The 60,627-nt window shown below is 47.0% G+C and overlaps 1 protein-coding gene across 1 annotated transcript; it reads right to left on the bottom strand.

Annotated features, from left to right (window-relative positions):
- Positions 1-13,907: 13,907 nt before the first annotated feature.
- Positions 13,908-55,629, bottom strand: LOC141073082 (uncharacterized). Its single transcript, XM_073560411.1, has 9 exons — positions 55,502-55,629; positions 54,783-54,930; positions 54,285-54,464; positions 49,771-49,894; positions 41,852-41,949; positions 41,695-41,773; positions 41,494-41,591; positions 41,254-41,371; positions 13,908-15,245 (listed from the first exon to the last, which is right to left on the bottom strand). The coding sequence occupies exons 2-9, from the start codon at positions 54,858-54,860 to the stop codon at positions 14,026-14,028; spliced, it is 1,995 nt and encodes a 664-aa protein (XP_073416512.1). The 5' UTR covers positions 54,861-54,930; positions 55,502-55,629; the 3' UTR covers positions 13,908-14,025.
- Positions 55,630-60,627: the final 4,998 nt, after the last annotated feature.

Here is a 60,627-nt window from a genome sequence, read left to right as displayed (position 1 = left end):
CAGTGGATAATCCGGGCGATAGGGTCATATGTTCATTGGATGCAGCCAAGGCTTTCGACTCAATAGAATGGGAGCATTTGTGGGAAGTTATGAATAAATTTGGACTGGGCGTAAACTTTTTCTCATGGGTTAAGATGTTATATGACATGCCGTCGGCTAGAATGAGTGATTGGCGGTTTGTCAGCTCCCTTTGAGTTACATCGAGGCACGAGGCAGGGGTGCCCTCTGTCCCTGCTGCTGTTCGCTTTGGCCATAGAGCCTCTTTCCATACTCATTAGAGCCCACATGGACATACAGGGGTTCAGGAGGGGACAGACTGAGGAGAAAATAGCCTTGTACGCGGACGAAACATTACTATTTCTGGCAGAGGCCTCGTCGTCCTTAAAGGTGGCGATGGACGTTATTGGTGATTTTGGTAGCTACTCGGGACTGACGATCAACTGGAATAAGTCGACGCTGCTGTCAGTTGATGGGAACAAAGATAATGAACACATTTATATAGCATGAGGTCTGCGACTGGTCTCGGAGTTCAGGTATCTTGCTATTAATGTAACAGGGAAGGTGGGAGAGTATGAGAAATTAAATCTTATTCCAGTCCTAGAAAAGTTTCAATCGAAGTTAAACATATGGGTAAAATTATCACTGTCAGTGGTAGGACGAACAAATTTACTTAAGATGATTTGGATGCCACAATTATTGTATATTTTACATAACTCCCCAGTGTGGATACCACAAAGGTACTTCTACAAAACTAACAGTTTGTTCAGGGAATTGATCTGGGGGAAAAAACCACCACGAATTAAATTGGAAGAACTGCAGAGAGGAAAAGGGGAGGGGGGGCTGGCAGCGCCAAATCCCTGGGCATATTTTATAGCAGCTCAATTGCAGCATATTAGAGGGGGGAATGATCCGGGAGGTGGGGGGATACAAAAAAGTATTAAGTTACGTACCAGTAACGGTATTTTTCGGAAGCCCATGACAGCACCACGAGAGAGGGGATCCGCCCATCGGGAACAGGAAACCTACAGATAGAAAAGGGCGGAACCTCTCCCACGCATCAGTTGGATTACAGAGCTTGAGAGGCTACCATGGTTGGTACACCGCATATACACAATATAAACAACCTATCTACCCTATTTACAATTCTTTAAACTATCTCCCACATATGGTGAACTCGCAAAAACAATCCTCTAAAGGGGTGCACCCTTATACGTGAACAAGGGAGGGAACTATGTGTGCTGTCATGGGCTTCCGAAAAATACAGTTACCGGTACGTAACTTAATACTTTATTCGGACTCCCATGACAGCACCACGAGAGAATTAGAGATGTAAACTAATTTAGGGAGGGACTACAGCCTGCAGCACCCTTAGCCCGAAGGTGAGATCTGAGGAGGCACCCATGTCTAACTGATAGTGGTTAAAAAAGTTGGAAGGAGATGACCAGGTGGCCGCCTTACATATCTGGTCAATTGATACTCCCGATCTCTCTGCCCAGGATGATGCCATGGCACGAGTGGAATGCGCCCTCAGGTTCTGTGGAGCCGGACCGCCACCTGCTGTGTAGGCGAGAGATAGCCTCCCTAATCCACCTCGCTAACGTGCGCTTTGACACTCTATACCCTTTCCTGGGACCTTGGAAGGATAAAAATAATGCGTTCTCCTTCCTCCAAGGATCTGTGGCTGCTAAATATTTAAGTAGGCATCTCTTAACATCTAGAGCCTGAAGTTTTTGGTCTTTAGGATTGGTTGGATTAGGGAGGAAGGAAGGCAGAACTATCTCTTGTGTCCTATGAAAATGAGATGCTACCTTGGGAAGGTATGCCGGGTCTGGCCTTAGGATTACTCTATCCTGTAAGAATTCTGTGTAAGGGGGCAATCTGGAAAGTGCCTGTATGTCGCTTATTCTACGTGCAGATGTTATTGCTACCAAAAAGGCTGTCTTAAGTGATATCATTTTTAGTGAAGCAGAATCCAGAGGTTCAAACGGTTTCTCTGTCATGGCTGTCAGGACTAAATTTAAGTCCCAAGGTATACACCTATCTTTGAGTATGGGTCTCGATCTGGTAACTGCCTTAATGAATCTCGCTACCCAATGGTTACCGGCAATGTCGCATGCAAATAGGGCCCCTAAGCTGAAACTTGTACTTTCAATGTACTAGTGGAAAGGCCCAACTCGAGACCCTTCTGAAGGAATTCTAGAATCTGTTTTACAGGTATTCCATCCCTGATATTAAACTCACAGGTGGACAGGAATCGCCTCCAGGTTCTAGCATAGATACCTGTGGTGGTTTGTTTCCTACTTTTTAGGAGTGTATCGATTACAATTTTTGAGAACCCTCTATCCCTCAATAGTGTCCTCTCAAACACCATGCCGTCAAACGGAGTCCCACTACTGGTGGGTGGTTGACTGGCCCCTGGTAGAGGAGATCTGGAAGGTTCGGCAGTACCCAAGGATCGCTTACTGACATGGTCCTCAACCATGCAAACCAGGTCCTTCTGGGCCAGAAGGGGGCAATCAATATATGACTCTTGCCCAGTCTTCCCTAATCTTCCTCACTACCAGAGGTGGAAGGTTCAAAGGCGGAAAGGCATAAGCCAGCGAGAAGTTCCATTTTATTAGGAGGGCGTCCACGGCCAGTGGATTTTCCCTGGGATTTAGGGAACAGAAAGTTTTTTCCTTTCTGTTTTCCTTGGTGGCAAAGAGGTCCACCTCCGGTAGACCCCATTTGCGGACAATCTGGTTGTAGATGTCTGAGTTTAAAGCCCATTCTCCCTGCCTTAGGGCCCTGCGGCTTAGAAAGTCTGCCTTCATGTTGTCTTTTCCGCTGATGTGGAGCGCGGTTAAAGATATAAAATTTTTCTCTGCTATCTGAAGGAGACGTTCCGTTATCCGCATCAGGGCGTTGGAGCGGGTTCCACCTTGGTGGTTGACATAGGCTACCGCTACCTGGTTGTCCGGGAGTATCCTCACATGATGGCCCTGTAGATACATGAGTTTTTTAATGGCCAATTCAATCGCCAGCAGCTCCCTCTGTTTAGATGAGATCTCAGTATCGGAGTCCCACTGTCCCTGTACCACTATGTCCCCCATATGGGCCCCCCAACCCCAAGGACTAACATCTGTGGTTATTACTCGGGTTATCTGCATCACCCAGGGCACCCCGAGGCTAAATTCCCGACATCGAGCCACCACCTAAGAGATGTAATAGTTGAGGGGTTTAGCAATATCTGACCCTGCAAGAAGCCCTCTAAGGTTCTGCTATTAACCAGGACGTCTTTCTGAAGGGCCCTAGTGTGGAATTGTGCCCAATTGACCGCTGGGATACATGAAGTTAGGGAGCCTAACAGGGACATGGCCTGCCTGAGGGTCATGGAGGGTCTATCGATTGCCCGAAGAACCTGCTGCTGTAATTTATCTACGGGTAACAGACACTGCTGAGTTTCTGAATTTAACAGCAAGCCTAGAAACTTCTGGACCTTTAAGGGCTGAAATCGGGACTTCTCGTAATTTATTATCCATCCGAGGTTCTCTAATCTGGACTTAGCTTTTTTTTTTATCTGAGATAGACAATGGTCCACTGAATTTCCCACAATCAAAAAATCATCCAAGTATGGGATAATTAAGATGTCAACTTCCCGTAAATGAGCCATAACTTCGGCCACTATTTTTGTAAATACCCGGGGCGCTGCTGAGAGACCAAAGGGAAGGGCTCTATATTGATAATGATGGATTATACAGTCTATTGATACCGACACTCTCAGGAACTGCTGGAAATCTGCGTGGATGGGCACATGATAGTATGCGTCTTTTAAGTCCACTACCGCCATAAAACACCCTTCAAACAGCATCTTTATTGTAGAACTAATGGATTCCATTTTAAAGGTGCGTTTAACCAAAAATTCATTAAGGAAACGTAAATTAATAATCGTTCTGAATGTTTTATCTGGCTTTTGGATTAGGAATAAGGGAGAGTAGAACCCTTTCCTCTCTCAGACTCTGGAACCTCCATCAGAACGTTTTTTAGACACAGGTTCAAGACCTCTGCTTCTAAAGCCGCTTGCTCGAAGGGTGAAGACCTTAAGGGTGTTGGTTTAAAGGTATCCCGTGGGACTTGAGTGACCTGAGTCCGGTGGATATCACATTCCGCACCCAGTCACTATTGGTGACCTGTAGCCATGCTGGGAGGAAGGATGACAGTCTACCCCCCACGGGAATTGCTAGTCATTGGTTCTGTCTTTTTCGCTCTCTCGACGAGCGTCTGAACATGAAGCCCGTACCTCTTCTTCTATCCTCCCATCTGGGACGGTCTCTATTAGGTGAAGGGTTACGCCTTCCCCCTTGACCGAATCTCCTTCTATTAAACGGACGTCGGTAAGATGCGGACCAAAGATTTGGGAATTTCTTTTTATCATCCCCGGCCTTCTCCAGTAGTTCGTCCAGGACTGCTCCGAATAAATATTCCCCCTCACACAGGATAGTACAGAGTTTCGCCCTGGACTGAATATCTCCCGGCCAGCACTTCAACCACAGGGCTCTCGGAGCCGCATTAGAGAGTCCTGCTGCCCTGGCGGCCATTCTGACTGCATCAGCCGAGGCATCCGCTAGGAAGGCTGCGCCATCCTGGATTATTGGTAGGGCCCCAAGGATTGCCTGTTTAGATGTTCCTTGTTTTAACTGCGACTCTAACTGGTCCAACCAGACCATCATGGACCTGGCCGTGCAAGTCAATGCTACTGCTGGTCTCAAGGAACCGGCTGCCATTTCCCAGGTATTTTTAAGGAAGGTATCTGCCTTCCTGTCTAGAGGATCTTTAAGGGACCCCATGTCCTCAAGGGAAGCGAGGATCTTTTCGATGCTTTCGCAATAGCTGCATCTAATTTGGGGGCCTTGTCCCAAGTATTCATTGCTGAATCGTCAAAGGGATATCTCCGCTTGAGGGCTGGTGGTAGCAACCCTCTTTTATCTGGCTTTTTCCACTCTCTGCGGATGAGATCCTGGATCTTTTCGTTTAGTGAGAAGACCCTACGCTTCCTCTGCTCCAGCCCCCCGAACATCACATCCTGCATGGATAATTGAGGCTTCGGCTCCTCCACCTCCATTGTTCCTCTGACCGCTTTTACCAATTTGTCTACTCGGTCGAGCGGCAGGCAAAACCAACCAGAGTCCTCTTCTTCTGAGGACGAGGGAGATGAAATATGGGAGCCCTTACTTCTCCACTCTGTCGAGGAATCCGACTCCACCGGGTCCTCACCCCTTACACTCTCTGGTTGGGACAGGGATTTTAGGGTTTCTTTCATCTCTGCCCTTACTATATCCCTTAAATACGCCGCTACTGCGGGCAACTCCTCCACCACTGTGGCAGACTCCTCCGCCACTGTCTGCTGGATACAGGGGGGACATAACTTTTTGGGGCATGAATCTGGTAATGGGCATGCACAGAATGCGCATTCCCTGTGTCTGGTTTTACTCGTAGCTTTCTTCCCCTAGAATAAAACACAGAAGGAGGCCCTGTCACTGAGTGAACATTCACGAAGATCACTTACCAGTGCCACAATCAAGTACCGGAGAATGAGGGGGATTTTTCTCAGTCGATGCTCCTGTCCGCCTAGAGGAGCTTTTATGACTGGACTGGTCACTTCGTCCCGGACGCTCCTTACTGTCACGGGCCTCTTTCTTCTTCTGTTTGACATGCCTAAGGTCATCCAGGGGTGGCAGTGAAGATTGTCGCTGTTGCTCCTGATCGCTCTCCATTACTGGCTTGCAATAATGTGGCCAAGGCAAGGCACCCATCCAGGGTCCTGCCTATATACCCCTCCTCCGGACAGATTTCCTCTTGCTGCGCCCTCCCCCCTAATAGGCCCCCCCAGCTGGCGCCGCTTTGGGCAGGGGAACCGGCATCCTCCCGATGGGCGCCGCCATCTTGGGTCCCCGCGCCTGCGCAGTGGCGCCGCCGACCCGGAAGCGCACCAAGGCTCCGCCCCCTGACGTCACCGCGACTCCGTGACCGGAAGTCACGCGGGACACCCGGGCGCTCCACCATGGAGCGCTCCCCGGCCCCAGCAGCTGCGCCGGCCCCCCTCAATCCACCGCGATCACGCCACCGGAACTCCAAAATTCTTGCATGATATTGGACTCAGAGACAACCCTATGTGCAATAGATGTAAGACTCAGTCTGCGGATCTTATTCATATGATGTGGTCTTGCCCCAAGTTGGATCGTCTATGGGAAGAAGTAGTTGATATCATTAACAAAGTTTATTCGGGGGGGCTGGACTGTTCACCTATGGTATGTGTATTGGGGTATGTTGAAGATCTAACGACAGATGAGTATGGCAAAATAGCGGTGGCTAGAATGCTGTTTAGAAAGTTGATAGCACAGCACTGGTTGATCAGACGCCCTCCATTCCGGAATATATTAGTAAGGTGAACTGGGTGATTAACATGGAAAAAGCAATTTACTTGAAGAGAGGCTGTATCGGAAAATTTGAAAAGATTTGGGCATCATAGATAGACAGCTCGGGCCTTGCATCCAGAGAGTTACAGAGATTCCGATTAGGTCTCATTTGAGTGTACCTTTACTGAATTAAAGAGAAGTCTTGTCTATATGTAGCACATTTGGAGCCTCTCTTGTATCTCTACTTATTGTTATTCAAGGAGACGTAACATTGACGCTATATAATATGTTTATTTTTGCTAAGATGGGGGACAATTCAGGGGGAAGGGGGGTGGGGTAAGGGAACTACGTTCCCTTGGGTTGTTATACCTGTTTTGTTGGAAAATGTTCAAATAAAAAATATCTGATTTAAAAAAACAAAACATGATACTGTATGGGGACAGATTGATCTAATTGTGATTGTTCTGTTCCCATCATTATTCCTCAGCCGGCAGAAAGAGGCCGGGAAACAAGTGTCAAACGACTTCAATATTGTTGATCACAATCGTTTAGCGGCCTGAACTCAGCGCATGTAACTACAACCAAAATGCTTCTGTGTGATGGGGCAATGTGTCAGCATTTGGGGCCCCATTTTAAATTTTTGCCTAGGGCCCCACTTTGCCTAAAACCGGCCCTGCATGTCAGCAGGCTTCTACGTGGGGGAGATGTCAGATGGCGTCTCCTCACGCGAGAGGCTTTTTGGATTTACTTCCTTGACACCAGATTCCCCAAATGTCTCAATAGACGTAATGAAATCATGTTCCACTATTAGCGCTTTTGAATTATTGTCATGTTGCTTTCTTTTTCATTCACATTTATGTTTTTTGTTATTTTTTTGTGTATAATCATTAATGGATTTTAGGACCTTTTCAAATGTCATGTGATACTATGTCATTTTATGACTGGTTGGTGAATACTTTAAATAACTTTGATAAAGATCGTCATTCCGATCGAAACACGTCGCTTCTGCCCCCTCTCATTGTCAAGAGGAGAACCCACGGATACTGTTATTTTTAAAATGGATAAAGTACTTCATATTTTTTAAGAAGCTGGAACTACTATCTCTTTTTTACACTATTCATCACGTCTCATCAGGATGGAGTTCTGTGCACCTGTGGTGGCTGTCGTTGAGCTGGCTTTTGCCTCTTTCTTTTTAGTTACACTATGTAGCCTCTAAAAATTTCTGGTGCAAGCTGTTACCTTCATAAGTCACATGCTTAGTGAAAATAAGTCCATCTATGTGCAATCGAAGTGTCACATGTCTGTCAGAATACATACACACCTTTTCTGAAAGGCCACAGAGGCTGCAACACCAGGCACCACTAATCAAACACCATGAAGACCAAGGAGATCTCCAGTCAAGGACAAAGATGTTATGATGTCCAAATCAGGGTTGGGCTATAAAAAAATATCCTATCTCTGATGATCCCCTGGAGCACCACCACATCCAAAAACCAGGGGAAGAGTCTTGAGGAGATCATTTGCATATTCCCAGTGCCTTCTGGGATAAGTGAAGAGTCTCCGCGAGCTCAACGATCACTGGGTTTTGGCCGTTGCAGCTGAAAAGAGGAAATCGGAAAACCAGGGGAAGAGTCTTGAGATCATTTGCATATTCCCAGTGCCTTCTGGGATAAGTGAAGAGTCTCCGCGAGCTCAACGATCACTGGGTTTTGGCCGTTGCAGCTGAAAAGAGGAAATCGGAAAACCAGGGGAAGAGTCTTGAGGAGATCATTTGCATATTCCCAGTGCCTTCTGGGATAAGTGAAGAGTCTCCGCGAGCTCAACGATCACTGGGTTTTGGCCGTTGCAGCTGAAAAGAGGAAATCGGAAAACCAGGGGAAGAGTCTTGAGGAGATCATTTGCATATTCCCAGTGCCTTCTGGGATAAGTGAAGAGTCTCCGCGAGCTCAACGATCACTGGGTTTTGGCCGTTGCGGCTGAAAAGAGGAAATCGGAAAACCAGGGGAAGAGTCTTGAGGAGATCATTTGCATATTCCCAGTGCCTTCTGGGATAAGTGAAGAGTCTCCGCGAGCTCAACGATCACTGGGTTTTGGCCGTTGCAGCTGAAAAGAGGAAATCGGAAAACCTGTCGGAAAACCTGTCGGAAAACCTGTCGGCGCGCGAATTTTCGCTCATCTTTCAGCGTTTTTAAGAAATCTCAAGATGGAAGAGGCCAGGAGCCATTTGGTGAGCTGCATTTCTTGCTACATGTTCACAGATTTACCAGTGGAAAAGCCAAACTTCACATGCCACAAATGCAAGCTTGTGTCCCTGTTGGAGATAAAGTTGCAAAATCTCGAAGAGAGGTTAGCTACGTTGAAGATCATTAAGGAAGGTGAAGAGTTCTTGGATAGAGCAGAATTATCTCTTCATGTTACAGAAAGAGAAGAGATTCGAAGTGCACCTGAAGAAACAGAGGAATGGAGACATGTGACCCAGAGAAGCAGGAGGACCAGGAGGCAGTCAGCACCCATACTGGTCAGAAACCAGTACCAGGCTCTCACGCAGGAAAACGATGAAGAAATACATCAGGATAAGACTTTGCCAACAAACAGCAACCTTGTACGCCTTCAGAGTCCTCCTGGATGGAGAAAGAAAAATGTTGTGAAGAAGAAACGGAGAGTGGTGGTCATGGGGGATTCCCTGTTGAGAGGAACAGAGGCCGCTATCTGCAGACCGGATATAACTTCAAGAGAAATGTGCTGTCTTCCAGGTGCAAAAATTAAAGATGTGTCTGACAGGATATCAGGACTCTTCAGACCTACAGATGACTATCCATTCCTGCTACTACATGTGGGGACAAATGACACCGCAAGAAACGACCTGGAAACCATCTGCAGAGACTTTGAAGACTTAGGCAAGAAAGTGAAAGAACTGGGAGCGCAGGTGGTCTTCTCTTCCATCCTCCCAGTGGATGGCCATGGAACAAGGAGGTGGAATAAGATTCTGCAAGTGAACAACTGGTTACGTCGATGGTGCCATCAGCAACAATTTGGATTTCTGGATCACGGAGTGAACTACTTATACGATGGACTACTTGCTAGAGATGGGGTGCACCTTACGAAGACTGGAAAGCATGTATTTGGAAGTCGCCTTGCTACACTTGTAAGGACAGCTTTAAACTAGAACAACATGGGAAGGGAAGCAAAAGACCAGAAAAAGCCATACACCTGACAAATGCTATTGAGAACTCTGCTATCAGAAGTGGAAAGGAAGAACAAAGACGAAGGATTCTAATTAATAAAAATATTGGAGAAAGAGAAACCAATCACAAAATAAAATGTTTCTATACTAATGCACAAAGCTTGGGCAACAAACAAGGAGAATTGGAACTACTAACACAGGAAAAGAAATATGATGTCATTGGAATCACTGAAACTTGGTGGGACAATACACATGATTGGAATACAAGACTAGAAGGATACAACTTATTTGCAAGAAACAGACTTGATAAACGAGGAGGAGGTGTCGCATTGTATGTTAGAAACACGTATATCTGCACAGAGATTGAAGCTTCAGAGACTGGGAGTTCTGTGGAAACTGTTTGGGTAAGAATACAAGGACAGAACAATGGAAAGGACACCATTGTAGGCATTTACTACAGGCCGCCTGTGCAAGCTGAAGATATGGATGAACTCTTTATGCATCAAATGGCCAAGTTCTCCAAAAAATATGACATAGTTGTCATGGGAGATTTCAACTATCCAGACATTTGTTGGGAATCTCTCTCAGGCAAAACTAACAGGTCAAGGAAATTCTTATCCTCTCTTGCTGACAACTTTATCTTCCAAAAGGTAAGGGAGAAAACAAGGGGAACTGCTACCTTGGATCTAATCCTTATAAACAGGGAGGAAATGGTTGAGGAGGTAAAAGTGGCTGGGACCCTAGGAGGTAGCGACCATGCTATTTTAGAATTTTGGATAACTAGAGGCGGAAGACCTGTGAAGACTCAGACGTCAAGGTTAGATTTCAGAAAGGCAGATTTTAAGGGATTCAGAAAGAGAATTGGAGGGATCCAATGGCTGGATATCCTTAAAGACAAAAATGTCCAGGAAGGATGGGAAATCTTGAAAAATGAAATTCTCAAAGCACAGTTGTTAACAATTCCGAAAAGAGGGAAGAATAGGAAGCATTTAAGGAAACCAGGATGGATGAACACAGAACTTAAGCACATGCTAAAAAGGAAGAAAAAAATGTTTATAAAATGGAAAGAGGGAGGCATATCTAAAGAAGAATATAATGCTGTCTGCAGAACCTGCAGGGCACAAATCAGATTATCTAAAGCTGAAAATGAATTGAGGCTTGCAAGAGATGTCAAATGCAATAATAAAGGATTTTGGGGATATGTCAAAAGTAAAAGAAAAGTCAAAGATGCTATAGGATTTTTACAGGATGAAAATGATGAAATGTTAAGACAGGATGTTGAGAAGGCTGAACTTTTAAATTCCTATTTTGCATCTGTTTTCTCTCAGAAAGGAAATGTAACATCAACTGTTATTCACTGTCCTATTAAGGGAATAGAAGAATCCAGGATATCTATAAAAAGAAAGATAGTGAGGAAACACTTAGCTAACCTAAATGAATTCAAGTCTCCAGGACCAGATGAATTACACCCCAGAGTACTGAAGGAGATAGCAGAAGAAATTTTTGAACCCCTCTCCATAATCTTTGAAAATTCTTGGAGAACAGGAGAAGTGCCAGAAGACTGGAGAAGAGCAAATGTTGTTCCTATCTTCAAAGAGGGGAAGAAAGTGGACCCAGGCAACTATAGGCCGGTGAGTCTGACTTCTATACCAGGAAAGATCTTTGAACAAATTATTAAACAACATGTATGTCAATACCTGGATAAGAATGAAGTGATTAAACAGAGTCAGCATGGGTTTGTAACTAATAAGTCATGTCAGACTAACTTAATTTCCTTCTATGACGGTATCACTGATTGGGTGGATCAAGGAAATGCTGTAGATATAGTATATCTTGACTTCAGCAAAGCATTTGACAAAGTCTCTCATACAATCCTTATTGAAAAAATGACTAAGTATGGAATGGACAAGGCAACTGTTAGGTGGATTCATAACTGGCTTAGTGATCGGACCCAAAGGGTGGCCGTAAATGGCTGCACATCCAGTTGGAAGAATGTCTCAAGTGGGGTACCACAGGGCTCTGTCCTGGGCCCTGTATTGTTCAACATCTTTATCAACGATTTAGATGAAGGAATTGAGGGTAAACTGATTAAATTTGCTGATGACACAAAGCTAGGAGGGATAGCTAATAATAGAGAAGAGAGAGAGAGGATTCAAAAAGATTTAAATAAACTGGAGAAGTGGGCAGCAACTAACAGAATGGTTTTTAATAGGGAGAAATGCGAAGTACTACATCTGGGCAATAAAAATGAAAAAAGCATATATAGAATGGGAGGAATAGAGCTAAGTGACAGCACATGTGAAAAAGACTTGGGTATACTAATAGATCACAGACTGAATATGAGTCAACAGTGTGATACAGCAGCAAAAAAGGCAAATGCAATTCTAGGATGTATTAACAGAAGCATACAGTCTAGATCACGTGAAGTCATTATTTCCCTCTACTCCTCTTTGGTCAGACCTCATCTGGAATATTGTGTTCAGTTTTGGGCACCACATTTTAAAAAAGACATCAAACTGGAGCAAGTTCAGAAAAAAGCGACCAGAATGGTGACCGGTCTGCAAACCCTGTCTTATGAGGAAAGGTTGCAGGATTTGGGAATGTTTAGTTTGCAAAAGAGAAGACTGAGAGGAGACTTAATAGCTGTCTACAAATATCTAAAGGGCTGTCACATTGTAGAAGGCTCAACTTTATTCTCATTTGCACAAGGAAAGACTAGGAGCAATGGGATGAAACTGAATGGGAGGAGACACAGATTAGATATTAGAAAAAACTTTTTGACAGTTAGAGTGATCAATGAGTGGAACAGGCTGCCACGAGAAGTGGTGAGTTCTCCTTCAATGGTAGTCTTCAAACAGAGGCTGGACAGACATCTGACTGGGATGATTTAGCGAATCCTTTTAGCAGGGGGTTGGACCAGATGGCCCAGGAGGTCCCTTCCAACTCTACGATTCTATGATCCATGATCATCAAATGGAAACATGGCACCACATCAAGCCTGCCAAGAGAGGGACGTCCACCAAAACTCTCAGCCTGGGCATGGAGAGCATTAATAAGAGAGGCAGCACAGAGACCAAAAGGTAACTCTGAAGGAGCTGCAGATTTCCCAAGCAGAGACTGGAGTATCTGCCTTTACAACCACAATAAGCTGTACCCGCCATAGAGGTAGCCTTCATGGAAGAGAGGGCAAAAAAAAGGTTTTACTTACAGACAAAAAATATAAGGCTCATAGAGTTTGCCAAAACACATAGGAGACTCTCCAAATTTATGGCGGATGGTGCTTTTGTCAAATAAGGCCAAAATTGAACTTTTTAGCAACCAAGGTAAACGCTATGCCTGGTGCCAAACCAATACGGATCATTATGCCAAGAGCACCATCCCCACTGTGAAACATGTTGGTGGCAGCATCATGCTGTGGGGATGTTTTTCAGCAGCAAGGGACAGGGAAAAATGGCCTGAGTCAAGGGAAAGATGGATGGTGCGAAATACAGGGATAATCTTGAGCAAAACCTGTTTCAGTCTGTCAGTGATTTGAGACTGGGCTGAGGTTCAGCTTCCAACAAGACAATGACCAAAGCAACACTTGAGTGCTTTACGGGGAAACATATAAATGTTTTGGAGTGGTGTATTTAAAGCCCAGACCTCAAGCCAATTGAGAATGTGTGGTCAGACTTGAAGATTGCTATTCACCAGAGGAAACCATCTAACTCGAAGCTGGAGACGTTTTGACTTAAGGAATGGGCAAAAATCCCGGTGGCAAGATATGGAAAGCTCATAGAAACTTATCCAAAGTGACTCACAGCTGTAATTGCTGCAAAAGTATGCTCTAAAAAGTACTGACTTTAAGGGGGTGAATAGTTATGCACATTGAAGTTTTTAGTTATTTTGTCCTCTTTGTTGTTTGCTTTACAATAAAAACAAAACCAAATGTTCACAGTTCTAGGCACGATCTGTACATGAATTGATGCAAACCCTAAAATAAAAAAAAAATGAAGTTCTTGGTTGCGTGGTAGCAAAACATGAATAATGTCAAGGGATGAATACTCTTACAAGCCACTGTAATTAGCTAGCAAATCACCAAGGACGGGACTCACCTGGGAAAACACCCGCAGGCTAGAACAAATTCAGCAGCAGGGCTGTCGATCAAAGTGTTGAGAGCCCCGCATGCGCCAGGATCACATTGGATGACTGGACTGTGACTCACAACACTGACAGTTCTGCACACACCAGATCCCACTGGTTGGCTGCACAGTCACAGCGGCCCTAGGCCTCTATAAAGATGAAACAGTGACAAAAACATTTCCCTTCTCTATATGAATTCTCTCATGTCTAACAAGATTTGATTTATTTACAAGAGATTTCCAACATTCTGGACATGAATACGGCTTCATTCCTGAGTGACTTCTCTCGTGTCTCACAAAACTTGATTTCTCTGCAAATCATTTCTCAGAGTGAACATGAATACGGCTTTTCTCCTGTGTGAGTTCTCTCATGTTTAACAAGGCCTGATTTATCTGGTAAACATTTTCCACATTCTAAACACGAAACGGGTCTCTCTTCTGTGTGAATTCTTAGATGTTTAACAAGATGTGATTGAGAGATAAAAAATCTCCCACATTCTGAACATGAATATGGAGTCTCTCCTGTATGAATTAGCTGATGTTTAAGAAGATTCCCTTCATATATGAAGGCAATTCCACATTCCATACATGAAAATGTCTTTTCTCCTGTGTGAATTCTCTCATGCTTAACACATTTTGATTTAGTTGTAAAGCATTTCCCACATTCTGAACATGAATATGGCTTCTCTCCTGTGTGAATTTTCTTATGTGTAACATATGTATATTTATATGTAAAGCATTTCCCACATTCTGAACAGGAGTATGGAGTCTCTCCTGTATGAATTTTCTGATGTTTAGTAAGAGTCCCTTTTACTGTGAAGGCCTTCCCACATTCCGAACATGAAAATGGCTTTTCTCCTGTGTGACTTCTCAGATGTTTAACAAATTGTGATTTATATGTAAAGCATTTCCCACATTCTGAACAGGAGTGTGGCTTCTCTTCTGTATGAATTTTCTGATGTTTACTAAGACTCCCTTTTACTGAGAAGGCCTCACCACATTCCGAACATGAATATGGCTTTTCTCCTGTGTGAATTCTCAGATGTTTAACAAATTGTGATTTATGTGTAAAGCATTTCCCACATTCTGAACAGGAGTATGGAGTCTCTCCTGTATGAATTTTATGATGTTTACTAAGATTCCCTTTTAATGAGAAGGCCTTCCCACATTCCGAACATGAAAATGGCTTTTCTCCTGTGTGAATTCTCAGATGTTTAACAAATTGTGATTTATATGTAAAGCATTTCCCACATTCTGAACAGGAGTATGGCTTCTCTCCTTTGTGTTTTCTTTGTGTTAAAAAATCTGAGCTTGTAGTAAGTTGCTTGTCACACTGAAATCTTGTATCCTCTTTGTCACCTGGAATTGTGGTAACAATGTGAGATTGCTCAGGAGAGGGTTCCTCATGATTAGGAGGATTGTAAGAACGTGAAGTGCTGTGAAGTCCAGGAGGTTCATGAAGGGTAATGAGGTTTTCTCCATTAGAGTGCTTCCTGATATCTTCTTTACAACTTAGTGATAAACCGTTATTCTCATAAGAATTTCCTATAAGGATGAAAGATAGAATGAATGTGAATTTTTTCTGCAACACAAAAGAGATATCTAAATTTATTTTATGGAGCTCACAATGAAGACCATAGACCGGTGGTGGTGAACCTATGGCACGTGTTCCGCATCAGTGGATCGGCAAGTGAGGAGCCCTGAGACACCAGCTGAAGTGTATTGCAGCACACGAACTTGCCAGGTCCATGAGCCACAACACACACTGCTGGCCAATCAGTAGACAGCAGCTGACGTCAGCGAACACACAACTGAGCGCATCGCAGTGATGTCATGCATCCCCGTCACTTGGAGGCTGAAATCAGCTCCCAGCTTCAGAAGATGATGTAGTGTCCTGGGGGAGAGGAAGGAAGGAAGGCGAGTGGCAGTGTTTATTATGTGATTGCTTTCCTATGTGTTAAACAGCAGCGGTGGCTGATTATTATTATTATTATATATTTATATAGCATCATTAATTCCATGGCGCTGCACATGAGATGGGGTTACATCAAAATACAAATCACTTACAGTAAACAAACTAACAATGACAGACTGGTACAGAGTGAAGAGGACCCTGCCCTTTCAGGCTTACATTCTACAGGATTATGGGGAAGGAGACAGTAGGTCGGAGGTTGCAGTAGCTCCAATGTTGTTGAGATGGTCGCATGGTCATTACAGGTTGAAAGCTTTTTTGAAGAGGTAGGTTTTCAGGTTCCGTCTGAAGGATGCAAATGTGGTGGATAGCCAGACATGTTGGGGCACAGAATTCCAGAGGATGGGGGATATTCGGGAGAAATCTTGGAGGCGATTGGGTGAGGGGCGAATAAGCATGGAGGAGAGAAGGAGGTCTTGGAAGGACAGGATATTACGTGAGGGAAGGTATTGAAAGATTAATACGAAATATTTGTAGGAGAAAGGTTATGGATGGCTTTGTGGGTCAGTGTTAGAAGTGTACACTGGATACGCTGGGAAATTGTGAGTCAGTGAAGAGATTTGCAAAGAGGGGAAGCAGGAGTGTAGAGAGGAGAGAGATTAATGCGACGGGCAGTAGAGTTAAGGACGGACTGGAGGGGTGCGAGAGTGTTAGAAGGTAGGCCACAGAGGAGGATGGTGCAGTAGTCGAGGTGGGAGATGATTAGGGCACGCACCAGCATTTTAGTAAAGTCAGGGTTGAGGAAAGGACGGATTCTGGAAATATTTTTGAGCTAGAGGCAACAGGAGGTGGCGAGAGCTTGGATGTGCGGTCTGAAGGTCAGGGCAAAGTCAAGGGTTGCTCCGAGGCAGCAGATTACTCGGACAGGGGAAAGTGTGAATTTATTTATTGTGATAGATATATCAGGTAGGGAAGATCTGTGAGATGGAGGAAAGATGATTTGTTCAGATTTGTCCACTATGAGCTTGAGGAAGCGAGAGAAGAAGGAGGATATGGCTGATAGACACTCTGGGATTCTAGACAGCAGAGAGGTGACAACTGGGCCAGAGAGGTAGATCTGAGTGTCATCAGCATAAAGGTGGTACTGGAAGCCAAAGGACTTTATGAGTTGTCCCAGGCCAAGGGTATAGATTGAGAAGAAAAGGGGTCCTAGGACAGAGCCTTGAGGGACACTGAGAGAGAGGGGGCGAGATGAGGAGGTAGTGTGGGAGTGGGAGACGCTGAATGTGCGGTTGGTAAGGCATGAGGAGATCCAGAACAGAGCAAGGTCTTGACACCAAAGGAAGAGGATCTGTAGCAGGAGGCAGTGGTCAACTGTGTCAAAAGCAGAGGACAGGTCTAGAAGGAGGAGTATAGAGAATTGTCTGTGAGCTTTGGCTGTAAGTAGGTCGTTAGCAAGTTTGGTCAAGGCAATCTCTGTGGAATAGTGGGGACGGAAGCCAGATTGTAGGTTGTCGAAATCGAGTTAGATGCAAAGTGAGAGGAAAGTTCAGCGTGGACGTGCAGCTCAAAGAGTTTGGAAGCAAATGGGAGCAAAGATATGGGGCGATAGCTGGACATAGCGCTTGGGTCAAGGGATGGTTTTTTGAGGATAGGTGTGAATGTGGCATGTTTGAAAGCAGAGGCGAAGGTACCAGAAGTTAGTGATAGGTTGAAGAGATGGGTTATGGATGGGATTAGTGTAGTGGTGAGGTTGGGGAGGAGGTGGGATGGGGTCAAGAGCACAAGCAGTGAGTTGTGATTTGGAGAAGATGAGCAAGCGCTCCTTCAGTGATTTTGGAGAGAGAAGTTATGGGGTTATGGCATTGGTCTGGTATACAAAGGGATTACAATGGTCGGACAACAAAGACTTGCCTTGTTTGGTCTATCTTATTTTTGAAGTGGTTGGCAAAGTCCTCAGCAGAGATTAGTGAAGTCAGAGGGGGCAGTGGTGGGCAGAGGAGGGAGTTAAAAGCGTTGAACAACTGTTTAGGGTTGTGGGATAAGGAAGATACAAGGGATGTAAAGTAGGCCTGTTTAGCTGAGGTGAGAGCTGATTTGAATGCGAGTGTTGCTTGTTTCAATGAGGTGAAGTCGTCTTGCGAGTGTGCTTTCTTCCAACGCCACTCTGCAATTCTGGATACTTGCCAAAGCTTTTTAGTGGAGTTATTGTGCCAGGGTTGTCTATTTATTCGTCGCACTCTGCTATGCATGACAGGGGCGACCGAGTCTATGGCTGATGCAAGCGTGACATTGCAGAAACTAGTGGCAGTGTCTGTGTCGTGGAGCGAGGATATGGATGTCGGTGGTAGAATAGAGTCAGAGAGTGTGCGAGTGTGTAGATGTGCGAGGTTTCTGCGGGGGTAGGGACATATACCAGGATGGAGGGCATATATACCAAGATGAAGGGCATGTACAAGGATAAGGGACATATACAATGATGGGGAAGCATATACACCTGCTTCTCACTGTTAATTCTGTACTCAAAAAAAAAAACATCAAACCGACTACAGAGCCAGTGAGTCACAATCCTAATCCATGGCTCCTCACTCCCAGATGAACAAGGACAGGGCCTAAAATAAAGCTTGCAGGATTATTAATTTATCCCATTTCCCAGAAAACCTATCCGGGAGGGCCACCTTAGGTTCCTATTCAGCCTGACTGCCCGCCAGACCAACAGTCTGATGCTGTGAGACCCTAGATTGCAGGACTGACATTTCAAACAGACCCTGCAATTGTTTGGCAAGGACTGTGAAGGGATACATAACAAGATCCAAAATATGAGGCCAGTGAAAATGTCACTCTGAGACAGTCTCCGGTAAGGAAGGGGGGCATCAAACTGTCCCTGTCCCAGGGGTACTCTTAAAGGTAGAGGCCTGAGTCTCCAACCTTACTGCGCTCCTGTTAACCCCTGATCTGTCCCCTACCCCATCCTATGAGGCCTGGGAATGAAATATATGGTAAACAAGACACAAAGACAAACATGGATAACAGAAAGAAACACTCACCAAAGTAGAGAGGTATATAGGGAATGATAGGAATGTACCAACCAAATGAGGAGAGCATACACCCAAAAACAGCACGCATTCCTATAAAACTTGACCAGACCTTCCCTGTCTTGTCAGTGAAAGCTTTGCTTCCTAGGTCTTTAGAGACACTGAATAGATGCGGTTTCTCTTATTCATTCTCGTCTGGACTATTGTAACTCTCTACTAATCGGTCTTCCTCTTACCAAACTCTCCCCCTCCAATCTGTCTTGAATGCTGCAGCCAGGATCATATTAATAATAATATAATATAATAATACATTTTATTTTTATAGCGCCGACATATTCCGCAGCACTTTACATTTCAGAGGGGATTTGTACAGACAATAGACATTACAGCATAACAATAATCACATACAGTAGATTATAACAATTACCAAGATGAATGAGGGCCCTGCTCGCAAGCTTACAGTCTATGAGGAAAGAGGTAGACACGAAAGGTGGGTGGTAACAGTTGCCCTGATTGTACGGACCAGCCATAATGTTAAGTGTGTAACAGTACAGACACAGAGGGCTAATGGATGCATAAAGCATGTGGGAACATGATGCGGGAAATCTGGTTATGGTAAAACTTTTGGCTCTGCCACACAGGGATAGATTAGGTTAATGTGTTGAGGCGATAGGCCAGTCTGAATAAATGCGTTTTCGGGGCACGCTTAAAATTGTGGGGATTGGGGACTAATCGTATTGACCTGGGAAGTGCATTCCAAAGAATTGGCGCGGCACGTGTAAAGTCTTGGAGACGGGAGTGGGAGGTTCTGACTATTGAGGATACTAACCTCAGGTCATCAGCAGAACGGAGGGCGGGGGTAGGGTGGTATACTGAAACAAGGGAGGAGATGTAGGGTGGTGCTGAGCCATGGAGGGCTTTGTGGGTGAGGGTAATAAGTTTATACTGAATTCTGAAGTGGATGGGTAGCCAGTGTAATGACTGGCACAAGGTAGAGGCATCGGTGTAACCATGACAGCACCATACAAGTGATGACAAAGGAATCCTTACAGAGGCACCACCGCTTTAAGAACTTTTCTCCCAAAAAGAAAGATCATAAGCTCCCAAGTCCAACTGATAGTGCTTAAAAAAAAAGTGGATGTGAAGACCAAGTTGCAGCTCTGCAAATTTGTTCAAGAAAGGCATTGACCCTTTCTGCCCATGAAGTAGATGTTGCTTTTGTACAGTGAGCTTTCACATTTTCAGGAGCGGGGTGTCCGCCTGAATAATAGGCTAGAAAAATTGCCAAATCTAACTCATCTAGCAAGGGTTCCTTTAGATGACGCTAGTCCTTTGTTTGAACATTGAAAAGAACAAAGAGAAGTAATTTTACGCCACTCAGTTGTGTATTCTAAGTATTGTATTAAACCCCTTCTGATGTCTAGGGAATGGAATCTAGCTTCCTTCTCATTCCTGGTGTCATTACAAAAAGAAGATTCAACAAAATTCTCAGGGCAAAGAGTGCATATTCCAAAAGGAAAACTAATAAAACCTTGTTGAAGCACAAATGGACAATTATAGGAAAAAGGACAACTCTGGTATCAAACCATGACACAACGAGAAAAAACGAAGAAAACGTCCAATGTTAATTCTAAACATTTACTGAAAAAGAGTTTTCGAACAATAAATGCAGGGGTGGGAAAAAATTACCAAAGGAGGCGACACAGGAGATAGTTTGCACAAATAGAATGCACTCAAATATAACACCACTTCATGAAATATTGTACAAATACAAAAAGAATAAATCATTCCATAAATATGGAAAAGTGCAATTAGATAGTTCATAGATAGGTAGATGCAGTATAATTCATATATAAAGTGCAATGTGCAATATAAATATCATGGGCTTAGGCATACAACCATATAATTAAAAAAAAAAAAATTTATTTTAAAGAGTAATTATGGATAATCATATGGACAAAAAATGGACAAAAGTCCCAATAGGTAAAAAACCACAATGGCAGATATAAACAATGTCCAGTATTGACTGATCCTATTAAGGTATATTATATATGTGCGGCTCCAAATAAAAGTCGTAGTTACTTACCGGTTAACAGTATTTTTCGGAGTCCATGACAGCACCACCTGAGAGAGGGGATCCGCCCTTTAGGAACAGGAAACCTACAGATACAAAAAGGCGGCACCTCTCCCACGCATCAGTTGGATTACAGAGCACAAGAGGACCACAACGGTTAATAGCATAATTTAAATACAATACTTTACACGACTATTTAAATTACCCGTGTACTTATAAGGGGAAGAAGTGCACACCCAAAATTTTAAACTAAAGGGAGGGAATATACGGGTGCTGTCATGGACTCCGAAAAATACCGTTAACCGGTGAGTAACTACGACTTTCTTCGGTCGTCCATGACAGCACCACCTGAGAGAATTACAGAGAGTAATAACTATTTAGGGAGGGACTACAGCCTGCAGTACCCTTAAACCAAAAGAGAGGTCTGTGGAAGCACCCAAGTCTAGCCTATAATGACTATAAAAGGTGCTCGGAGAGGACCAAGTAGCCGCCTTACATATCTGGTCGATGGAGACTTCTGATCTCTCGGCCCACGAGGTCGCCATGGCTCTGGTGGAATGCGCCCTCAGTTTTCCGGGTGGCGACCTGCCTTTTGAGGTGTATGCCATTTGAGATCGCCTCTCTAATCCACCTAGCTAGTGTGCTTTTTGACTCTACAACTTTTCCTAGGGCCTTGATGGGAGACAAACAGGGCATTATCTTTTCTCCAGGGATCGGTAACTGCCAGATATTCTATGAGGCATCTCCTAACATCTAGGGTGTGCAGTTTCTCTTCCTTCTTATTAGCTGGATTAAAGAGGAAGGATGGAAGAACTATCTCCTGTGTCCTGTGAAAACTAGAAACTACCTTAGGTAAGTATGCCGGATCAGGTCTGAGTGTTACCCTATCGTCCTTAAACTGTATATAAGGAGGACGCCTAGATAATGCCTGGATGTCGCTCACCCTACGAGCTGAGGTTAGAGCTACCAGGAAGGCTACTTTAAGGGACAGGTTTTTTATGGAAGTTGATGAAATAGGTTCGAATGGAGCCTCTGTCATAGCCGTGAGAACTAGGTTTAAGTCCCACGGCATGAACCTATCTTTCACTATTGGCCTGGATCTACCTGCTGCTTTAATGAATCTACTGATCCAGTAATTACCCGCTATGTTACAGCTAAAGAGGGCCCCCAAGGCTGATACCTGTACTTTAAGGGTACTAGTGGAAAGCCCCATATCCAGACCTTTCTGAAGAAACTCTAAGATCTGGTTTATAGGTGCTGAACCCCCAGCGACTATTCCGGAGTTCTGAAGGAATCTCTTCCAAATCCTGACATAGATTTTGGTAGTGATGATTTTTCTACTTTTAAAGTAGTGTTAATCAGGTCTGGGGAGAAGCCTTTATCTCTTAGCAATGTCCGTTCAAACTCCACGCTGTCATATGTAGGCCAGCCACCTGAGGATGGAAGACTGGGCCCTGGGATAGGAGATCCGGGATGTCCGGAAGGACCCAAGGGTCGGACACCGACATGGTCCTGAGGCAGGAGAACCATGCCCTCCTGGGCCAAAATGGAGCGATAACTATAACCCTCGCTCTGTCCCTCCTGATTTTTCTCAACACCAGGGGTAGTAGTGATAGGGGAGGGAAGGCGTATGCTAGCCTGAAGTCCCACTTTATCAGCAAGGCATCTACCGCCAGGGGGTTCTCTCTGGGATTTAGGGAGCAGAACTGCCTTACTTTCCTGTTTTCCATGGTAGCGAAGAGATCCATCTCTGGTTGACCCCATTTTTTTACAATCAGGTCGAAGATGGAGGTTTTTAGGGACCATTCTCCTTGTCTTAGTAGATTGCGGCTTAAGAAATCTGCTGTGATATTTCCTCTTTTATATGTAGAGCTGTTAAAGATAGAAAATGCCGCTCTGCTAGCTGGAACAACCGTTCTGCCACATTCATCAGGGATTTGGAATGAGTCCCGCCTTGGTGGTTGATATAAGCCACGGTGACCTGATTGTCGGAGAACACCCGCACATGATGGCCCTGTAGATACACAAGTAGTCTCTTAGCTGCCTGTTCTACTGCTGTCAACTCTTTCAGGTTAGATGACATCTTTATCTGATGATGCTCCCATAGGCCCTGTACCAGAATCTCACCCATATGGACCCCCCAACCGGAAGGGCTAGCATCCGTGGCGATTATTCGGGATATGTCATACTCCCAGGGAACCCCTCTGGATAAATTATCCTTGTCTAGCCACCACTCTAGGGACTCCCTTGTGTTCCGGGACAAGGTTAGCTGGCCCTCTAAGTAACCTCCAAGCACTCTTTGATGTACTAAAACTTCGCCCTGTAGTGTTCTTGAATGGAATTGGGCCCACTGGACAGCCGGGATACAGGAAGAAAGAGAACCCAGATGGGACATGGCTTTCCTGAGGGACATGGTGGGGTTATGGGAAGCGTTCAGGACCTGATAGTGTAGGCGAACAAGCTTCTCCGGAGGCAGACGGCATTCCTGTTTCTCAGAATCTAGGATCAAGCCCAAGAATTGTTGGACTCTCATCGGTTGCAACCGAGATTTTTTAATGTTAAGCAGCCAACCTAAACGCTCTAAGGCAGACATTGCCCTTTGTAGCTGTTCCACACAATGTTTCACCGTTTTCCCTACAATCAGGAAGTCATCTAAGTAGGGGACTACTAGAATGTCTGATTCACGTAGATGGGCCATAACTTCCGCTACCACTTTAGTAAATACTCGGGGAGCGACTGCCACCCCAAAGGGGAGTGCCGCATATTGGAAATGCTGAACTGACCCATCTAACTGAACCGCCACTCTGAGGAAGCTCTGATGAGCTGCATGAATGGGTATATGGTAGTAAGCATCTTTTAAATCTAACACTACCATAAAGCAATTTTTAAACAGCATTTTTATTGATGAATTGTCTCCATTTTAAACGGGCGTATGACCAGGAATTCGTTGAGGGACTTAAGATTTATTATAGTCCTAAAGGAGCCATCTGGCTTGCGGACCAGGAACAGAGGGGAGTAGAAACCTTTTCCCCTTTCTCCTTCTGGAACCATAGTTAGGACCTTCTTGTGGCAAAGATCATGAACCTCGGCCTCCAGGGCAGCTTGTTCTGATGTGGAAGTCCTGAGCGGGGTGACCTTAAAACGATCTTGGGGGACCCGGGTGAACTCTAGTCGCAGACCCGCAGCTATTACCCCCAGTATCCAGCTACTACTAGAAATCCTAGACCAGGCTGAGTAGAAGGCAGCTAGTCTCCCCCCCTACCGGAGCAGCTAGTCATTGGGGCGGGTTTTTAGTGTCACGGGCTGGACCTTCCTGGCGCCCCCCACCTCTGAACATGAAACCGGTACCTCTCCTTTTCTTGTCATCCCATCTGCCCTGGTCCCTGGACGGCCTTCTACGGAAATATCCTTTCCTAGTAAAGGGACGTCTATAAGAAGGGTTCGGCAGACTGGGAAACGTCTTTTTATCATCCCCAGCCTTCTCTAAAAGTTCATCCAAAACGGGGCCAAACAGATATTCTCCCTCGCATGGAATGGAGCAGAGTCGTGACCTGGCCTGGATATCTCCTGGCCAGCATTTTAACCAGAGAGCCCTTCGTGCTGCGTTGGATAAACTCGCGGTCATCCCCGCCATTCTCGCAGAGGCTGCTGAGGCATCAGCCAAAAAAGCGGCAGCACTTTGGATGATTGGAAGGGTTTTCTGGATGGATGCTCTTGAGGCTCCGTCCTTCAGTTGGGAATCCAGTTGATCTAGCCAGACCATCATGGATCTGGCCGTACATGTGGCAGCTATCGCTGGTCTTAAAGCGCCTGCTGACATCTACCATGTTCCTTTTAGAAAGGAATCCGCTTTTTTTATCCAGCAGGTCTTTTAAGGAGGCCATGTCATCGAATGGTATGGAGGATTTTTTGGAGGCTTTGGCTACTGCCGCGTCCAGCTTAGGGGCCTTATCCCATCTGTTTACCACTGGATCATCGAACGGGTACCTCCGCTTGAAGGCAGGTGGCAAGGAGCCCCTTTTTTCAGGTCTTTTCCATTCCCTATCTATCAGGCTCTGGACTTTGTCATTTAAAGGAAAGGCCCTGCGCTTTCTGGGATCTAGACCCCCGAACATCACGTCCTGTGCGGAAAGTTCTGGTTTTGCGTCTGCTACCCCCATGTTGGACCTTACTGCTTTAACCAGCCTATCCATTTGATCTAAAGGGAAGCAGAATCGGCTTGTGTCTTCCTCTGAAGAAGACGAAGTGGAGGCCGGGGAATCTGAGGAGTCATCGTTCCTAGGGGCGGCTGAGGACTCCGAACCTGAGAGACTAATTTCTCTTCCTTTAGAAGAATCCCTTTTAGATAGGGCCTTCATTTCCGACCTGATAATTTCCCTCAGGCTTGTGGTGAAGTCCGGCGTTTCTTCCGCTACCTGTATGGACGGGGGAGAGTGTAAGGGCCTGTCAATCTACCCCTGGGCTACCATCCCCTTCCAACCCCTACCGTTTGTCGCACGCATGGCTGACACAACTTTTTAGGGTGGCCGTCTGGCAAGGGGCAACTACAGAGGGCACATTCCCTGTGCTTCTGTTTTCCCGTAGCTTTCCTCCCCTGCAAAAAAAACATAAGGGAACACTGCATCAGGGTACATTCACGGAGATCTCTTACCCATGCAGATGAGGCAGGTACCGGATCACGGAGGGAGGCAGGAGGGTCCTTTATCCTGGAGGAACTTCTGTGGCTCTGTTCGCTTTTTTTGCTGGCCACTCGCATGAGGCTTCACCGTGGCCTGTTTCTGTGGGCGCTCCTGCGCCTCGTCCTGCTGCTCTATGGGGGCTTCTGTCGTCTCCATTGCTGGGCCTTCAGAAGCACCCCAGCAGCGTCACCTCCCGTCTTTTAAGGCCTCCCAGCCGGGTCAGCAGGGTTCTGGCGTGGCACCCCCCCTGGGACCCCCCCGCGACCTCCCCCCCCTTGTACCGGCCACCCCCTCCCCGCCCCGGGCACCGCGCGCCACCCCGGGCCGCCGTGCACCGGCGCGCACTGGAAAGCCGGCCGGCACCCGACTTCCGATTTCAGCGTTCCTGGCCCCGCCCCTTCCGCCGCTCATCAGAGCCCGTGGAAGGAGCCGGCACGGCGCCCCCGGCTCCGGTATGCCCGCCGACCTGCGCCCGCCGACCGGGCGCCACCGCCGCCCGGATAGGAGAGGGGGACCGGACCCCCGGGGGAGAACGCATCAGGAGGGGCCCAGGTATACATACCTGGTGCCCGCAACATGGAGGTGGCTGTCCACCCGACCCTGTGCTCCACCTGCTCCGACCACTGCCGTGGCGACCTACCCGGCCCCACCGTGGCGCTTCCAGGGACCCGAGCGTGACCGAGGTAGGAGAACCCCCCGCTATCTGGGTCGGTCAGCCGGCCTGGGAATCCGTCGACGACTCCATGATGGACGATCTGAAGGAAGTCCCGTCCTCTAGGAACAGGAAACCAACTGATGCGTGGGAGAGGTGCCGCCTTTTTGTATCTGTAGGTTTTTTGTTCCTAAAGGGCGGATCCCCTCTCTAAGGTGGTGCTGTCATGGACGACTGAAGAAAGTATATTCCTAAAGGATAGTGTATTAATCCATGCCGCTCATAAAAATATAGTAGCTGTGCCAAATAAGAGTGCCCAAACAATACCTTATGCCAATGTGCAGACAGCTCTCCTGGATGCGCCCGTCCCCGACGCGCGTTTCGGTATCTTCCCCATCTTTTAAGTCCTCCTCTGAGCTTGTATCCAACTTACCCACAGGAACAAATGGAGTCCTAAATTTAAGCTCCTTAAGCGAATTTCTGACCTCCATCTTGACAATAGCTTTAAGTTATTCAGGAGATGAGGATTCCTCTGTCTTCTCTATGCAGAGTTGGCACAATTTTTTGCTATATGACAATAGTTTTGCTTAACAACGTGTGCATTCCTTATTGTATTGTTTAGTCAGTGCTTTCCTAGGCTTGTCCTGTAAACTATATTCAACGGACACAGCATTAGATTATAGGCAACAAAACGGAAGGTCCTATAACTCACCCACCCCAGTAGCAGGACGCTACCATGCATGGAGGGGCTGCTTCGTCTACAGGATCGCTGGTGGTGCACCCAGGAATGGTAGGGGAAGAACACCTTTTATAATATTTGGTGCCATTTCAAATTTCCCGCCTCTGGGGCCAGCCGCGCCTCTCGGAAGTGACGACAGCCACTTCCTCCCTACGCACATGTGGGCACGACATATTGTAGCGTTCATTCCAACCTGGATAGTGACATGCTAATGGGGGTAACGTCTGCTTGGACGAATGTCCTAGACTGCGCCCCCCCCCCATGACAATCGCTACCAGGTGAGAGGGGAAATCCAGCCTGCCGCATCGCGGAGATTCCTTTTCAATCTTCACAATATACAGTGGCATTTACCTCACCTCTCCCCCAATTGGGGGGGGGGGCTCCACCCTTTAAATTTGTAGGTTTCCAGTCCTTGAGGGCAGAGAAAGTGTTATCGAAACACGCGTTGGGGGACCGCCTGACAAACCCTTGGCCTGCGCCTTGCAGTTTACACTAGGGGTAATGTAAGACATAATGTCTTATTTCTTCTGCCGTGCGTCATCTCTCCTGCACGCACTGTCACTTTATCTAGAGTTCTATGTTGGCTACCCTCATGCACTTTGCACTTTATATTTTTGCCATTGCCTGTATGTAAGTCAGGGATATACCGTAACATCTCTAGCAGCAGCGCATACCTTTCTGTAGGGCTTTGCCTTTCTTACTGGTATTCTGTTTATTACTATGCTGAGAGTTTGCCCTGGGCTTGCTTAATCATACTTATTGTATTTACCTATATATATTTTTTTCTATCATTTGGCTGGCCATCATGGGTATTGTTGTCAGGCCTTCCTCCACATTGTGAGGCACCATTGCTATTGTTTTTAAATCTATTGTTATCGTGTGTATTCATTAAAATTGATTTTTTTATATTGAAAGGGTTTACCTTGCTTACCCTCCTTCACTGATGTGAATAGGTACGGTTTGCTAATTTGATTTGCTAGCTTGATATCAATTGCAGCATTTAGTGAATTAAACTGCGGGCAGCGCTCCAGGCAGTGAGAGGCGGGCGTCAGCTGTGATACCTGGCGGGAATCGCGCGCGTGCAGCTCCTGCTTCCCAATCATGATGTCTGTATACTGCAAATGTCCTGAAGGGGTTAAGGATATGAAAATTGAGATTTTTTTTTTTTTTTTCAAAATTTTTACCAAAATTGTGATCGTTTCACACATAAACACAAGAAATATCAACCTAAATTTACCACTGACAAAGTACAATGCGTCATGGAAACAATCTCAGAATCACCGGGATCTGATGAAGCTCCAGAGTTATTATGTCATAAAGGTGTCCGGGTCCTTAAGGTGAAAATCAGCTCGGCCACTGAGGGGTTAAGTTTGTTTTACACTTTTCTTTTTGCTTTATTTTTTCTTATTCTAAGGGCTCGTTCACACTAATGTATAACTCGGACCAGTGTTCTACAATCTGCAGATTTATCCTCAGCTTATTTCTCTCCGAAATCTGATGGGTGCGAGAGAAAACTCTGATGCCGAACGGAGAATCAGGAGACGATCCGATGGTCACAGACACGAGCAGGAAACTGGAAATGGCCGTGTGAAGGATTAATAACTGCTGAGAAAAGAATGGATCGTACACGGACGGTACAAGGATGGGACATGGATCGTACACGGGCGGTACAAGGACGGGACATGGATCGTACACGGGCGGCACACGGCCAACGTAACCCACTAGGACTGATCGGTTGAGTAGTTTCTATGGATCTAATCTTCATTTAATGGGATGTTCCCAAAATCACACTGTGGTCTTATAATAAAGCTCACAACATTTTATTTATTTTGACAGCATAATGGATTTTTACATCTGTCCTGTTTTGCACACATCACCCCCTAATTACGCCCCTCCAGGCTCTATTTACCCATCAGTTTCTGTGTGTACCAATATGGAGGAGCCACATGTTCTATACCAGGTGGAGGACGCATACGGGAGGCATACGGGTCAACCGTAGAAGCGCAATAGCGCGAAACAGCCGTCATCTGCACACTCCTTTCCCCCGTTCTCCCGGCGAAGACGTTTTAACCATCATGAAATAAAGTTTGGATTTTGACACCTTCTCTCTTTGTAGCAGGATTTGCCAAGTCCTATACTGCCTAAGCCATTAACTGAACTCACTTTATTAAAAGACTGCGCACACCCCCTATAAAATGAGTCCTGGGAATAGTTCAAATGTGGCATAAAAGCTTAAAGAATATGCCAGGACTGGACGAGCTGACTCCCCCCGCGCCTCAAGGGGACAATATATCCCAACAGCTAAAAATACAGAGCAGCGCGGATCTCCAATAAGCGAGAATGAGTGGAGGGAGAATCAGGAGGATATGACTCTGAAGCAAGTAGCTGAACGGCTTCTACAAGCTCTCTCTAGCTGTATAACATCCCTATCAGGGAAGATTGAGGACGTACATTCTGAAGTGGGGCTTCTCCGGCAAGATATGCAGGCCCTGAGAAGCCGTATAACAGAGGCCAAAAGTAGGGTGTCGAGCTTGGAGGACAGAATGGAAACGATGGCCACTAAACTAACAAAAGTGGCGGGACCAATAAACGCCTGGGGTGAAAAAGTGGACGACTTGGAAAATCGTCTGTGCCGCAATAATTTGTGCATCATCGGATTATCAGAGCACGCAGAAGAGCAACAAACTGAGCGTTTTCTGGAGGAGTGGCTCAAGAATACACTCGGGGACGAGTTTTCAACAGTGTTTGCGGTAGAAAGAGCGCATAGAGTCCCGACCAGCCCTCTCCCATCCGGTGCCCTCCACATCCATTCCTTACACGTATTCTAAATTGTAAGGACAGAGATACCGCTATATGCTTGGCCAGACAAATAGGCCCCATTAAGCATGATAACGCCACAATCTCAATATTTCCTGACTTCTCGGTGGACCTACAAAAACAACGCGCCCATTTACTGGTTGAAAGCTGGTGGAACGACTGCCGTATTGGCCGACTATTATGCCTTAATGCTTTGTACTTTAGTAGGAACCCCCTCCAAATTACGCAAACTCTGCAACGTGGATAATTATGGAATCTCCCCAGAACGTACCGAAGCCCAAACGACTAGGCTGGTATAAAGATATAGAATGGTATTTGTAAACTCTCCTGACAATCCTACTGTCCAGAAAGGTAATGGATTCTGAGCTAGTATGTATGACATGGAATGTAAGGGGCCGAAAATCCCCACCGAAAAGAATCAAAGTTTTCTTGCAGGTAAAGAAATACCACCCTCATATAAAAGCCCTAGTAGAGACTCACCTCACTAGAGATAAAGCCAAATGGATCCATAAGCCATGGGTGCAGTGGTCGTTACACTCCTTCCATATGAGTCAGTAAGATGGGAGGTTAAGGCCTCCCGTAGAGACCCGGAGGGACGCTTTGTATTTGTCCACGTGAGTATTAATTCTAAAAATTATGTTATTCTCTGTATATATAATCCACCACCAGCCAATATAAGCATTGTAAAAAAGCTGTGAGGTTTGTGATGAACTACCCTGAGGCAAATATTTTATGCATGGGCGATTTTATCCTCATAATGGATAACACCTTAGATAGACTACGACTAGATAGTGGCGACACTTCAACGACACCTTCTCCCACCAACATGGCTACATATATGGAAGGGAATGGTTGGATAGACCTGTGGAGACTGAGACACCCGAGCACAAGAGAATACACCGGTCACCAGACGCACCTTGAGGCGTCTGGACTATAGATTTGGCACTAATAATTTGGCATTATGGGTAGATAAAGAAGAACATGGAGGCAGAGGAGTCTGAGACCACAGCCCGGTGGTGGTAACTCTTACGTTTGGCTGTATCACTCGCAGGCGATTATGGAAATTAAATTCATTCTGGCTTAAATTAATGAACTTATTCTGGGACACATTGAAGCACATGAAAACCTCAAAAAGAGGAAATAATCCTCCAAAAAATTCAAATACAAACCAGACAGGCCTAAACGCATCTGCAATAATACAGTGTGCAGCGGACCCAAGTAAAGCTGACGCAGTTTGCCAGCTTCCGTATTAAGGCCTAAATATATCAACCAGTACCTTACATATATTGATATGTTTGTTGTGCACTTTTTATATTTTTTCCAGGGTTCAGTTGGGCCAAAATGGTTCTGCAAACTTGTGGCCTCTGTTCACACGGGATGCATTCTAGTTGGCACTGGGCAGCCCCCCTATATGGTGCTACTAAGAGGCTGTGAGCCAGAAGCCCTGCATTCCCTGTGTGAACACTGCCACATGCGGATTATTTCTTCTGCACTGGTGTACCACACGGCCAATCCCTGATTGTAGGCTGGCTGGTTCATTTGGTATTTATGCACCTGTGCAGCTGCCATTTTACTTGGGTCCGCTGCACCCTGGATTAGTGCAGACACATTGAAGCACATCTAAGGGGCTGTCTCTCATCTACAATCTCATACGCTAAGAGAGTCACATCCAGGGAAGATGCAGACACAGAGGCTGAATTACAAGAATCTGAAAAGAAATATATTGCCGATCCCTCGAGTGGCAAAAGGTCAGAATGGCTCTGCTCTCATAGATTGTACACACAACACCTAGAAGATAAATCTAAACGGAAATTATTCTTCACGAGGCAATCCTACTGTGAATTGGGGAACCAATCTAGCAAGTTCTTGGCTTACATGGCCCATCAACGCATCTAACTCCATACTTCAAATTAGGAGGCCGGAAGACACCATAGCCACCTCCGCTGAAGACATACTCACGATTACTATAAATCACTATAAGCAGGGCTGTGGAGTCGGTAAGCAACAGTTGCGACTCCGACTCCTGGATTTTATCAGGCTCCGGCTCCGACTCCTTCATAAATGGCCAATTCATAACAACAAATTTACTGTTGTAAAATAAACATCGTGCTTATTCAGTTTCTCACCATCATATAAGTAATCAGACCACTTAGAGCAAAAACTACATTTATTAGAATACAATTAGAATATAGCAAATAACTTTTATAAACTTTTCTAAACTGTAAGTAAATATGCAATAAACACTTTTATGCAGTTAATAAGAAGAAATCTATAAATTTGTCCTCAGAAAAAGTATTGCCTCTGTCAGATCCTCCTTCATGGATGCCCTCAAATCTGATCTAATTATTTTGAGAGCAGAGAACAACCTCTCTACACTAACTTGTGTTGGTGGCAAAGCAGTAACCACTCGGGCAACATCTCTGACAATGTCAGGATACAGAGGAATCGCTTGTTGCACTGTTATTTTTGATGAACGGTCAAATTTCTCAATTTCTTTTAGTGCACATGAAAAATTCTGCTGAAATGTACTGGCTGTGTTCCTTGATGGGGATGACTCTTCTTCTATGCGGGAAAGCTTTGCACGGTCCTTGTGATCCAAATATTTTTCGAAATTAAATTCTTCATCAGTTGATGATGAGGGTGAAGATGTGGCAGGACGACCAAATTCTTCTTGTTCCTCCTGACTGTTCTGCAACCCTTTCATCCTTACTGCTATTTCAAACAGAGCTTCTTTTCCTTTACTTAGCTGTTGATCATCTAGAAGAATCCGATGCATTGGGTCTACATAAACAGCTGCCAAAAGAATGTTATTTTGTAATAGTAGCTCCTCTCTCCGTTTCATTGATGTAGCAATGCCACTTGCAATTAACCCTCCTCTTTGGGACAGGCGAAACATCAGGTTCTTCCACTCCTTTAAGAAAATACCTGGAGTTAAGTCCTCTGCTTGTAATTTTTTAATCACTGTAAATGGGTGCTCTAGCAATTTTTCCAGCTCAGTCACCTGATTCCACTGACTTTCATTTAGCGTCAGTTGAGGGTTAGCCATGTCTACAAGAAAGGTTTTCAGTTCAACCAAGCGCTGAATCATTAAGTAAGTACTGCCCCATCGTGTGGCTTGATCAATAATTGCCCCTTTTCCAGCACGTCTCTTCAAAATTGAGTCAACTTTAGGGGTTCTGGCAACAGTAGCCAATTTTCTCACCTTGCCAATCAGTGCAGCAGCATGTCCTTCTTGCAGACTGTCTCTTATAGCCAGCTGTAGCGTATGCACAACACAGCGCATGTGATGAATGAAAGAACATATTGACACAGTTTCAACAAGATCATCTAAACTATCATGTTGCTGTTCATCTGAAGCAACTTCAGTTTGCTCCTCAGTTACAATACTGTGTTCCTGTATTTCAAACATTTCTGTGTCTGTGGACCCAGAATGTTCTTCTAGCTGCTGGTCACCATCATTACTCTCATTCATTAGCTTAATAGTACTTATCATATTTGAAGCATTGTCAGTTACGACAGAAAGAACTTGCACTTTTTTAAGTTCATAGTCTTGCAGAACCTTTTCCACCAAGACCTGGAGAAACTCACTGGTGTGATGAGCTTTGGTGTCTTTTACTGCCAATGTCTTGGTAACTATTTCATTTTTGTCACAAACAAATCGGACATTGATGGCAAAATAGTTCCCTCTGTGACGTGTGCAGGCATCCATTTTAAAAAACAGAAAGCGTCCCTTGAGAGTTTTTTTAAGTTCTTCCTTTTGTTTAAAAGCTTCTTCGATTACTAATTTTCTAATACTCTCTCCAGAGAAACACCAAGCTTGCGGGCCATTTCCCCATTCAGACACATAAAAGCTGGTCGTGAAAATAATGAAATAGGCACACTATCCTTTACAACAAGCTCTATGATCTGTTTTTTAAATGTATCTACTGTCATTGTCACAGTAACTTTGTCACTGACAAAATATCTTGCAACTGATGGCTGCAAAGTTCTCTGCTCCTTTGTTTGGCTGGAAGAGCTGGGCACTGGTTCATTGGTTTGGATGCAGTCTTTCTCATCCACTGCTTTCAGTACTTCTGGATGAAAGCGCTGTAAATGTCTCTTTAGATTAGAAGCTCTGGTAGGAGCATTTTTATCTTTGCCTGAATATGCACTCATCTTGGCTTCACAGCATTCGTTTTCGTCTGGATCATTTGTCATACACTGACAGACATAATGTTTTCTATCTTGAGTGATGGTGAAATGTTCAAATACAGCTGATTTAATGTGATGCTTTTTGACATTCTCAGGTTTTTAATTCTGCATTCACAATCCAAATGACAATTGTTTTTCCTAAAAACAATTGTACAAAATTATTGACAGGTCGTACAACTGATATAGTGGTCAGTAATACTGTTATTATTCCTCATGTACTCACAGTTAACTGATGCAAAGTTTGTTGAAAGGATAATACTTCTTACAGTCTTCCTCTTCTGAGTAGCAGGCAGCTGTGAGATGCTTGGAAGACGCACACCTAGTATGATCTAGTCTAGAGGAGGAGCTTTACTACTAAGAATTTGCAACACATTGTCACTTTCAGTTTCATACATTGTAAGTAGGGGGGTTGGGGCAGCATGAGGTTAACCAAGTATAATATTAGATAAGGGCAGTGGAGAACAGTGACACACAAGAAGTAAGAAATGTCTCTATCTCCAGCAGAACTGCTTATCACTGTTGTTCATAGTTTGATAGAACATACAGTATATATTTGAGTAACATTTATAAAATTCATATGAAAGTTCAATTATGAAATATTAATACATTTTTTTTTTAAGCTGGAGTCGGTACATTTCTACCGACTCCGACTCCAACCAAAACTAACTCCGACTCCACGACTCCGACTCCACAGCCCTGACTATAAGTGTCCAAAAGTGACTATAACACCGCACACTGCCACTCATACCTGTCAGACTTGCAATTCCTGGTGTAACAGGCCAGATTAACACCCCCCCACCCGGGTTAAAGTGGCCTACGCCATATTATACCCCTCCAGGTCAGAATATACCCCAAGCTGCTGTAGATCAGATTTTTCATGCTTTTGAGAACCATCAAAAACGGGGCCCTAGGCAGCACACGAGGGCCCCAGGCAGCACACATGGCTCCAGGTAGCACACAGGGGCCCCAGGCAGCACACGGGGGCAGAGATGGAACAGGGTCCCAGGCAGCACACAGGGGCAGAGACAGCGAACGGAGTCCCAGGCAGTGCCTGGGGCCCCGCTCACAGTCTCTGCCCCCAGCGTGATGCCTGGGGCCCACGTGCGCTGTCTCTCCCCCCTGTGTGCTGCCTGGGACCCAGTGCGCTGTCTCTGCCCCCTGTGTGCTGCCTGGGACCCAGTGCGCTGTCTCTGCCCCCTGTGTGCTGCCTGGGACCCAGTGCGCTGCCTGGGGCCCCATTCGCTTTCTCTGCCCCCTGTGTGCTGCCTGGGGCCTGAGCGCTGCCTGGGGGCCCCCGTGTGCTGCCTGGGGCCCTGTTCGCTTTCACTGCCGCCCGACTGCTGCCTGGGGCCCCTGTGTACTGCCTGGGGTCCACTTGTGCTGTCTGGGGGCCCCATGTGCTGCCTGGGACCCCCGTGTGCTGTCTCTGCCCCCCCATGTGCTGCCTGCCTGGGGCCCCGTATGCTGCCTTGGACCCCGTGTGCTGTCTCTGCCCCCCGTGTGCTGCCTGGGGCCCCGTTTGCTGTCTCTGCCCCCCGTTTTCTGCCTGCCTGGGGCCCCGTATGCTGTCTCTGCCCCCCGTGTGCTGCCTGGGGCCCCGTTTGCTGTCTCTGCCCCCCCGTTTTCTGCCTGCCTGGGGCCCCGTATGCTGTCTCTGCCCCCCGTGTGCTGTCTCTGCCCCCCCGTGTGCTGCCTCAAAAGCGTGAAAAATCTGATCTACAGCAGCTGGGGGTATACTCTGACCCGGAGGGGTAAAATCTGGCCTAGGCCACTTTAACCCAGGGTATATTCTGGGCGGGGGGGTTAATCTGGCCTGTTACACTGGGACTGACCCGTTCTCAGCAATCCATCCTGGAGGCAGATATAACATTGGATGAGATAATTACTGCTATTAAAGAAATGGCTCAAGGAAAGGCACCAGGTCCAGATGGTTTTCCCATTGAGTTATTCAGCAAATACCAAGATACTCCAGCCCCCCTTTTATTGGACCAAACAAGGGGAACACTTACCAATCTCCTTTTATGAGGCAAACATAATAGTTCGTAAAAATGAAGGTTAAGACCGTCTAGAATGTTGATCATACCATCCAATCTCGTTAGTAAATGTAGATTACAAGATATTTACAAAAATCCCAACCACTAGACTTAATCGAGTCATTCTCGAAATTACCGTATTTTTCGCTTTGTAAGACGCACTTTTTTCCCCAAAATTTGGGGGGAAAATGGGGGTGCGTCTTACAAAGTGTACATGCCTTACCATAGGCCGTGATCAGGGGGATATCAGTCTCATCTCTCGAGAGCTGGGTCTCGAGATCCAGGTATACACCCAGATCAGACTGGATTCATGCCAGGGAAAAGTAGCACTTTTACTATCAGAAGGGTGCAGACCACTGTACAGTCATGGCCAAAAGTTTTGAGAATGACACAAATATTATATTTTCACATGATCTGCTGCCTCTGGTTTTTATGTGTGTTTGTCAGATGTTTTTATCACATACAGAAATATAATTGCAATCATATTATGAGTAACAAAAGGTTATATTGACAGTTAGAATGAGTTAATGCAGCAAGTCAATATTTGCAGTGTTGACCCTTCTTCTTCAGGACCTCAGCAATTCTCCCTGGCATGCTCTCAATCAACTTCTGGATCAAATCCTGACTGATAGCAGTCCATTCTTGCAAAATCAATGCTTTTATTTTGCCTGAATTTGAAGGTTTTTGTTTGTCCACCCGTCTCTTGATGATTGACCACAAGTTCTCAATGGGATTAAGATCTGGGGAGTTTCCAGGCCATGGTCCCAAAATCTCTATGTTTTGTTCCCTGAGCCATTTAGTTATCACCTTTTGCTTTATGGCAAGGTGCTACATCATGTTGAAAAAGGCATTGTTGATCGCCAAACTGCTCTTGGACGGTTGGGAGAAGTTGCTCTTGGAGGACATTCTGGTACCATTCTTTATTCATGGCTGTGTTTTTAGGCAAGACTGAGAGAGAGCCCATTCCCTTGGCTGAGAAGCAACCCCACACATGAATGGTTTCAGGATGCTTGACAGTTGACATGAGACAACACTGGTGGTAGCGCTCACCTGGTCTTCTCCGATTAAGCCGTTTTCCAGATGTCCCAAACAATCGAAAAGGGGATTCATCAGAGAAAATGACTTTACCCCAGTCCTCAGCAGTCCACTCCCTGTACCTCTTGCAGAATATCAGTCTGTCCATGATGTTTTTCCTGGAGAGAAGTGGCTTCTTTGCTGCCCTCCTTGAGACCAGGCCTTGCTCCAAGAGTCTCCACCTCACAGTGCATGCAGATACACTCACACCTGCCTGCTGCCATTCCTGAGCAAGCTCTGCACTGCTGGTAGCCCGATCCCGCAGCTGAAACACTTTTAAGAGACGGTCCTGGCGCTTGCTGGTCTTTCTTGGGCGCCCTGGAGCCTTTTTGGCAACAAGGGAACCTCTCTCCTTGAAGTTCTTGATGATTCGATAGATTGTTGACTGAGGTGCAATCTTTCTAGCTGCGATACTCTTCCCTGTTAGGCCATTTTTGTGCAGTGCAATGATGACTGCACGTGTTTCTTTAGAGATAACCATGGTTAACAGAAGAGAAACAATGATGCCAAGCACCAGCCTCCTTTTAAAGTGTCCAGTGGTGTCATTCTTACTTAATCATGACAGATTGATCTCCAGCCCTGTCCTCATCAACACCCACACCTGTGTTAATGGAGCAAATCACTGAAACGATGTTAGCTGGTCCTTTTAAGGCAGGGCTGCAATGATGTTGAAATGTGTTTTGGGGGATAAAGTTAATTTTCTAGGCAAATATTGACTTTGCAAGTAATTGCTGTTAAGCTGATCACTCTTTATAACATTCTGGAGTATATGCAAATTGCCATTAGAAAAAATGAAGCAGTAGACTTTGTAAAATTAATATTTGTGTCATTCTTAAAACTTTTGGCCATGACTGTACAATATAGCTCACTGATACAAGGTAATGAGTGGGCCCAGGCTTCACGTGATGCAGCTAAGGCTTTTGTCTCTGTAGAGCGGCCCTTCTCATCCGCGTGCCTCCAGAAATTCGCATTTGGTCCTAAATTCACCAAACAGGTGCACATGTTGTATGCAGCCCCTACAGCTCAATTAATAATCAGTAACATTTCATTCGATCCCTTCCCCTCTGGGAAGGGGGACTAGGCAGGGCTGCCCTCTATCTCCTGCCCTATTTGCTTTAACAATAAGAATACGCTCCACAACAACAATTATGGGCATTACCATAGCGGACCGAACCGATACTTTTGGCCTACACGCGGACGATATGGTAATATTTATGGACACAGGGAAGAAACTTTACCGCAGGTCATATCTACTATAGACACATTTGGCAAATATTCCGGACTCTACATAAATTGGGATAAAAAAAACACATGTGACATGCACAAAAGTGAACAGGTCGGTTGGACAGTGTTCACACCACCCAAAGACAGAAACATGTTTTTGGGTGGTGTGAACAGTGTCCAACCAACCTGTTCACTTTTGTGCATGTCACATGTGTTTTTAATCTATTAGTTTCTTGCTTATGCAGGGTTTGGGAGATTCCCGCCCTTCTCTTGTGTGACATGCACATAAAGAGCCGTCTTGCACAGCGTGCCCACATCAGGAAGCGTCTTTTTGAATCCTGCTCATATAGGTGCTGTTCACATGATCAGGTTTTAAATACATTAGATAGGACTGCCCAGAGATGGGTAGACCGTGACGTGGTGGAGCGGCTTAGTATACATTTTTTGTAAAAAACATATCAACTAAATACCCTGTTTTTGTTATCATCTTTTTACTAGCACTTGCTGTCTATTGTTATATATTTTTTACAGCAGAGTATTTTTGCACGTTTGTCATACTGTTTTTTCTTTGTGTTTCTATAAATTGGGATAAGTCAGCAGTAATGCCTCGCCAACATTCATCAGGGGTCCATGTGAAGCGGCTATCTCCACTCCCAACTGCGTCTCAATTTAAATACCTGGACATTATTATACAGAAAGATAGCAGACATGAGTTCCCATCTAACATCTCCCCCTGCTTGACCACGCGAAGCTTCAACTCACACAATGGAGCAAATTACGACTTTCAGTTACCAGAAGGATAAATCTAGTTAAAATGATTCTACTCCCTAAATTTAGCTATATATTTCAAAATAGTAGCGTAGCCATACTTAAATCCTCCTTTTCAACTCTTAGCTCATTAATCACTGGATTTATCTGGGGAAATTCTAGGTCTAACCTTAAACTGTCTACCCTACAAAGGCCCAAAAAGCAAGGCGGGGTGGTGCTACCAGACTTTTACTCTACAAAGACTCAAAAAGCAAGGCGGGGCAGCGCTACCAGACTTCTACCCTACAAAGGCCCAAAAAGCAAGGCGGGGCGGCGCTTCCAGACTTCTACCCTACAAAGGCCCAAAAAGCAAGTCAGGGCGGCGCTACCAGACTTCTACCCTACAAACGCCCAAAAAGCAAGGCGGGGAGGCGCTACCAGACTTCTACCCTACAAAGGCCCAAAAAGCAAGGCGGGGAGGCGCTACCAGACTTCTACCCTACAAAGGCCCAAAAAGCAAGGCGGGGCGGCACTACCAGACTTCTACCCTACAAAGGCCCAAAAAGCAAGGCGGGGAGGCGCTACCAGACTTCTACCCTACAAAGGCCCAAAAAGCAAGTCGGGGAGGCGCTAGCAGGCTTCTACCCTACAAAGGCCCAAAAAGCAAGTCGGGGCGGCACTACCAGACTTCTACCCTACAAACGCCCAAAAAGCAAGGCAGGGCAGCGCTACCAGACTTAAGGCAATTGACTCATGGGTGCCAGATACTCCCCTGCCTAACTCAGAGAATCACTTAGCACAAGCGGCAGGGACAAACTATTTATTGGGGTTTCTGGAGACAGATAAACCAAACATTCCTAGGATGCTACCTCTCCTTAAGCTTGCCGCACAATCTGGAGACAAGCTAAAAGTGTAGTTGATTTCCCTGAGGTTGTGGCAGAAATGCCACTCTGGCACAACACATACTTCCCTTCTCTACAAGAACATCCCTCTTCTGCTTTCTGGAGCTCCAGAAATGTATCGAAAGTAAAAGATTTATAATCAAAATATTCTAATGTCTTTTGAACAGATACAGACTCGGTACTCAGTCCCAAGAGCTCAATTCTTCAGGTACCTACAACTTAGGTCAGCGATCCAATCCCACATAGGTGCAGGCACGCAGATATCGTCTCTCCCACTGTTGGCACGCTTAAATCACAGGGACCACAAGGTCTTATCTCCACGCTATACACCCATCTACTGTCAGCAAACATGGACTATACTCCGTTGACGGCTAAGGGAAAATGGCAGCTATTGATTCCTAACATTCAGGAGGAGGACTGGGAGGAGACGCTGGAGTCCTCAATCAAGGTTTCCCCATCAGCTATCAACAAAATAACCCAATGATATATAATCTATCAAGCATATCTTACACGAGCTAAATTAGCAAAAACGGGTCGTTCCCACACCTCGGAATGCCTCAGGTGCCATGAGTTGGAGGCCGACTTCATACACATGATGTGGAGGTGTCCGGTAATACATACATTCTGGCAGGTGGTTATCACCTTCTTGTCAACCCTAATAGTGACACCAATTCCCCTGGATGCCTTGGTGGGCCTGTTTGGGGTCCTGGAAGAAGATAATTGGGACCAGTATATTAATATATTTCTCCGAGAGACCATTTTTGGCCAGGAAATTAATTGCTCTGAGATGGATGGGTAGTTTATACTCAACACGGAGAACCTAGGAAGAACTTGTCAATTCAGTGATTCCATATGAAAACACGGGCATAGAGGGTGCCCTGGGAAATTCTACAAAATATGGGACTTCAATACCCGTCACCATCTATCGAGGGCCTAAGAATATTGACGTGTTGGGGGGGTGCCCAAACCACATTTACAGGTATGTTTTTTCCAGCAGAAATGTTAATTTTTAGTTATTGTTATGTAAATAGTTACTGGGTATCGATCTCCAAGTTTCGAGGTCGACGTTATATGCGATCCAGTAAATGTATCTTGAGATAACAAGTTAGAATGTGTGCTAAGATATATGTGAAATATATAACCATGCTGGACGGTTAATGACCAGACATGGGAATGACCACTTCTAAATTATACGTTGCTTTTAATTTTGTAAACCAGTGTAATGACAAAGTGTACTCATGTTTATGGACATGGGAAATGTGTTTGTTCTTATGTATATTTTCAATAAACAAAGTTAAAAAAAAATAAAACAAAAGAGGTGTGAAGGCGGCCCCGTTATTCATCGGTGCACCACCGGAATCTACACAAGCAGCCGCGCCATCACCGGACACTTCTGTTGTAACGTGGACAGCGGATAGAGCTTCACTGCACCGGAGACTCCACACGATATCACACACCGATCATTATCACATACCTGTGGAAACATCTACCGGAATCTCCTCCTTCCCGTCACTCAAACATGGCTGATCCCCCCTCGTCATTGCTTCTTCATCTGTCTCATCCTTCACTTTATTCATAGTCGGATCTTCCTCCTGATATATCAGATGTAACAATCAGCACAATACAAGAAACCACCAAAATTTGTGACACCTCTGACCTCGCTCAGAAATATCCCCCCATATACAGATCCAGTACAGGGCTCAGCGCCGTCTACCTGATGATCCTCCAGGATGTTGTGATTCTCCTCTGGACAGTCCTGGGGATACAGAGGATGGGGACATCTCTCTGGTGGATTTCTCTTCCTGGATCCATCTGTAGGAAACACACAGTGATGGAATAGATGGTGTCATGTGATAAGATGATGGGAGTAGTAGTTTGTGACCACAGAACAGACATGACAGTCTCCCCTCCTCACCCTGCTGATCGGCCCATATTGCGATCGCCTCTTGTGCTCCATGTATAACATCAACCTTAATATCAATCAGATCTTCACCCTAAAAAGAAAAATGTAAGATGAGCTCAGGTCCCATCACTTCATGGTCAGATGTTGTAGGGGCTTCAGTGTCATCTACCTGATGATCCTCCGGGATGTTGTGATTCTCCTCTGGACAGTCCTGGGGACACAGAGGACGGGGACATCTCTCTGGTGGATTTCTCCTCCTGGATCCATCTGTGGAGACACAGACTGAATACATGACCTGCTGTGTATCTGTCTATATATGAGACACGCCTCTCAAAACCGGTAATTCTAGGTTTGTGTATCAGGGACTAAATTACATTGTTGTGTCCTCACCACCGGTACCGAGGTCCCAGCACATTGTGGCCCCAAGTATGAAGTGATAATCAGTGAGGCTAAAGCCTAATGCTCTCTGCTCTGTACCCGGAGGATGAGGACCCTGAGGAGAGGGACAGAGAAGACCCTCGTCAGTCAGATGGAGGAGCCGCACTAAGAAACACAACTTCTCCAAGTTTCCCTCCACCGGGAATGGAACCACAGAGGAGCTGGAGAAAGCTCCACATTTCTATCCAGCGGTTTCTTCTCTCCTAATTCACGTTATGAAGATTGGGGGAAGGACGGTTACCATTTACCAGTGATTGTTTTCTGAGCGCTCATGAGGACACGGCCTCCCTCCTGGACAGGATCCTCTGGGATCACTAAGAGGAGAGAACCTGCCGTCCTCCTATTAAAAGACGAGTTACTGTGTTTTTATTCTTCTTTAACCCCTTCACTATCTTTATCATTTAGGTACGTCCTGGCGATTGCTGCCAGGAGCTCGGTTTAAGTGATAGCCAATCACCTGCTGTCCATGCCAGGAGCGGTGCCCGTGCTGCAAAATTTAGGAGGGGGCTCTGCAATGTACGGGCACTACACTGGCAGATTTACAATTTTCACTCAAACACATCCATTGTTGATCGTTTCTGGAAAACACCCAGAGTCAAAAATCAAAACTTCACCTGTAGAAAAATTCCTTGAGGGATGCAATTTCCAAGATGGGGAGAGTGGGTCACTTGAGCGCTGTGTGCTCTGCTCTTCTGGCACTTAGGGGCTCTGTATATGGAGGCTGCAAACTAATCTACGACAATTTTTCTCCAAGAGTCAAATAGCGCTCCGTCCCTCCAGGGTCTCACTGTATGGCTAAGCAGTACTGCACAGACACATATGGGGTATTGCCACGTTCAGCAGAAGTTCTGATAATGTAATATCTGGGGCTATTACAATTTTTTTCTGGTAAAAATGTAATTATTTTTTCTTAAATATCCAAAGGTATAAAATTCTGTGACCCACCTGTGCTGTCAATATGATCACTGCACTCGTCGATGAATTCACTGAAAGGTGTAGTTCATAAAATGGGGTCACTTATGGGGGTTTTCTGCTGCTCTGGCACCACAGGGGCTCTGTCAAGGTGACATGGCACCCTCAAACCATTCCGGCAAAATCTGAACTCCAATATAGCGCTTCTTCCCTTCTGAGTGTAATGTAAGATATGTCTGTAAGATATGATTTTGCTGGGACATTGTAGAAATCTCCCATTGCTACTCTACTGATGACATTGTAGACTGTCAGCTCCTGCAATCCCCCCTCCTTAACAGCTCTGTGTCCGCATTGGTAATAGGACACTTCCTCTGCAAGCATTTGGCCCCTCTCCACAGAAAGGAATGTTGATTAGTTAAGGGAAAGGGTTTCTTTGTTTGAGCCATGCGGGGCAAGCATATGAATGAGAGATATTAAAACAAGTCATATTGCAAAAAACATATGTGACAGAGATATAAAACTCACATCTCTGCGTAGGCAACGAATCCCGCTTTCTAACCCCTAATTTTCACGGTTCTAACACCACCAGAAACTGAGATATGGATTATTCCCAAATGGTGTGTCCTAAATACGGCATGTTTAGGTTTTAATGATTGGATTCGATAAACTGAGAAAAATGAGACCAACTGCGTATTTATACGAGCTTGCCTCGTCTAGATATAGTTAGTATAAGTTTTTAGTTAAATTGCAACTTAGAGAAAGGGGGGCTGAAATTCACCAGCCCGGCCCCTTTTGTGAGGTCACACAGCAGAGGCATTCCAAGGTTCAAACCATTGAGTTGAGCTGGAGTTTTCATGCTGAAAGGACCTACCAGATGTCTGGGGACGTATGGCTGCTGCCCATCCCCCTAGCACATGGCTGCCTAAAGACAATTAAGCAACTGTAAGTGTAATTTCTGTTTTCATCCCTGTTATTTTATATTTGCAATGTACATATTTAATGTCTCAACTTTGTAACAACTTTTATCTATGTAATCACTGCCCCCCTTTGGGGAATAAATCATAAAACTATTAGCTTGCCTCCATGCTCTAAGAAACGAACACGTGCCTTTAGATAATTGCTACTAATTTGGGGGTTTTCTGCGGACCCTCTTCATTAACTCATTGATTACGTAAATCGTAGCTGGTGGCGGCGAAATGTGATTTGGGCACCGGGTGGCCAGACCTAATTGAAGCAGCCGGCCGGTGAGCAATTACCCTAGGTGTAGTTCCCTGACTGACTAACCTGAGGATAAGGGGGGCGCCGGAGAGCTGCGAGTTCCAAAGTGGAACTGAGAAAGTGGGATATGCATAAATCCCCGCAGTTCTTGGAAGGTTGTTAGCAGTGGTGGGGCAACCAAAATACCCCCCTGCGATAAATTGTTAGGGCAAGATTAGCTTACTGTATTTTTGTCACATGGTGCCAGTGGTGGCATAACTAAGGTAAGCCCCCACTGTGTCTGCGATAGCCTTGTGCCGGCAGTGCGTCACGTCCCTCCGTGATATACCAATGTCAGTGGTGGGATCGTGACACCGAGCTTTGCACGTTGCCTCAAAATTAGTTGTCGACCACATATGGGGGTATTGGTTTACTCAGGGGAAATTATGTAAGAAATTGTAAAATTAAATTTCTCCTATTATCTCTTTTGGAAATTAAAAACTTGGGGCAGAAGCAACATTTTATAGTGTAAAAAAAGGGTAATATTCCATTGACTCAGACTGTTATACAAATTTTTTGAATCGCCTAAGGGTTAAAAATGTTCACTACACCCCTAGATTAATTCCTTAAGATGTGTAGTTTCCAGAATCGGGACACTTGTGTGGGTTTCTGTTGTCTGGACATGTCCGGGGCTTTTCATATGTGACGTTGTCAGGCGCCCCGGTCGGCTAGCCAAAACCGCATGTACCAGGGATCATCCTACCGAACGCCTGCTTTCCCTTTAACATGGGCAAAACGCTACTCAGCCAAAACAGGGTGAGGGTAAAACAGTGTGGCAATGCTTTAATGAACCACAAAACAGGCAAATAACATGTAGAACAGTCCCAGCAAAATACCCAAGATGGTGCAAAATGATAGAGTATTGCCCTTCCACTGATGTTATGAGCTCATTTTCTGCTCCACCAGTTGAGAGTTCCCCTTCCGTTCTCCCTCTGGTGGTGACGGGAGGTAGTGAGGTTGGTTTAAGTGGTAGTGATCTGCCACCTGGTGAGGAAGATAATGATTGGATCTCTGGAGTATCAGACTGGCTGGCTATAAGACAGCCGACGCCCTATCCTGCTGCTGGTGATTCAGTCTGCTTCTCAGGTTTAGGACTCAGCTCTGTTCGTCTTTCAAGATAAGTTTGTTTTTTTGCAAATGTTCACACTTGCTCTTGTTGGTCTTTTCAGTTTTTTGTGTGGTCAGCCAGCCCAGTTGGGCTGTGCTGAATTTCCACTCTTATTTGCCTTTTTTTTGTCCCTTGTTAGATTGGCCTCTTTTTGCTCTGTCTCAGAATATTTCAGAGTGCTGATATAGTGGGAGAAGTCTAGTGACTTCAGGGTTAATTTTGCTATCAGTTGTGTTGTACATTTTGTAGGGTTTTTTGGCAGACTGCAGACAGTGTCTTTGCTTTCCTGTCCTTTCTAGTTAGCCGGGCCCCATCGTTTGCTCAGCCTATTTTCCTGCCTGTGTTTGTGCTTTCATCTTGTTTCACCGTCAATACATGTGGGGGGCTGTCTTTCCTTTGGGGTCTGCTCTGGGGCAGTTAGTTTTCCTCTTTTCCTGCTTTAGGCTTATGTAGCTCTCCGGTTGTGACGAGGCGTCTAGGACCAACGTAGGAACGCTCCACAACTGCTACTAGTTGTGTGGTTAGAATCAGGGATCTGCAGTCTGCATAGTTACCAACCTCTTTGGTTTTCTGAGACTTAGATTGTGTTGTTTTTTATTTTCTCCTCGGCTACCCGTTCATAACACACTGACTCGCCGGGATGAGAGCAGTTGTTACTTCTGAGCTTCCAGAGTCGACTACCCCACCTGTGGCAAATCCAGAAAGTAGGTAACGACAAGTTTAGGAAGATGATAGCACTCTGAGGTACAAGGCCAGGTGACCGGAGGGTCACACACTGGCTTCTCTGAACATCTCCATGGAGCCAGGTGACCAGTGGGTCCCAATCCTGCCTTTCTCCAAACATATCCATAGGACTCAGGTGACCGGTGGGTCCAAATCCTGACTACCTCAAACATATATATGGTTCAGTGATGGTCAATGGAGCAGATCTGTATTTTCTTCAGCCAGGGCCGTGGCCCCTAAGTTGGCATCTTTTAGAATGTTGTCAAATCTATGTCCTGCGTGATGGAAACATGATGTCTTGGCTGCTGTCTTCTAAAGAGACTCTAGTTCCTTTTGGATCTCTGAATATATTGTTATAAAGTAGCATAGCCTCTTTTTATAGCGAACAATGGTCCTTCGGGCTAGCATCCAGAGATCAAGAGAAAGATGTGTTGAGGTTAACTTGCACTGTTTGATTATTTATAGTTTATCTTTCAATGTTTGCAAGTCAACAAGCCACAGGACCCCCACAATGGTCACTGAACATGTTAAGCAAACATTCATTGTTCAATGACCCTGCATCACTGTCTTGCAAAGATAGCAGACAATAAGTTGCAGTAGCTGATATGAGATAAATATCAACCATTCATCAATTTACAAATATCAATTTAACCTACAACACGTGTCCACATTCCAGACTCTTGACAAACTAAATTCAAAAGTCAGCATGTAGATACAACAATCAATAGCTCCTGGCTTACAGAAAATAGACATCTGGTTAATGAAGAGAAAATGCTGTGCTGTCACAGAAGGCCTCAATAATTTTTTCGCACAGTGCAGAATGCAACAGTACCTTTGGCAGAGAGGGTCGTAAAGAGTGAAATGCTGTTGCAGAAGTTATTCAAGTAGAGGTGATAACCCTGATGAAGCAGTGGGTGCACCAATTCCTACACAATTTAGTTGTCCACTCTACCCAGGACAGAGGTCATTCAAGGGGGTTAAGACACTAAACCTGTGGGTGTACCATGACGTAGTCTCGCACAGCATAATTTCGCACCTTGTCCTCTTACTGGGCAGGTATCGTCAGAATTTCACACTCCTTTGAAATGAACCAGAGATTCATCGATAATAAGACCCCATAGGATGTTGTGGCTTCAGTATTTCTCTGCTGAAGTGGTTGACTACTGGCCGAATTTTAGATAGACGATTAAAGTTGGAATCATCTAGTGAGGACACTGCGCATTATCAGTATAAGGGGAACATTTTTGTATTGTTTCAAATCAAGTCCTTGTCACGGCCATACGGATACCGGTGAGCTATAGAGAAGATCAGTGCTCCAGTATTGCAGCAGCTCTGGTTTATTCATGAGGCCCAAATGCAGCACAAGACCCCAAAATGTCATCATCTCTGCTGCATTTACAGGGGTCCATCTGGCGTGTGAGGACGTCAGATTTTGGATGAAAAATTGATGGGCATATAAATTTGTCTGGGCCGCCATAAGATTTATTATATCTTCACTGAAGAAGTCAATTTCAGTGAGGCCTGCACAGAAAAAAATGGACTTGAGCTGTCTATGAAATCTGGAATAAGAGGCTGATCATTTTCAGGGGGTGGAGTCCATATGGGATCAATTGCTGAAGGGTTACTGCGGTCCTAGGGCGCCTTGCTGGGGGTCCCTCCTTGATAGGTAAGGAAAAGGAAGAACATAGAGGAACGTGGGATCGTCCTCACTCCCCCTAGAGTCTGAGGTAAGGAGAGCGTCTGCCTCCTCTACTGAATAGCGTCTGCGCCACGAATGGGCCGTTTTTATTCTATTCTTCTCACCAGTGAGGATGTGTAAGTTTGGTTTTTACACGAGTAATGTGTGGGGCGTGTGTAAAGGGAACTATTTATTAAGAAATTTACTATAAAAATTTGAGAATGAAATTAGAGACAAAAAAAATTTGCAGAAAAAAAACTCCAGCAGCGATCACTGCACTCATGCACTACCTATGAAGCTGCTCAATGCTAGTTTACGCTGTAAAAGAAAAATGGACGTCACTATCACTCTGACGGTCGCTCCCCTAATGTGCTTCCCCCCACCTCTAAACCTACTCGGTACTAACTACTATTAGTCTTTTTTCTGCCACTACTCCACTAATAGAAAAAAAGTCCCTTGGTAGAGACTGTGATCAGCAGTACTGACCAGAGCACTGCGGCCACAAGAGGCACACATGTAAGTAAGTGTTGGGGGAAAAATAAAAGTGCGTCAAAAACTGAGCATGGATGCTCAGCGCAGAATGCATTTGTGGTTGCAGATTCAAAAGGCGCAAAAAAGTGCACCAAAAATGCAATTGGGGAGTGATGGAGTTGGGGGGTGCGGACCTGGTACAGGGGTCACAGATCAGTCACACAGCACAGCAGACAGAAGAGATCGCAGGAGGATCGCACTGGCCACCAATTATTTCTCTCTCAGGGTGTGTGCACACGCTGCGGATCCACAGCGGATTTGGCCCTGCGGATCCACAGCAGATAGGCAAGCAATGTACAGTACCATGTTAGCCAATGGGATTTCAAAACCGCAGTGCCCACGGCGCGGATTTTTCCGCGCGAATTTGCTGCGGTTGCATGTCAATTCTTTGTGCGGATTCCACAGTGGTTTGACAACTGTTCCATTGTCCAGGTGTCAAACCACAGGGGAAAACCGCTGGCAAATCCGCAGGAAATCCGCAGGTCACATTACCTAAAGAAAAAAACAATATGTGTATATATACTCAAGTCTACTCCAGTTCAGTTTTTTGTTTTCCTTAGGTAACTTTACCTGCAAATCCACACGGAAAAATCCGCCGGTGAATCCGCACTGTGTGCACTCAGCCTCACAGGTACACATGGGCTGTACAACCGCTCTGCACATCAGATCTGAGGGAAATATAGAGTGCAGAGCGGCGATCATTACCAGCGTAACCGGAACTTGCCGCACATGTACAGTGCATGTTGTAGAGGGATTAAGGGAGACGTAGGCTTATTATCACACTTGTGCGGCCCGATGTCCCTGCAGGACCAACACCTGCATCACCATCCCACTTACATTGTACTGATCAGACCCCAGAGGAAGAGAGGACCCCCTGACATTTTGCCGTTGTTGCGCCCTTCTTAAGGCTACAACACCCCGCCCTGTACATTCTGACATCATGTGATAAGGCTCTTTAACCCTTTCCTGATATCTGGTGTTCAAGCATGGAGGATGCCAGATGAAATGTGGAGCGAGCTCAGATTGCTGCCATTTAACCATTTCACTGCTGCTGACACCCTGGCAGTGCCATGTAACTAGTTGGGTGTCTCCTGCTAATAAGTCCCTTGGTCGCAGAGTCCCAGCAATAGGTTACCATGACTGCCAGGGGCCTGTATAAGACCTCTGTATCTTTCACCAAGGTTTTCCTACAAAATCTGGTATCTATAGACTCGCAGATTCAAGTACCCATTATTTTAGCACAATGACGAAGACAAGACGACAGCGGAGAAACCGCGACTCACAGATCAGAAGAAAATAATCAGGAAAATGAAAGCTGTTGTCAGACAGAGAAAATGTAGAGAAAACCAGAGCAAGTCTGGAGAAAACTCATCTATTATAGGAGGACGCCGGAGAGACGTCATCACATCCACCGGAGCCAACAAGGAGCCTCGCTGCTCACCTCGTGGTGTAAGAGGCCGGAGCTCCTCCATCATCACGGCCTGGTACCGATCCTGGTGTCCTTCTAGATACTCCCACTCCTCCATGGAGAGATAGACAGCGACGTCCTGACACCTTATAGGAACCTGACAACAACGACACCGTCATCACCCAGAATCCTCCAGTGATGTATAATGTCCCAGCAGTCACCTCTCCGCTCATCACCCAGAATCCTCCAGTGCCCTCCTGTATAATGTCCCAGCAGTCTCCTCTCCGCTCATCACCCAGAATCCTCCAGTGCCGTCCTGTATAATGTCCCAGCAGTCACCTCTCCACTCATCACCCAGAATCCTCCAGTGCCGTCCTGTATAATGTCCCAGCAGTCACCTCTCCGCTCATAACCCAGAATCCTCCAGTGCCGTCCCGTATAATGTCCCAGCAGTCACCTCTCCGCTCATCACCCAGAATCCTCCAGTGCCGTCCCGTATAGTGTCCCAGCAGTCGCCTCTCCGCTCATCACCCAGAATCCTCCAGTGCCCTCCTGTATAATGTCCCAGCAGTCACCTCTCCGCTCATAACCCAGAATCCCCCAGTGCCCTCCTGTATAATGTCCCAGCAGTCACCTCTCCGCTCATCACCCAGAATCCTCCAGTGCCGTCCCGTATAATGTCCCAGCAGTCACCTCTCCGCTCATCACCCAGAATCCTCCAGTGCTGTATAATGTCCCAACAGTCACCTCTCCACTCATCACCCAGAATCCTCCAGTGCTGTCCTGTATAATGTCCCAGCAGTCACCTCTCAGCTCATCACCCAGAATCCTCCAGTGCTGTCCTGTATAATGTCCCAGCAGTCACCTCTCCGCTCATCACCCAGAATCCCCCAGTGCTCTCCTGTATAATGTCCCAGCAGTCACCTCTCCGCTCATCACCCAGAATCCTCCAGTGCCGTCCCGTATAATGTCCCAGCAGTCACCTCTCCGCTCATCACCCAGAATCCTCCAGTGCCCTCCTGTATAATGTCCCAGCAGTCACCTCTCCGCTCATCACCCAGAATCCTCCAGTGCCTTCCTGTATAATTTCCCAGCAGTCTCCTCTCCGCTAATCACCCAGAATCCTCCAGTGCCGTCCTGTATAATGTCCCAGCAGTCACCTCTCCGCTCATCACCCAGAATCCTCCAGTGCCCTCCTGTATAATGTCCCAGCAGTCACCTCTCCACTCATCACCCAGAATCCTCCAGTGCCTTCCTGTATAATGTCCCAGCAGTCACCTCTCCGCTCATCACCCAGAATCCTCCAGTGCCTTCCTGTATAATGTCCCAGCAGTCACCTCTCCACTCATCACCCAGAATCCTCCAGTGCCCTCCTGTATAATGTCCCAGCAGTCACCTCTCCGCTCATCACCCAGAATCCTCCAGTGCCTTCCTGTATAATGTCCCAGCAGTCACCTCTCCACTCATCACCCAGAATCCTCCAGTGCCTTCCTGTATAATGTCCCAGCAGTCACCTCTCCACTCATCACCCAGAATCCTCCAGTGCCCTCCTGTATAATGTCCCAGCAGTCTCCTCTCATCACCCAGAATCCTCCAGTGCCGTCCTGTATAATGTCCCAGCAGTCACCTCTCCGCTCATCACCCAGAATCCTCCAGTGCCCTCCTGTATAGTGTCCCAGCAGTCACCTCTCCACTCATCACCCAGAATCCTCCAGTGCCTTCCTGTATAATGTCCCAGCAGTCACCTCTCCACTCATCACCCAGAATCCTCCAGTGCCCTCCTGTATAATGTCCCAGCAGTCTCCTCTCATCACCCAGAATCCTCCAGTGCCGTCCTGTATAATGTCCCAGCAGTCACCTCTCCGCTCATCACCCAGAATCCTCCAGTGCCCTCCTGTATAATGTCCCAGCAGTCTCCTCTCCAATCATCACCCAGAATCCTCCAGTGCCCTCCTGTATAATGTCCCAGCAGTCTCCTCTCATCACCCAGAATCCTCCAGTGCCCTCCTGTATTATGTCCCAGCAGTCACCTCTCCGCTCATCACCCAGAATCCTCCAGTGCCTTCCTGTATAATGTCCCAGCAGTCACCTCTCCACTCATCACCCAGAATCCTCCAGTGCCCTCCTGTATAATGTCCCAGCAGTCTCCTCTCCACTCATCACCCAGAATCCTCCAGTGCCCTCCTGTATAATGTCCCAGCAGTCACCTCTCCGCTCATCACCCAGAATCCTCCAGTGCCGTCCCGTATAATGTCCCAGCAGTCACCTCTCCGCTCATCACCCAGAATCCTCCAGTGCCCTCCTGTATAATGTCCCAGCAGTCACCTCTCCGCTCATCACCCAGAATCCTCCAGTGCCGTCCCGTATAATGTCCCAGCAGTCACCTCTCCGCTCATCACCCAGAATCCTCCAGTGCCCTCCTGTATAATGTCTCAGCAGTCACCTCTCCGCTCATCACCCAGAATCCTCCAGTGCCCTCCTGTATAATGTCCCAGCAGTCACCTCTCCGCTCATCACCCAGAATCCTCCAGTGCCCTCCTGTATAATGTCCCAGCAGTCACCTCTCCGCTCATCACCCAGAATCCTCCAGTGCCGTCCCGTATAATGTCCCAGCAGTCACCTCTCCGCTCATCACCCAGAATCCCCCAGTGCTCTCCTGTATAATGTCCCAGCAGTCACCTCTCCGCTCATCACCCAGAATCCTCCAGTGCCGTCCCGTATAATGTCCCAGCAGTCACCTCTCCGCTCATCACCCAGAATCCTCCAGTGCCCTCCTGTATAATGTCCCAGCAGTCACCTCTCCGCTCATCACCCAGAATCCTCCAGTGCCTTCCTGTATAATTTCCCAGCAGTCTCCTCTCCGCTCATCACCCAGAATCCTCCAGTGCCGTCCTGTATAATGTCCCAGCAGTCACCTCTCCGCTCATCACCCAGAATCCTCCAGTGCCTTCCTGTATAATGTCCCAGCAGTCACCTCTCCACTCATCACCCAGAATCCTCCAGTGCCCTCCTGTATAATGTCCCAGCAGTCACCTCTCCGCTCATCACCCAGAATCCTCCAGTGCCTTCCTGTATAATGTCCCAGCAGTCACCTCTCCACTCATCACCCAGAATCCTCCAGTGCCCTCCTGTATAATGTCCCAGCAGTCTCCTCTCATCACCCAGAATCCTCCAGTGCCGTCCTGTATAATGTCCCAGCAGTCACCTCTCCGCTCATCACCCAGAATCCTCCAGTGCCCTCCTGTATAGTGTCCCAGCAGTCACCTCTCCACTCATCACCCAGAATCCTCCAGTGCCTTCCTGTATAATGTCCCAGCAGTCACCTCTCCACTCATCACCCAGAATCCTCCAGTGCCCTCCTGTATAATGTCCCAGCAGTCACCTCTCCGCTCATCACCCAGAATCCTCCAGTGCCCTCCTGTATAATGTCCCAGCAGTCTCCTCTCCAATCATCACCCAGAATCCTCCAGTGCCCTCCTGTATAATGTCCCAGCAGTCTCCTCTCATCACCCAGAATCCTCCAGTGCCCTCCTGTATTATGTCCCAGCAGTCACCTCTCCGCTCATCACCCAGAATCCTCCAGTGCCTTCCTGTATAATGTCCCAGCAGTCACCTCTGCGCTCATCACCCAGAATCCTCCAGTGCCGTCCTGTATAATGTCCCAGCAGTCACCTCTCCACTCATCACCCAGAATCCTCCAGTGCCCTCCTGTATAATGTCCCAGCAGTCTCCTCTCCACTCATCACCCAGAATCCTCCAGTGCCCTCCTGTATAATGTCCCAGCAGTCACCTCTCCGCTCATCACCCAGAATCCTCCAGTGCCCTCCTGTATAATGTCCCAGCAGTCTCCTCTCCACTCATCACCCAGAATCCTCCAGTGCCCTCCTGTATAATGTCCCAGCAGTCTCCTCTCATCACCCAGAATCCTCCAGTGCCCTCCTGTATTATGTCCCAGCAGTCACCTCTCCGCTCATCACCCAGAATCCTCCAGTGCCTTCCTGTATAATGTCCCAGCAGTCACCTCTCCACTCATCACCCAGAATCCTCCAGTGCCCTCCTGTATAATGTCCCAGCAGTCTCCTCTCCGCTCATCACCCAGAATCCTCCAGAGCCTTCCTGTATAATGTCCCAGCAGTCACCTCTCCGCTCATCACCCAGAATCCTCCAGTGCCGTCCTGTATAATGTCCCAGCAGTCTCCTCTCCGCTCATCACCCAGAATCCTCCAGTGCCGTCCTGTATAATGTCCCAGCAGTCACCTCTCCGCTCATCACCCAGAATCCTCCAGAGCCTTCCTGTATAATGTCCCAGCAGTCACCTCTCCGCTCATCACCCAGAATCCTCCAGTGCCGTCCTGTATAATGTCCCAGCAGTCACCTCTCCGCTCATCACCCAGAATCCTCCAGTGCCATTCTGTATAATGTCCCAGCAGTCACCTCTCCGCTCATCACCCAGAATCCTCCAGTGCCGTCCTGTATAATGTCCCAGCAGTCACCTCTCCGCTCATCACCCAGAATCCTCCAGTCCTGTATAATGTCCCAGCAGTCACCTCTCTGCTCAGCAGCTCGATCATCTTGTTGCTGAGCTCCAGGATCTTCTTGTTCCTCTCATGTATCGGGGAGTGCGGGGGAGGCTCTGTGATGGGGCCCGGGCTCCGCCCTCCTGACTCCTGGAGATGGATGATGGGAGTCACACAGTCCCCCGGTGTCTTCCTCACTATTGTGTAATCCTGTGTATGGAGAGAGACACTTAGGGAGAAGAATTCCTTCCCGACTCCAGATCTGACAATCAGTAGAAATCCCGGGATCAATAACCGTCTCCAGTAATCTGGGGCCATAACCGGGAATATTATTACACTCCGGACAGACATCCCGGCCCCTCTACAGCTCTTACAGGGAATCCTCATGACAACTCCTCCGGGCAGAGAGCTCCACAGAATCCCTGCTCTTACAGTAGAGAATCCTTCCCTCCTATTCTGGATTTCCTCTTCCCGGTGTCGGACTCGTCACATCACACAATAAAGCTGATAGAAATGTAGAGGAGTTACCTCTCCGCTCAGCAGGTAGATGATCTCCAGGGCGCAGTGGAATAATCTCCTGGTGGTCTCATCCCTGTCCTCGTCCATCCTCGGGGGTCATTCAGGAGGAGGAGGGATGAGCACTGGATCAGCTGGAGGGATCTCGTCCTGCCGACGTCTTCATGATGAAGGAGAAGATGGAAATCACAGGGGACGAGAGAACGACAATCACTAAATTCTGCCCAAATATCAACATTTACCAGGAAGAATCTGGAGGAAAAGCCACAAAACTCCACCGCGGCCTCCTCCGCCGATCTGACCGCTCATCATCAGCCTCGTAGGCGGAGGACGGTCACCGTGGTAACTACACCTCCAGCGGGGGACGGTCACCGTGGTAACTACACCTCCAGCGGGGGACGGTCACCGTGGTAACTACACCTCCAGCGGGGGACGGTCACCGTGGTAACTACACCTCCAGCGGGGGACGGTCACCGTGGTAACTACACCGCCAGTGGGGGACGGTCACCGTGGTAACTACACCGCCAGCAGGGGACGGTCACCGTGGTAACTCCACCTCCAGCGGGGGCCGTGAGGGGAGGAGGAGACGCTGCACATCCCCCATACAATGCTGCCCGTCCCCAACACTGAGGAGCCGCAGTCACATGGAGCAGGAGCCTCCACAGGAACAGCTCTGATCTCCCCCACACTCTCCTCTCAGAGATTCACCACAAACCCTCCTGTCATCTCACCGGAATGGCGGGAACCGGAAATCTGCTGCTGGCTGACCGCAGAGAACACGAGCTGCGCACACCCGGGACGGAGCGGCTGCACTGAGAAACGAGGACCTGTGGTGACGTCACCGTCATGTGATCAGGGGGCGGGGCTCAGGAGAGAAGGGGTGAAGGACCTGTGGTGACGTCACCGTCATGTGATCAGGGGGCGGGGCTCAGGAGAGAAGGGGTGAAGGAGCTGTAGTTACTACGCAGCCATGTGACAGTGATGACGTCAGCTCAGCTCCTCCCCCTTCTCGCAGTGCAGCAGACACTTCCTCGTTCTGTCTCCCGTGAGATTCCGGCACAGTAGAGGCTAAATCCAAGTCGGGTAAAGGACCTGTGGTGACGTCATGCCCATGTGACCAGAAGGGGCGGTGCCTCTTCCTCCATAGAGCAGAGCAGAGAGGAAGCTGTGGATGTCATAGCGGGGTTTGGAGTGTTTTTGGGGTCACAGATCAGGTAAGTGAATGTTCATACACGAGCTGGGAGTCTGTCTGGGCAGAAGGGGGTGATGCTTGCATGGGGCTGTGTGTGCATGCTGGGGGGGGGTCTGCCTGGGCAGAAGGGGGTGATGCTTGCATGGGACTGCATGGTGGGAGTCTGCCTGGGGAAGTGGGTGTAGGTTGCATGGGACTGCGTGCTCGGGGTCTGCGTAGGGAAGGCAGTGCGCTGCCGCTGTAACCAAGGTTTTCCCCCGGCGCTGCCCCTTTAAGGCTCGGGCCCCTGTTTTGGTCGCTGTGTCGTGGTCTTCATACAGTCTGATCAGAATGTACATTAATAACCTCATGTTCAGGTTGTACATTGTTGCTGATGGGCATTAGATCACGGTGTGAATATTGGGAGGGGCGGCCGTGTCAGGATTTTTCTTACATAAATGTCTGTTTTCTTCTAGGTGTTGGGGGTTTCCTCCATCTTCTCTCGCCGGGCCCTCCACAGTGGTGACCTCTTTGGATGCCAATTCATCATGTGTCCTCTCTCCACCAAGTGCAGCGCCGGAGCCTCCACCATCCGGGTTCTCCCACAATAGCTGTGACCCAGCGCCCCTCCGATGTCAGAGGAGTCTGAGATCTCCGATATTCCCCTCTTCCCACGGCTTGCTAGGGTGGGTCCTGTGGGGGTCTACCACCTTTTCATTTCCTTTGTCCAATATTTAGTTCTCACCTTTACCATATTTGCCTTACATACTGTCTGTACTTTGATGCTTCTCTATGTCTTTTTTTGGGGGCTTTGTTTTATGTTTTTTTTTGTTTTTTGGGTCATCCTAGGACGTGTTATCTATGGCACAGGGCCCCCTAGATCCCCTTCCCTTTACCCACGCTCATGTCCTACAGTGGATTCAATGAGAAATGAATTTTGTGTTAAGTACCGCGATACAATTTCTCCTACACCTCATTGGGGGACACAGACAGTGGGTGTTATGCTGCTGGAACTCCTCCCCTGCAGTATACTCCCTCTCGCTGGATGAGATTTCTCCAGTTCTTGCTTAGTGTCTGTAGGAGGCACTTGGGTCTGGTTTCAGACCCCACCGTTTTTATTTTCCTTTTTGATTTTTCTGTAACTTTTTATTTTTTAATTAACTAAGTGAAGGGGGCGACTGTTCCTTTCTACGGCCCGCTCTCCCCCGAACCAACAACAGGCAAGCACGCGGAGTATACCTCCCCGTACACTTTCCTGCGACCAACGGGGCTGATTCCTCTGGCGGTTCCTTTACTGTCCCGGTAATCCACAGGTACGAGGGCTCTGGAGCGCAACAGACGAAGCATGGAGTGCAATGGAAAAGACTGGAACAGCGCTTCCGAATGCCCTGAATCAACCCCATAGCTCTCCATCCCCCTGCCCATAGGGAGGGTCGATTGAGCATACCCCTTTAAGAACTCCTCCAGCTCTGCTACATCAGCCCAGGAGGATGAGAAGACCTGCATGGATGGCCCCGGACAGCGCGGCCGGCCTGAGCACTAGAGTTAGAGGTATGGGGTCGGGTCCTGTTTCCTGGGAGAGATGCTGACTTTGTCTCAGCGGAGGTGCACTGGCGCCCCCCCCAACTCGGCACTTACCGCGGGTACGGGTAGGCCAAAAATTTCGTCCCTGGCTTTTCCAGCCTACTAGGCCCCAATTTGAATAGCGCCATCCACGCTAGTGCCGCCGTCCCCCCTCCTTGGCGCCTCTCGTCCCTTACAAAACGCGCTATCCTAGTCTTGGGGGCCATGTCATTTATTTCAGCCTTCTCTGGACTTGGACTGTGAGGTGCACACTCTGCCGGATATCGGGTGACACCACAGGGCCACCGCTATTCCTCCCGGGGACACAGCATAGGACCGGGGTAAGCTGCATCTGCCCTCAGAACAAAGCTTAACCCCTTCCCGGCACATTCCCTGCAGACCAGACTCTGCTTTTAACCCTTTCAGGAGCACTATGTCTCAATCTAAGGAGGCTAAACGGGCTGCTAAGAAGCACACCGCATTTTTTACCTTGTGTACCACTTGCAAGACTGCCTTGCCCAGTGCCCTGACTTATCCCTTATGCACGGGCTGTGACCCGGCCTGCGCTCAAACGTCCCTCGCCGCTGCTGCTGGACTTCCTGCATCTAATCCCCCTGAGTGGGCTGCTTCCCTGTCACGGTCGGTGGAGTCACTGACCCAGGCTATAGACTCACTCCGGGAGACCTCTTTAAGTCAGAAAGCGTCTTTACCTCTCGAGGAGGGCTCTAGCGACGGCCGGGAACCGTCCACCAACAGGGGCCGTACTCGTTCAAGGGATGGTCAGGTCTCTAGAAAGCGGATCCATGACGCGTCCCCTAGTCACGCTTCAGCATCGGCGAGTTCTGTCTCTCGCTCTCCCTCTCCTAATGTTCGCAGCGAGCACGACTCTGAATTCGAATCTGACACGTCAGCCCCTCAGAATCCCCCAAATGACCAAGAGTTGCTTGATTCTCCTATAGAATCAGTCAACAGGATTCTGGAGTTGGATGTGGAAAATATTCCCGCTCCTGCACACGCTATCTCATTTAAGAGAACCAAACGTGTATGCAGATTATTTACCAGCCATCCGGAGTTTAAGGACATTGTCCAGAAACATAGGGATCGTCCGCATAATAGGTTCACAGGGCAAAAGTCTTATGAGGCTAAATACCCTTTTGTTCCAGACCTAATGAAGGATTGGTTACAGTTCCCTTCGGTGGACGCTCCTATCCCTTTCTGAGTGCTACTCAGTCAGAAACCCCTCCGATCGTCAAATTGACTACCTTGCCCGCTCAGTTTTTGAACCTTCAGGAGCAGCGCTTTTTCCATCTTTCGCGGCGACTTGGGTCACTAAGGCAATGGCCGCTTGGGCATAAGTCTTAATTACAGCCTTCCAGGGCACCAATCTTCCACCCGGAGGCAACCAGTGTCACCAGACAGATAATTCACGCAGCGGACTTTGTAGTGGACGCTTCTTTAGATGCCGCCAATTGCGCTGCTCAAACTGCCGGGCAGATGCCACATCTAAAAGATCGTTGACTTCTCTGCCCTATCAAACTGGTCGTCTTTTTGGAGAGAAACTGGACCAGCTCATTTCTGATACTACCGGGGGAAAAAGTAAATTCCTTCCTCAACAAAAGGCTGTTCGGCCGTTTCGGAACCAACAGCCGACGCGTTTTCGATCTCTTCGCAACAACTCCAGTTGGTCCTCTTCTACCTTCTCTTCCGGTTCAGGTCGGTCCCCGCGCAGAGACAGAGGATCCCAGGCCTAGGGCATCTGGATCTAGGGGAGCCAGATCTCATAGATCTTCTACGCAATGACTTGTTGCGGTATCCGGTGGACACCGACAAGGTAGGCGGTCGTCTACTTTCCTTCAGTCACACCTGGCTCGCGGTCGTCAACAACAAGCGGGTTAGGGAGCTGGTGGCCTCAGGATACAAGATAGAATTTTCTTCCCCCACAAGAAAAGGACAAGAGCCTTCCTTTGGGCTGTTCAGGCTCTGCAAAGGAATCATCACTCCGGTCCCTCAGCACGAAAGGTTCAGGGGTTTTTATTCAAACCTTTCTTTGGTTCCAAAGAAGGATGGGACGATGTGGCCCATTCTGGATCTCAAACTGTTTAAATCAGTTTGTCTAGGTACGGAGATTCCGAATGGAATCTCTCCGAACAGTTGACGCTTCCATGGAAAAAGGAGAGTTCTTAGCATCCATCGACATCAAGGACGCTTACCTTCACATTCCGATCTGCCCGTCCCACCAACATTTCCTGCATTTTGCAATTCATGAGGAACACTTCCAGTTCGTTGCCTTGCCCTTCAGACTCGCCACCGCCTCCAGGGTCTTTACCAAGGTCATGGCGACTGTCATGGCCATTCTCCGCTCTCGGGGAGTGGTGGTGTTACCATACCTGGACGACCTGCTCATCAAGGGTCTGTCCCTTCTAGCCTGCAAGGAATCTATAGATATAACAGTAAACACACTTTCTTGCCTGGGATGGCAGATAAACTTCAAAAAGTCTTTCCCAAAACCGGCTCAACAGATTTCCTTTTTAGGAATGATCTTGAACACTTCCCGCAGGTTGGTCATTCTCCCTCCAGAAAAGACCCAAGCCTTACAACAGGCAGCGCGGACTCTTTCCCGACCGACTTGTCACACCATTCATTTCAGCATGAGAGTTCTCGGAAAGATGGTGGCAGCGATTGAAGCAGTCCCATTTGCACAGTTCCATCTCCGTCCCTTACAACATGCGTTGCTGTTAGCTTGGGACAAGAACCCGTTCTCCCTGGACCGTCGGTTCCTTCTTTCTGTCCCTGCGGGTCACACAAGCCCTCAAGTGGTGGATACTGAAGTCCTCCCTGAATCAAGGGAGGTCTTTTCTCCCAGTAAGATGGTGGGTAGTAACCACCGACGTAAGTCTTCTAGGAATGGAGTGTGGTCTTTCGTCACCACACAGCACAGGGTTGTTGGTCAACTCGAGAGTCACGTCTCCCCATCAACATTTTGGAGATACAAGCGATCAGATTAGCTCTACGGAGTTTCCACCATCTCCTCGCAGGTCACCCCATCGGGATCCAATCCGACAGCCACGACTGTAGCGTATATCAACCACCAGGAAGGTACTCTGAGCAGGATGGCCATGCACT

Source organism: Dendrobates tinctorius, unplaced genomic scaffold (assembly GCF_039654945.1).
Source record: "Dendrobates tinctorius isolate UK_male_01 unplaced genomic scaffold, ASM3965494v1 ptg000296l, whole genome shotgun sequence".
NCBI classification, from domain to species: Eukaryota; Metazoa; Chordata; class Amphibia; order Anura; family Dendrobatidae; genus Dendrobates; species Dendrobates tinctorius.
The sequence above is the reverse complement of the archived record's forward strand: the minus strand, read 5'-3'. Positions and strand labels throughout refer to the sequence as shown.

Excerpts from the sequence above, each read along its gene's own strand:
- LOC141073082 (XM_073560411.1), bottom strand. The coding sequence starts at position 54,860 with ATGGACGAGGACAGGGATGAGACCACCAGGAGATTATTCCACTGCGCC. Across the intron at positions 41,774-41,851 it reads ACATCCCGGAGGATCATCAG|GGTGAAGATCTGATTGATAT; the intron begins GTAGATGACACT and ends TTTTCTTTTTAG. Across the intron at positions 15,246-41,253 it reads TCCGGTAGATGTTTCCACAG|GAAATTCTTATGAGAATAAC; the intron begins GTATGTGATAAT and ends TCATCCTTATAG.